The following is a 70,679-nucleotide window of genomic DNA, read 5'->3' as shown; positions in this document are numbered from 1 at the left end:
GTTTGCTTATGTGTCTTTGGATAGACTCTTCTTCTGACAAGGAAACCCTTTCCTGATCACTCAGAAACACTTTTCCCTCCAAAAACTATTTGAAGCGAAATAATATTCTCATTTGTTCTTTATTTCTTGCTCTTTTTTTTTCAGACAGGATTTGGGGGTTTTTAAATCCATTTGTAATTTAAAAATATCTAAGCATATGTTCTGTGTAGAAATATTCAGTTTGTGCATTGCTTGGGAACTCTTCACTGTGAACTTTAATTTGAGCACTCAGCATTTTTAATTTGAGCTATGCAATTGCACATCGGATACAAATGGAGCTATTTCCGTTCCCTGGCTCCAAGACTTGATTTATGCCTTATGGTTCTGTTTTCATCCAAAATCAATTTCAGTAGAATCTTTACCTATGCAGATAAAATTGCAGGAGGAAGTGCTTTATGTTTAAGCTACAAATTTGAAATCTACCTTTTGAAAGAATATTCAATAATTCTGAGCTGATTAGAAAGCTTTTGTTCCGGAAGTGGGAGAGTCAAGTTTTCTTCATCTCCCTAAAGGGATTTAAACTCCAGCCCAGATTATGGCTATTAGGAGTAGAGGGGAGTGTTTATCTCCTTTGGCTGAAGTTATTTTGCTTTGTTTACAAGCATTAAAGATTCACCACAAGAGGAAGGGAGAAAAAGCAGCATCTGATGGATTTAATGAGAGTGTGACATTCGGGTGGGTGGTCTGTGTTGTAATCCTGCTCCAGGAACAAGGCAAATGTGCACAAAAGCAATCAGGTGTAGACACATAAAAATACATGTGTGAAGGGACTAGAAATCTGTTGTCCCTCTTGCCCACCTAAATTCCCAGCCACCGGGAGAGTTACTTCTTCCCAGTCTTTCCCTTTAGAAGGAAAATTCAGAAATTTAGTAAGGAATATCTCTTAGTTTCAAAATGCATTGTTTCAAATGGTAATATACTTTCAGTGGCACAGCTTCACACATTTGTCTGTATCCTGAGTTCCATGCCACTCATTTCCTCATGTTCATGTATGTTTCTAACACCCAGCGAGCTTTTTCAAGGGCTTTCTATCCCAGTGCCTACAAAGTTTCTCTTCTGCCTGACTCTTTATTTCCTTTTAAGTTTGTTACACGTCCTCAAAGAGTCTTGTTATTCATCCCATCTCCTGGTTTATGCTGAAAGCTTTTAAATACGCTTTAATGATGCATAACAGCAATATAATGAGCCTAATAGCATGCTATTGATTTTCATTTGAAACTGACATTTGAACATTTCAATAGCCTTTTAACAGTGAGTATATTTAATGTGATTCAAAGACAAGGCAAATGCAACACAATATGTCTCTACTAAAAAAAGTCACATTCTCTATTTCCTGACCCTCTTTCCCCCTCTCCTGCAGTCTTTTTGGCAGTCATCCACACTGGAAGTATATAATTTTCAGTGTTTTTAAAAAAGTAATAATAATACTAATAAATTTATTTTCTCATACCATAGTATTTGGTACAAGAAAATAAAAGGGAAAATCACAAAATTGCAGTATCCAGGCAAAGCTTGGCCTATCTGCTGTGATCACAATGAAGATATTAATGATCCACATCCAGTGGGTGCTGCCAGAGAATGCAATGCTTTAGCTCTGGAGTGACCTGCCCAAGGATGCCCTCTAGACAGTTCTCACACTCACTTGGTGAACTAAGAAACATAAAAAGAAAAATGCCATCAGTAAACATACACATAAGATAGCAGCTCCCTTTTGATGAATAACTCAGTAGTTAAATCATATGAAGAGTTTTGTTTCCAGGAGAGGTTTCTGAGAAGTCAACAAGCGAGATGTGAAGCAGCCATACAGCTGTCCTGACCAGCCTGTGTGTGTGGCTACTTTGACATAAAACTAACAGCAGCATTGCCAGACTCTACTGTCTATATGTTTTACTAGTGTTATATGTAAATACCTTCATTTTCCAATACTGTGGCATGTGTTTTTTCAGAGAGTGTTTATCAAAAATGAACACAGTTCAAGTTAACGTCATTGCACTTTACCCTTCTTTACCCTGTCTTTTCACAGCATCATTCATGGTTTTTGCCCATCAATTGACTGCGCAGCACCATGAATGTACATGACACTGTCAAGATTTTAGGAAATACAGCTTCTGCTCTGTGGGTTGATTGAACATAAAGTGAAACATAAAGAAAGAGAGAAAAGCAAAGGACCAGGGAAACAAGGAGGGCCTATGCTTTTGTGAGGTCTTCAGCTTGCTTGCTTTCCCAATGTAGAGCTTTTGGTTTGTAGCCACATCAAATGAGACAATCACCTGACAAGTCATGACTCATTGCAATTGCATATAATTAGACAGGGGGGTTGATATCAAACTTTAAAAAAATCAGCTGCTTTCATTAACATTTCGTTCAGATGTTTTTTTTCAATCCTGTGGTTTTCTTTCAAGAAGATGATGCAAGTAAGATCAAGAGAAAATTTCTGAGAATATGTAAGTGATTTTGAAGTTTGAGATGCTTTTTGAATTATTAGTAATTCCCAGAATGCATCTTAGACTGTAATCATGGTACACAATTTTCAGAGGTTACCTAAACATTCAAAACTGTTTATCAAATAAGGTACCTAAGACAGGTATATGCATGTTTTGTTGTTAAAATCTAAGTTAAGCTCTATTTCTGCCCATACCAGAGACTCTTCTAACTAGTTTCTTCTAACTAGAAAAACAAATTAGCAAGAAAACCATCTTAGTGTACCTTGAATAGATGGTGTTACTAGTAAGTATCTCTGCTAAAAGCAGTAGAGTGGGATATTAAACAAGTCAGAGAAGAAATCTCTTATGCATATAATTGAAAGCAGAAGAAATTACTGTTACCTTTTATTTAAGATAGGTCACGTGAACAGTCTCCAGAGGAAACTAATTGTCTTGGCTGATGGTGGAGGGATTGTAGAATGATGACCCCAGACATCTCATTTTTGACCTCTAAGTTAGGAGATCTACCCCATCCCCCAGAGAAGCAAGATCAAGTTTGACGCTAAGCTGAGGTTTAACTCCTGGTCAGAGCCCCAGTCAAACCCGCAGGCAAGATACTTGCTCCTTTTCTAATCTTCCACAGGTGTGTTGCATCCCTTTTCCCCGGATTGTGCTGGTCTTTCATACCTTAAACTTAAATTCTCTAGGCTGAGGACTGCCTCTAGTGACAGTCCTCAGCACAGCGATTTCTGGGAGTGTGCGTTATCCCTGTCATGGAAACTCTGGCATCTCTCAGGAAGAAGGGGCTTCTGTTCACAGGCAGCTGAAGCAAAAACTAACAGGCAGTGCAAAACCAAAAGGGTTGTACAACACAACTGCTTCTTTCTTCCCACCTGCCCTGAGGGAAGTCCCCTGTGGCTCCTGCTTGTTGGCACTTGTGTCTTGCAACAATCAGAAGTTTCTAGAGGATGTGGAACTACTTTGTTCCTTGTCTGCTAAACATGACTACAAAAGCCCCAGTCCCTGGTGCGGCCGGTTCAGTGAAACTGAAAGGTAGTAAATTCACATCTCATAAACAAAAAGCATTTCATATACAGCATGTGTAGAAAGAATTTACTACTACAGACTGTCACAGAGGGCATGGTTGTAAGGAGGCTTATGACATTTTCAGAGATAACAAAATATCTAGAGTAAATTCAGGAAAGGAGAAATTTAGAAGGCGCATAAGTGCTTCTTCATCTTACACAATTTCTTAATGATGGATGAGACCTTTTTGGGGATTATTTTCTATGTTGTAAGTGTCTTGGTCATCATGAGACAGGAATTTCTAGACCATAAATCTGAACAAATATAGCAATTTCCGTGTTTCTCACTTACACCACAGAGAGTCTGCTGACCATAAAGTGCACCAAGGGTTTGATCTAAAGCATGTCATCCATCAGTGATACAGTGAAAATGCATTCATTCTGTGGGGCTCTGAAAAATTGCCCAATGGGCAGCTGGTTTGCAGGGCAGAGATGTGTGCTCTTGGGTAATGTGGCATCGGTGTACTGCCACATTACCCAAGGCCCTGCACTCATTGCTCCGCTCTCATCTGCCTAAAAGAGTCCCAGACTGTGCAAGTCACGCACCTCCTGCTCTTCCTTTTAATTCTTTGCTCAAAATCCAGTGCAAACTTCCTCTCTCATCCTGACTATTTATAAGTATACATAGAAAAATGTTTTGTAAAGATGTAAGAGACATTCTTCTTTATTCCCAGGGGCAAATAAACCCTTTTATTTTTAGCCCAGTTTCCTAAGGAAATGAGACTGATGCAATCACATTGTCTATTTGTCTGTCTATCGAATTGGCCCCCTTCCCCCCTTTCCTCCCCCCATCAACTTCTCACCATTAATTTCTTCCAGCCAGATCTAAAAGGAAGGCAAAATTCTTTCAAAACTGTTAAATGCACATGAGTTTTATGAAAATCAGTGGGTGTGCCAGAGGAGAGATCTGCTCAGTTTCCTCATGGGAGAAGTCAGCTCTGGCTGAATTCAGTGGGTGGGCAGCAAAGGGCTGTCACCTCAGGCATAGCTGTAACACCACATGATGCCCATTGCCCCCTGAAGGTGGAAGACACTGGGGTGGAAGTTGAGAGGTGCTTCTGGAGAGGCTCTCCTGGGTACTTGGCAATATTTCAGGGGTTGGGAGAAAGATACAGAGAGATGTGATGGCAAAGGGGAAGGGAAGGAATGGGGCTGTGGGACTTGTGGGATGCAGAGGGCACACTTTAGGGTTTTCTTTATACCCCAAAGGGACTGAATGTTAAGGTCATATTCTGGGGAGCTTCTCAGTGGTGGCTCAAGGAGCATGGTGAAAAAGAAATGCAAGGCCAGCGCTAGAGATGGGGACAGGAAAAGCAGTCTTGATTTTCAGACAGCTTCTCCAACTTAGTCTGACACCTACTAATGCCTTCCTGACATGTTTACTGTGATGTTTGAGGTGTTTTTTTTGTTTTTGTTTTTGTTTTTTTTTTTTTAATGGAGAAATTGGTAAGATCATTTAAGAGACTAAGCTTCCATAAATTCCTCCCTATTCACTAATATGCTGGTCAGCAGATAACATTTAAACAAAGAGCTGACATTCTTAATTGATGCCCTCACAGAAGGTGTGAAGGTGAAAAGCGCTGTTTACACAAATGGCCTAGAGCACACAGACATCCAAACAAGTTTGAAGGCTGAGCAATTTTGCCTTCAGCAACTGAAACCATTTTGCAAATATTTAATATATAATTAAACCTTCTTTTCCTATCAGGTGATCTGTCCTCAGCATATAACTTTATGTGCCAGGACAGAAGAAGATGGTGAGGTGGGTCAAATAAAGTAATAACGGGTAGAAACTTTCTATTTGTAGATATACTGTCAGAAATAACCCGAGTCCCTTCTCCAAAGAGGAAACCCTAGAGTTGTTCAAGATCCTTGTTTCATGCTCTATGCATCCCCTGCTTGTGTCCATAAATGCTTCCCTGTGATCAGCCACCATCTGCAGATCTATGTCCCTGGATGCCAGTTGTTTCTGCATTTCTTGCAGAGATCACACCAAGGACACACACATGCAGTCAGTGTAGTTGGAAAAATGCACTCTCCCTCAGCCAGCTACTATTTCAGATGTATGAGCTACCGGAGCCTGTGGTTTGGCGTCAGCACAAACTTCTTCCTATCGCAGCGTTGGAAGTTGTCTGATCCACGCAAAAATGGTTACCTAAGCCTGGCACAGCCACCTCCTGGTTGGCAGTGGTGATCCATTTGTGCACTGCGCCTCATCCCTGGTTTATTACAGCAGTTTTGGGTCAAAACGAGGTCTTCTGAGGGCTCCAAGTGGGCAGAGCTTCCTATGCAATAACTCTGTAGCCACTGCTTATCACCCCTACTCTAGATCTTGATGCAGTTTCACAACCCTGCAGCACAAGACACGGGCAAGGGCTGAGGTAAACAACAGCTGTCAGCATTCAGCAATGTAAGCGGTATCATTTCTTTGCCAGGACCCATCACTGTCAAGTAAGGGTTAAAAAAGACCACTGCTGAAATGCCCTTCATGGTCAAAGCCTTCTGTGTGCATCCTTCTGAAATAACATCACAGTCCAAAACAGGAACAGCTCTTTCAATGAGGCAGGATCCATGCCTGGGCAGCAGCTGGAGAGGACAGGAGAGAAAAAGCTGAATCAGAAGTATTTTATTTTTAGTAGTTTCATAATGGACTAGAAATGTCTGTGAGCCGGAGTTGAGGAAAAACAAATGTGTCTTTCCACAGCACATGGTGAAACATTTCCTTAGGTGCTTTGTGCTGGTGATACTTTTGAAGTCCTAGCCACCCTCCCAGAACTCCTCGTGTGGACTTGCATCTAGAACTGTAAATTAAATGTGTGCTTTTGGACACACTTTGTCCAAAAGTTTGGTTTGTCTGGATATTCACACCCACATATGTAAGCCAGGGTGAATCTTACAGCAAGAAATGGGCAGAAGTATAACTTGGCAGCATTGCAAATGCGTGGCAGAACTGAAAGCAAAGAATCAAGTTTCCCAAGTCCCAGGGCTGCTTTGCAGTGAGAAAAGGGCAAAGCAACAGCACTACTACCTTGAATTCAGTTTCTCCATTAGCTCACTGGTTTCACCTTGTAGGTATACAAAGTACCTGTATGGATGTACACATGCCTGTATTTTTGTAGGTATGGTTTTCATCTTTAGAAGATGACATGCCCTAGCAGGCTCCTCAGTTTACAATATCTTTCATCTGGCCAGAAGCAGCTGCTGCAGCTTCCACAGGCCATGCCAGGTCTGAATAAACTCTATGTCCCTTTGGCACAAGGCAGATGGACTGAGAGCTACTTTAAGACAGTCTGATAGCAGGGCAATACTTTAGAAAATGCTGTTTTGTTGAGGCCCTGAGTCTTGTTGCTGGACAACATCAATGCTTCTGAGACAAGCCACTGTGTCCTTCAGAGGACTTAATCTACACCATGAATGGAGCAACTCTCATACACCTACCAAGGTGAGTATAACCTTGCAAAAAAGAGCACGGAGAAATGTCAACAGTGTGCTTACATAAATGGTTTCAACTGGAAAAATTGAGTTTGCTCAGTGTGGTTTATTTATGACCTGAACATCGAGAGCATTTCAAACGTCTACTTGATCAATAAAAGAAGAAAGCACTCTGTATTTACACAGCCTTGTATTAACCTCCCCTTTCCCAGTAACTCTCAAACCTGTGGCTATTTTCAGCCAAAGGGGAGGGAGGGTTAGAGGTCTGGAAGGGACGGAGCTGTACCATCTCCATCAGCTGGAGACGTGGCGAAGGGGAAGGGCTCTGCCATGGAGTCTGCCCTCATTTTTACTGCCTGCTCTCTCAACTCTAACCAATTTTCCCGCTCTCATTTCTTGGCCATTTTGCAGCTGTGTCAGCCCAGCTGGCCCCACCAGGGAGACTTTGGGAGAGTCTGAACCACGCTGGGAGGAAGGAGAACAGAAAGCATTGCAGGAAGAGGGTCTGAAGATGTAAAGGCAACATGGAGACATGGAGAGAGGATACAAGGAGACAATTACAGTAAGGGAGGGGCAGGAGAACAGAGACTGTTACAGGTTTTGTTGGTTTTGGTGGCTGCTAAATCCTCTTCTTTGACATGTGAGAGGAACGTGAAGGTGCAAGACAACAGGAATTAATAAATAAACAGTAGTAATCAGTGTTTTTCAATTCCAAGGGGTTTATAAACATTAATGAACCTTCATGAGCTGTAGGACAGGTATTTAAGCCGTATTCCATTTTCACAGATAAGGAGATGAAAGCTCTGGCTCAAGTCCAAAGTTTTCAAAAGCAGAAACTACTTTTAAGAGCCCTCCTTGACGCTCAGCACCAAACCTTTGAAGGGATTGATTTCACAGTTGCCATCATCTCAATTATATGCTATTTACTTCTGCAAAGCTACGTCTAAAGATGCACACTCAAAAGCAGCAATATCTTCTGAAAATTCAGTCTCTGTAGGCCTGTTGGGTTCCCCCAAGGTATGTAAGGAGAAATCAGTTTATGAGAGAAATAGATATGCAAAAAACATATTTTTTTTTTTCCATTGCACTATGACAAGAATGGAAACAAAGACTTTGCTGGCCTAAGACATTTCGAGAAAGGGCAAAGTAAAACAAAGATTTTTTTAAAAAAATGAGTTCAATAAGAACCATTCCTCTGTGCAAATGGGAAAGGAAGCAGAGCATGTTTTCAAATCTTTCTACATCTCCCATAAAGACTAGGCAGATGGTTTGGGTGCATTACTGTAAGTGTGTGATGAATATTTTATCCCTGAAAGGAGTAGAAAGCATGAATCTGTATGTAGTCACCAGCTTCACTGAGTGAAGAAACAACAGGACTTCATCAGAAACCATGTGATTTGGTAGTCTAGAAAAGAAAAAAAATGGCAGTATAATAAAAAAGGGGAAGAGAGTTGCAGTTATTTTCTTTGGAATAATGCATTCCCAGTTTTAATTGTTCTGTGGCTATGCAAAGACGAACATCTTGTTAGCATACCTGCAAAAACATAGGTGATGAAAAAGCCTCAAATTCTGTTAGAATGACAGGTGTCACATTTATATTAGCCAGCAGCCAAAACAAAAGGAGATCACAGAGCTTTCACACAGAATATAGCAGTAAGGTAGAAGCAGAAATGCAGTGCTGATCAAAGCTAGTAAGTTCAAACCCAGTCCTAGACATGTGCAGCATGATTCCTACCCAGCAATATCAGTGATGTACCAAGCTCAGCTCAGCATAGCCTTGAGTGTCATAGCAGATCAGTGGGAAGATGTAAGAATCACAACAGAAACGCTCCTTTGGGCATCCCCAGTACATAAAAAAGAGGAAAAGGTTGCCAGAAAAAATAAAGGGTGCCTCAAAGGCACTCACATACACATTATAAAACTTGTCTTAAAGTGCTGACACTTCTGTGACAACCAGACTTGTGCTGAGCCACAGTTTTGCCACTCCTGCAGCTGAAGCTCCCCATAGGTATTTTGAAATCCTCAGAAGGTGAGCAGAAGTGGTGGTTCCTCCCTACACCTTCTGCTGCACCACCACGCCCAGCACAGGCAGCACCGGCAGTCCCAGCACGCTCACCCTGACGCCACTTGGGTGATAACGTGGTGCTGAGCCCCTTGGTGGAAGGTGCCAGCTGTCTGCTGCTGCCAGTCAGGAGGGCAGGATTCACAAAAAATGGAAAACAGTAGAGCTTTATGTACCTTCAAACTGGTTGTAGGGTCTCTGTGTGCACAGGGTTACGACAAATCCCATGGAACCCGAGTGTGGTATCAGACCTTGTGGCATACAGGCAGGATAGAGACCATCATGACCTCAAGGGACATAATATGCTTCCAGGTGTTTCTGTTACGCAGCTCTTGTGAGGCATCTCTGACTGAGAAAAAGGAACAGTTAATTCATGATTTTAAAAGGCCTTGCTGTCCACACAAGTTGATATTCCAGGGGATCAAAGGAAGAATTGGAGAAGCACCTAAAGGAAATTTTCAAAACAACAAGAACCTCTGGTTCCAAGTACAGCAGAGAAAACTGGAAATTCTTCCAGTTTCCTAGGCCATACTTTTAGCTAAGGCAAATTGTACCCAGATCCAGCAAAAGACAACTATGATAGAAAAAACACTGCCCATCTCCTTGCATGAGCAAGATGGGGCACTATAAACAGTGCTGGCACACTTTTCAAGGTGGCTTAGGTTTGGCATTTTTTATTCCCCAAATCACTGAAGTATTGCTGAACCCCCGAAGACTTTTGATCTTGGAAGATGAATTAGTATGGGAATTTTGGATCAGGAAACAGCGCCAGAGGAAGCTGCTGCTAACAGAAGCTAACACTGGCCATTCCACTTCAGGCTTCCTTTGAGACTGCCTGGCGCAAGTGAATGCCAGCAGCTACAATTTTGGTAGTGTGTTAGGGCAGCAATATCTTTTTCCTATAAAGGTCTTTTGCTATTGCTGCTGAAACACCACTGCTCTTCAGAAAACTGCAATTAGAAAAGGGGCACGTTGCAACCTCCGTTCAGGAAGTTTTGTCCTCTCTGCTCTGGGCTTTTCACCTTGTCACTATTTATGGAGCCTTTGCACCTTTACTTTTGATTCTGCCCCCTTCATTCCTGACTCTGCTAATTTGCACTATTGTTCAAGTTGTTGTATCTACCAAAAGGTAGAAAAATCACTGGCTGTTTGATTCATTCTCCCCAAAGACCAAAAATGCGTTTTATGAGGTCAACTCTTCCATTCGCACTACACTGCAGCAACTTATGCCAAGCCAGAAAAAACCTGTATTCTTGGACTGGAGTTTCTTATATAGGGCTGGGCATTCCTCTTCTTTTGTACCAGAATCATCTTAGTGTTTTATATCTCAATGTCAAACTGGGTAGTATATAAAAATCCTGAAAGGGTGGGGTCTACCCATAGCTATGTCTTGAGAATGAAAATGAGGATGGGCAGGGAGGGTATCCTGGGTTGTAACTTGAGAAATGCCTTCTTCTTTCCATCATAACTGTATCATCTCCTCCCAGCTTCTTGGGGTCATTACCACTGTGCTGAACAGAGGTCTTCTGCACCTGCTGAAGGTGGGGAGGAAAGCTGATGTGACTCAGCTCTAGCAGAGTGCAGACACATAATTGAGCTCGGGTGGAGAGGGTGTCAAGTAGTGGGCAGGGCAAGACAAGGTCTCATTCCCTTGCTGTCCTCTGGAGAAACAGTGGCCATGAAGCCCCTGCCTTGGTTTAATCTCTATCACCTGTGTGCTGTGCAAGGATCTGCTATATATGAGTAAAGGGATTGGGTTTTTTTCATCCAGTGTTTTGGAGAACTGGAATTTTAGTGAGACTGTGGTGAGTTGTTTACTGCTTTAAACCACATGTATGTATTATTTTAATCACGTCCTGAGAGAGGCCGTTTTCTTAGGAAATGTTTGCTAAACACCTTGAAATGTGATGACCTTTCCAGTGTCACAGTAACTGTGTGGTTCCCAGAAGAGCTTTGGCAGTGCTAAGTTGCAGAAGTGGGTTTTGCAACTGGAAGTGAGGAAGTGATGCTGGAAATAAAATAAGAAGTGGAATCAGCCACATAATAATTTTGCATATTTCTGTTCTATTGTTGGTACTTGAAATATAAAAATGCACATTATGATGTTATTGTCAGGGAAAAAGCCAGGAAATATTATTGCATAAAACTGAGTCAAGATTTCTAATGTGTTCTTACAGTGTTGCCTATAACTTAATTACACATGCTCCTGACAGTGAAGTATATTTTCTTATATCTTCTTTATTGCACAGGCATGAATTTAATCAGAGAGAATTAATGAAACCTCTGGAATTAATTACAGGCTGTAACAGTTTTGTTACTTTGCTAGAACAGGCAGGAAGACAAAAACATATGGACCCATAAACATTAACTGATTTTTGCAATCCAGCCATTACAGGGGAAAGACAATGAAGATTAAATTACTTGGAGATGTAGCTGAGAAGGCTCAGGCAGTTTTCAGTGTTTCTGAAACTCAGCAGTTCTCAGTGCGGAAGACCTTGACCACTACATTTCTGTGACCCTTTCAAAACAAAATGCACCTTGTGTTTGAATCTGTTCAAAAGATCTAAGCCTAAGAACTGCTGTTACAGATTCCCAGGATCTGATCTGTCTGGCAGGAGGGGTCTTTGCACTCCTGTTTCAATGGAGGCATGCTGCCAGGATTTGGGATCTGCGTGTGAGCTACCGTGATTTCCCTTTGGGCCCTCTTGTTTCTGCCAAAATTGAAGTGGACTTTCTGGGAGTGAGAAGCAAACCTGGCTCCATTCCAACAGCACAATATCTGGGAGGGTGTCTGACAGGAAAAACCCTTGCAGAAGAGCCTTTCAAAGCATCTTTTTTAAAAAAGTCCCCTCTTCTAGGGGATTTCTTGTGGAGAAAAAAGTCATTACCTGTGCTTAGAAGGCAGAGAGTAGTTTGCTTGGTTGCCTAATCTTTCTGATCACAAAGTTAACATTACAGAGTAACTCCATCATATATGAAATTATTTATCTTATACTATTTCTATAATGCCTCTAGTCTGGTCTTTGGTGTGCTATTCACATTAAAAAAACTTTTGGATCAATCTGATTTGCTTAGTAAGCTTAGTACTGAAGCTAATCTTCCCTTTTTTAAAAAAAGCAAACAAACCTCTCATGCTGCATTTAGTGAATCACCTTTTTAATGCAATAAATACATCATCTTCTCTGTATTTAAAACACAGGTTCTTGTAGGCAGCTATTTTGTGTTTCACTTCAGTTGTCACTTTCAGCCAAGCTACACATATATCACACCACTGCAACGTGAGCTCACAAGTCAGCTTTAAACCCTTAATAATTCCCATTGTTCTTTTCTTAATATGCCCCCACAAGATCTACATTTTTCAAATACTGAAGTCATCTGAAATTAATATGATATATCAAGAACTGTCACATCAGACTTTTGTAGAGGAGGACTGTTTTCTACCTGGTCTGTGACGGGGATTTGGCTACACCACGCAGGAAATATAATCCTACGCTGTATGGAAAGCCTGGCAGTCTGAGCAGTGGGGCATTTTGGATCTTGAGAGTTCTTTCAAGAGTGAGCCAGTGCCTGGAGCAGCATGCTGAGGGCTTAAGGCTGGCACTGGGCACCGACCCAATGCGTCACTACATCTCTCCTTAGTTCGGTGTAGGTGGGAGATAAAGCCTTTTCAAAATCCAGCCACATATCAATATGGTGAATCTGAAGACTTGTGGCTTTGTTTCCTCAGCAAAATCCCTTCCCTGTTCTCAAAGTGCTCAGTGGTTTTCAGCCTGGGGTCTGTGGATCTCTGCAGTGGCAGATGGCTTCAAGGGGACATGCCACAAAGAAAAGTAAATGTACTGATGCCTACTGTCAACTGGTCTACAGGAGGCTGAAGCTGCAGTGGAAAACTTTAGGGGCTGCAGGAAATAAAGGGTTGAAAACAGCAGCTGTTGATTAATCTCTATGAGGTGCTTTATTTTTTTTTTGTCCCCTGAAATAAGTATGTTTTAGTTGTTTTCTCCTGTATGTATTAGCCAACAGTTTGGATTTCCAATGCTATATTCACTAATGCATATTATTTCCCTAGCACCCTAAACATTATTTCTCTGCACTCACTGCTGTCTCTGGTAAGTCCAAATTTAGGATCATCTGACAGTTTCAGCAACTCTGTCTTGGGAATTGAATCAGCTCACTGATCAGGGTTTTTCAGACACGAATAAAGGTACAAGTTAAAGAATCAAAACTGGAAACATGGAAATGATTGAACTGTGAGCCTGCAGAATGATAGCTAAATTCCAGCCCTTTTTTCTTTTTTTTTTTTTTTAAGTGTAAATAAATTAAACTCTATCTCTAGCCTTCCATTTCGTGATAAATGCAACTGAATCTCCCTACAGTCTCCTTGCCTGAAAGATCAGCCTGTTTCTTTCCCTCAGTCCAGGACATGCACTTTGACCCTAGTTTTCCTGCAGTCACAACATGACTAAGGAACTAACCTAGCCAAAAACCACTTTAATAAATAAAAGTTTTCAAGTAGTTTAACTAGTTAAAGCCATTGACTACAGAAAGTCTGACAGGGGTCAGTAAGGGATGGAGCATGACAGCCTGTTTTTGTGGCAGCCCATATGTGCATCAGCTGCAATCATGCACCTGCAAGCCCTGGAGCCTATCCTAGAGCACTGCACACTCACAGTGTCCCAAGTTTGTTCAAGTGTTGCCAGTCCCCTCTGAGGGTTTGGTACCCTCTGCAGAGGCCAGCCAGGCAGGAGTCCTGGAGCACCACAGCTGCCTCTTTCCTGCCATCGTTCATTTTATGCACAGGAGGAATTCACCTTCCTTGAGCACCTCAGTGGCATCCAGAATAAAAATTATATATCTGTTTGCTGGATGAAAAATATGAAGCTGTGTGAAGTTAAAGTGCATGACCAGTGCTGGGAAGGCAGTCAGAGACAAAGGCAAGAAGGAAAAGCAAAGTCTTCCCTGTGACTCTTCCCTATGGCATCTATTCTCTATTTCATGGATGCTCAGAATCTCTGCAGTTTATTCTGGGTAGGACTGATGCTCCAACATAATCTGAATGGCAGACTCCCTCCCTCGTGTGACTGAAATTTAAGAAAGATACACAGCATCATAAATAACACAAACACAGTCATTTCAGAGTGTGTGCTAAGGGTGGTATAAGGCCAGAAACCTCATTTTCTTTCTGTTCTTTCCTCTCAAATACATCTTTATTTTTTAAAGCTATTTTCTTCAGTCTAGTAACTTTAAGTACCTTCAAGCAATTGAGAAAGATAGTCCTATCTTTTCTAGACTTTATCAGAGAATAAATAAAAAGGTATATAACCTCTCACAGCACTCTGTTTTTTGTCTCATAATCTACTAGATTCCCATCCTCCCTGGTTTTATGTACCTCTCTAGACACCAGCATTTTAAAATTATTGCTTCACAGGAGATCCTCAGATCATCCAAATCCAGTTGAAATACTGGTTGTGAAAACAGTCAGTACATTACTGTAGGTCTTTCTTCATGAAATAAACTTATTCTTAGCTGTTGCCAAAGACTGTCTAGTTTTCAGGTAGAAGCTGTGCCTCAGGATGGCAGGGACTGTCACGTGCAATGCCATATTGGGAAAGAAGGAAGCTTCTGCTTTCAGTAGATGCATTTATTACAATACATATTACAAAGTGCTTTGTTTTATTCTGTCATCCTGAATAAGTTTTCTCTCATCTCATCCATCCCCCTTTTGCTTCTCTGAAGCCATTTCTCAGAGATTCTTTGTTAATTATCTTTCACCGGTTCTATGTGTTGGAAAAGCTGCTTAAAGAGCATGAGCGATCCCATTTTGATTGAACAGCTGTTGGGCCAACTTGGTTCAGAGCCCATGGCTCTGAAGGAGTTCTGTTGGTGGGGTCCAAGAGAAGCCTGTCTCAGGATGCAATTAACAGAGGCAGGTATGCATGACACTGGATCTTCAACTGCTTTATTCTTCTGCTAACTTGCAAGCTCAAAAGCACCTCAAAGGTCAGCAGTTTGCTTGGTTCTCTTCTAAATTATGTATTGAATCAGCCTGCCCAAAACCCAAGACTGAATGTAAAAAAAGCCCCCAAAACAATAATTGAAATTATTATTATTCAAGTATCTGCAAAGGAAAGAAATATTCACCATCTCACTTCACCAAGCATTTAAACTTTCAATACTTACATGTCTTCAGGATAGTTTTGAGGGCAGGGGAAATCTCTGAGCTATTCTTATTCTGCAAGAGCATTTAAAGTAATTTCTCCTTACTTCTCATTAATTTTTAATACATTATTATATGGATGTCCATCTTCTCCTTTTGACAGCTTTTATTTTTATGTCAGACAAGTAATACACTCAAAGTACTTGCTTGCTATTCTACGTATGGAAATGAAATCATTGCTTCACATAGAACACAGATCACTCAGCATTTACCAGATTGTAGCTGAGTACAGAATTTTGACTATTAAATGATCCCACTGGCAACTTGAAAGCAGTCCACATGAGCACCTTGCAATTCCCAGATAATAATTGCTGCTGGCTGTGCTAAGTAGTGCACTGCAGCATTGGTGCCTTCCAAAGAGTTGGTACACAACTCATATAACAAGAGGCAGAAGTTGTGAAAGTGAAGCTCAGGTCTTTAATCAAAATTCTTACCGGGATATTTGCTGAACTTTAGGTGTGATTTAACCCACCGTGACTGAGGTCTTTAATCTAGAAGAGTGAGGTTTATCAGCCTGCTAATTCAGTTGTTGTAAGGTAATTATTCAATATTTGCAGTGAACTGGAAAAGGAACGTGATAGAAAGAAAGTACACTTATGTTTTAATCATAGATTAATAGAAAGGGTTGTGTTACAGGGGATCTTAAAGATCTAGTTCCAACCCCGCTCCCATGGGCAGGAACACGCCTATTAGACCACACTCAAGAGCTCCATCCAACCTGGCCTTGAACACTTGCAGGGATGAGGCATCCGCTGCTTCCCTGGGCAACCTCTTGGAGTGTCTCACCACCCTCATTAATGACGATCTGTGTTAATAAAAATGTAAAATATAGTGTCAGAGGATTACCAGCATAACGTGCTGCAGCAGTAACTATTTGTGCAGGTTCAGAAACGGCCCTGCCAACAGCTAAACCGCAAGCAGTGACAGATTATTTCTTAAAATGAGGGAAAAAAACCCACACACACACACCAAAAAACTAACTGTAAAATTAAGATTCTGACTTTTCCCTTGCGATACGAGGTTTCAAGCACTGGCCTTTAAATATCAAAGCAGCTGCGGGCTCACGCTTTAGGCTTAGATCTAGAAGGAAACAGGAAAGCGGAGACACCGCCACCCCCCAACCTCTCTCCAAGCCCAGGACACCCTTTCCTTGCCGCACTCCTGGCATGGGCTCCGCGGCGGGGCCCTGCGGGGCACATGCCGGGGGTGCGGGCGGCGACCCAGCCGCGGTAGAATCCACAGCGGGAGCCGCCCGGCTGCGCTCCCGGCGGCAGGGCATCCTCCGGCACCCCGGGGTACCGCGGGAGCCCCAGCGAGCTCTGTGCGGGGCTCGGGGCGCCACGGGCCCCCCGAAAGGGAGAACCTGGGCCTCCCCCCTGCTCCCCCTCGCTCCGGCCGGAGCGCCCCGCCGTGCCCTCCGACGGTGCGGAGCGGCGCGGCCCCGCCGCACAAAGCCCCCGGCGCCGCGGGCAGGGCGGCCCGTGCCCGGGCTCCTCCCCCGGCCCCTCCCCGGCGGCCGGGCCCGCGCCGAGGGAGCCGGAGCCGGCGCCGCGCAGCCCGCGGGGGGCGATGTGACCGGGGCTGCGGTGCCGTGCGGGGCAGGCGGGCTCGGAGCGGGGAGAGAGCGGGACTTCGAGCCGCGGGAAGATGTGGCTGAAGCCCGAGGAGGTGCTGCTGAAGAACGCCCTCAAGCTGTGGGTCACGCAGAAGAGCAGCGGCTACTTTATCCTGCAGCGGCGTCGGGGCCACGGAGACGGCGGCGGCCGCTTCACGGGTACCTGGTGGCGCGGGGGTTCGGCGGAGCGCCGGGCCGGGCCGGGCCGGGCCGGGCCGGGCAGGGTGGGGTGGCATATCTCCGCTGCGTCTGCCCCACGGGAACTTGGCCGCGCCGGGGCACCCGTGGCGGGTCGGGCTGCGGGAAGCAGGAGCGGCCTCTTTGTTCGGGCCGCGCACGGGTGGCCCGGCTCGGCGATAGCGCGGGGCGCCGCGGGTCCCCGCCGCGGGCGGTGCAGGGACGGCCGCCGGCCGGGCGGTGGGGGCCGCCCCGGCTCCCCACGAGTTTCCGGGGGAGCAGCTTCGCGTTTCTGTAGCCTTGAGCACCGCTGAAACCACTTTTATTGTTACTTCCCCGCGCTCTCCTTCCGATGGGTTTCTCAGCGTGACTAAGGGCGGGCGCGGAGCCCGTCAGGAGGCGCGGGGCCGGTGCCCGCGGCCGGAGAATACAGCTGGGGGAGCCGCCGGGGGCTGCAGCCCGCGGCGCTCGGCGGAGGTCCCTGGGGCCGGCGGTGACAGGTGGGGGAATGCCGGGGGGCGCACGGTGCGATGTGCTACCCGAGTCCCCCCTGGGACCGTCCGCGACCTGCGGTTGGCCTCCCCTTTCTATAACGAGTGCTATAGAAGTACATAGAGGACTCCTGGCTTTTGGACGATACATGACATTACGGGGCGGGGGTTGTCAATTCAGTGTTGCGGCCCCGTGTTCTGTCTTATTTTTTGCATTAATTATACTACGGGCTATGGTGGGTGTAGATCCAGCACGTTATAGCCGTGTGGCACTCCAGATACGTGTAGTGAAGGATACGCACGGAGAAGGATCGCGCTTTACCCTCGCAACAGTGTGGATCCGTGAATAGCTCCAGCGAGAATGATGTGTTAGGCTGCGCTGACGTTGTAGCGTAGGGAATTTGGGCCAAACTTTTGGTTCAAAGACAGCAGCAACTGAATTCAAATAAACAATGCGCTGGAGAATTAATATAGTTTAACGGTTTAATTCTTACTTAAAAGCAAATGAGGCTGTTTTGACTATTATGAAGTGAGGATTTTTAATGGTAGCTTATATATTTGAAAGAATCATCAGGTATTTTCAAAATCAGTATTTTCTATGGAGTTTAAAAAGCTGCATTACCGCCTTTGGTATTTATTTTATTAAAACATTTTTTTCCTGAACTATTGACCCTTGCCATTTTTTGATACTGCTTTCTGCATTGTTGCCTTTTTTTTTTTTTTGTAAAATCAGGACTTGTCTTACCTGTCCATAAAGTGCACAAAACTGAACTGTGGCTTGGTCGATTGCATGCTATCAATGTATCACTAATGAAATGGAAGTTTTGCCAGCGAGTTAAAACACTTAACCTCCTATTTTCTTCTGCCCCCCCGTGTGGAAGTCAGGCCTCTCTTTTGTGACAGTAAAGACGATGTGGATTAATTTTCAGAGTTAAAAATAACCGTTTACAGCTGCTTGATTTAGGTCCAGGACAATCATGAGGTTCAGTTTCACAAGTGTTAATGCCTTGTGCCTGAGCTTTTCACTACAGAAATTTGCAAGCTTAAACCAAACAAACTGCTTTTCTCTCTGGTGAAGTTTCAGGTGAATCATTTTGCTGAATCTACAGTGCACAGGCTTGCTCAAATCTCTTTTGGCTGGCAAAGGAAAGCCACTCCTGTCTTGCACATTTTCTAAGGGAATTGTAGATTCTGACAGTCTCTTAAACCATTTGGAAGCATTTGTATTTAAAAGGGCTTAGAAATTTGAATCCTAAAATCAAAATGCAAGACTTACAGAGCATTAGATATAGCTAGGGTTAAATAGTGTAATTTTTTTTCTCGCAGTTTTTACTTGCAGTGAAGGAAATGGAGATGGGTACGGAGAAACAGCAAGTCTTTGCTGGTGTTTGCTTTCAGTGCAAAACTTACCTCCTGATTCTTGCTTTACGTGACTGTAATGACAGTCTTTTCCAAACTGGCAGAAGGGCAGTAAAGCTCTGCCATATTTCAGAGTATGGTCTACCAAGTGGTAAAGCCAAAAGTTAGAAGTTTTTGTTTGTTTTACTGGGGAAACAAAGCTTAAGTGAGAACAATATCCAAATCTGTTTTCCCTTTAATGCCTTGATCCCTGGCCAATTGCAGTCACATTTTATGAAAAGGAAGGAGTTTCAAAGATGTGAAGATTCTGTACATGAGAGCAGGTGCCATTGTAGAAGAGGATCTCACAGCTCCTGCAGGGAGAAGGAGGCTGCATATCCTGAGGCTGTGTTAGACCCATGTTGGATCAGCAGAGCAAAACTCTCAGAATATTAGATTCCAGACGAGTGTGGATGGGGCAGCTGACCACCCGTGACGTAATTTTCTTTCAGCAGGGTGGAATGGTGTGATGCCTGAGTTGCCCTTGTTCACGTTGCCACAACGTGCTATTTGCACTGAACCCGTGTCAGGACATCTGTTTTATGGCCTGGTTCTCATATTTGCCTGTCTTTCTTCTAGAACACTTCTTTGTTCTTACCAGGGCATTTTAGCTATTAGGTAAGAGTAAGTTAGCACAGCTGGAGGGTGTATTTTATGTGGATTTAATTCCTGAAGAATGGATTAAAGATGGTCTCTTGCACAAAAGTGCTTTTTTTTCCCATATCTATGTTCCTTTGTGTACTGTGTGTTTGTCAGACGTTGAGCAGATGTTTGTGAGACACTCTATTTCCTACTGTTATTTAATTTGTGTCCTAGGGCAGTTCCCAAATGCACACTGGGCTTGCAAGCAGAGGGTACAAACAATGATGGGGGTTGTATTTAACTCTTTGTTACTTGACCAGTCTCATTCTGGTTTCTGTCTTCCTTAGGATGTACTTTTTCAAGTAAATGCTTAACTTGCCACTTTACCCAGAGCTCTACTTGACAGCTCTGCTGGCTCAGAGACTTAATAAGGGAGTTGAAAATGTTTAGAAATACTGTAAAAATCTGAATGATAATTTTTAAACTAATAACTAATTTTAAGTTATAGATTAAAAAAAAAAAATATTAGCTTATCAGTGTCTTCTTCGGGGTTTTGTTTGCCTGATTGGAGAGCACTGTAGTGATCCCTACAGAAAAGGCTGGTGATGTAGCCGTGATTAACAGATCAAAGTTAGCTGGGTTTATTACTTGCTGATGTCTTTGGTTCTGAGGTTACATATTAATAAGTTTGATATGACAGTAGTAAAAAAATAACTGTCAAATGTCTTCTGGTAAATACTGCAAGATGGTTTAGCCTTTAAGTGACTCACTAATTTTTAGGACGGGATGTTGAAACCTTGATGCACCTTCCTCTTTGATTAGTTTTCTGCGTTTTGACAGCAAAACTGCTTCTTCTGGGATGTGTTGGGAAGGATTTCATCATGAGTGCTGGACTGAGAGTGGTCTTTCACTCTTCCCAAGCAGCTAGTGTTGCAGTTTTTGTTTATACAGTACTTCACATTGCACCCTCTTAGCATATAAAAACCCACTTAGCAGCACTTGTGAATCTTTACTTTTATAAATAAGGTTAAGTAAGACCTTTAAATGAACTCTTGTTTCAAGCAGCTTTTTGTATGATTGAGATATGGTGCTTCTTTAACTTCTTGATTGAAATAGGTCAATAAAAGATTATGTTTTGTTTCTGTTTTACTCATGTTTTCAATTTAGCTATGATATTTTTCCCTACTCTTCTTCCAGCGTCCATTTTCAACTCAGAGCACTTTCCAAGCTGGATGTAGTTTTGTGTTATTTGCAAGTTGCAGAGGACAAACATTTTAAAAGGAAATTAATTTATTTTTCTGCTCTTATAAAGCTTTATTGTTCACAACTTTAAATATAATAGACTGGCAGAAAAAAGCATCTTCTGTATATGAATCTAAACCTTATTATTGCTTTAATAAAAATAAATGTGGTAGGCATGGTAAATACATTTCCAAGTTCCGTCTTGGGATTTAATTTTTTTTTTTTTTTTTTTTTGAATAAAATTCTTGCAGGGCAATAGCTTTTGAACTCATCTGCCAAGTACCTCCTGGTTGTGAGTGGAGAACTGACTAGTTTGTGTGATAACACCTTTCTTCCTTTTTTGCCCTTTGCTTGGGTGTTAGTTGTTTTAAGGCATACCAAGAAATGGTTATTGATAAGCTCTGGAAATTTTTTGTGGAAATTAAAAATTAAAAGATCGTTTACTGCTCTTTCATACTCTACCATCCAAGCAGTCCTGTAATCATTGTCAATACCTCGGCTTTTAGTGGCCCTGCTCATCTCCTAAGGTCTGAAGTAAATAATTTCATAATGGAGTCTATTTCTGGGAAAGGCAGCAAGAGGACCCAAGTGGATGAAGATTCAGATGGGGAATTCATCTAGATTGCCCCTGATCATTACATTGTAGCAGAAGAGCATCCAAAATACATGAAGATTTGGATTTTTACTAGGGAGTGCAAATGAAACGCTCCGTAGTATTTTTTACTTTCTGGAGGGACAAAAGGCAAAATGAGTAGCATATTCATAGAATCATATTGAAAGGTTTATCCCAATACAGTTTTCAAAAATGCGTTCCTTTTTGTTGTTAGATATGTTCAGGATACCAAAATTAGTTAGGTTCAGTCTGAGTGCTCATGAAAAAAACCCCAAATCCAACAGAATACTTTCATTTTAAATTAAGCAGTTTGAGGAGAGGAAGAAGCCATAATACTGATGTTAATAAAGGATATTGGTAATGGTTACTCTCAGTGTTCATGATTTTGTTCCCTTAAGGAACAGCTCTATGAAGCCTTGCACAGGAGAAGGAGAAATATGCATACTTAGTTGAAAGCTTGGACTCTTGTCAAAACATTATCTAGCCTTGCCCACTACTGGAATTCAGATCGGCAGGTTTTTTCCCCCCTTTTTTTCTCTCTTTATTTTACTGTAACGTTTTTTTCAGGAGAATGCGTACTTACAAGCTCTTTCCCAAGAGGATGGCTTCTTCATTACAGAGAAGCCAAGAGGCTTGAGCTGGAAGGAAGGAAGGATAGGAGCAGGGTGCCAGGCTGCTACCTGCAAAGCCAAGCCCCCCAGTTCCTGACCTCTGAGCCCCCTGAGCTGTGTGTGCCATTCTGGTCACCTCTGCTTGCCTTTGTGGGGTGAGTTTCCTGCTCCTGAGCACTAGAGTGGTGCTGAGGTGGCTGAGGTGAAATTCAGGTGCTTGTGTTGAAATGTTAGCAGTGTGCTAAGTGCTAATGCTAAAGGTGAGGTAGTACCTGTGCTTGGACAGGAGAGGCTGGGTTGTGTCTGCATAGGGACTGACTTTGCACCTTGTGCAAGACTCATCCAGTAAACACATACAGTGGCTTTTTATTTTCATGCTGTGGATGCCAAATGGCACAGAAAGGGCAGGAAAATCTTAGAATGATTTGGGCTGGAAGGATCTTAATGACCATCAACTTCCAACCCCCCAGCCATGGACAGGGACTGCTCCCACTAGACGAGGTTGCTCAGAGCCCCATCCAGCCTGGCCTTCAACATTTCCAGCATAGGGCATTGACAGTTTCTCCGTGCAACCTGTTTCAGTGTTTCACCATCCTCATAGGAAGAAATGTTTTCCCTGTAAAATAATTGAGCATGTCAGTGGAGACAGAGTTAATGTAGCACTAGTTTGGTCTATTCAGCATTATTTACAGCACCCACCGAAAAAGGGAGAGACTTACTTATATTCCCCTGAGTAATGGTGCATGTCTGAATAATGTACAGGGCTGCACAACAACTTGTGTATCTCACCTTCTTGTCCATTTTCAGGTGGAAAACAGTTTCAGGTATTTTTACTTGTAACATGAGAACCAAAGCATTTGGCTCAGCAGCCTTCAGGGCTATAAAAATAGGCTTGGCTTGAACTGGACCGATGGCAGAGGGCTGAGATAAGCAGCTGTGAGCGCTTTGCCATGGCAGCATGCCCACCTGGGGAAACAGCCCGTGGGGAAGCGGTGCTGGGGAAAAATAGTCAGTGCTCCAGGGTGGGGATGCCATTTCCAGCATTCCAGTAGAGACAGTGCATAATTCATCTCACTTCTTCCTGCTGTGTGGTCTCTCCCTCTGCATGTGGTGGTCTGACACAAGCACTCAGCATCACAACCAGGGATATGGGAGTCACGGGGACCATGGGACACCAATTCCCACAGTGAAGTGCTCTGCATTTCTCATGTCCACCTTCCCCCCAGAGCACTGGGACCTAGACGTAATGAGCGAGTGATTTGTTACAATTTGTTTCTAGGTACCAGATTGAAAAAGTCGCAACTCAACAGAAACCAATTTGGCCAGTGGCTGTGTTTGATCTGGCAAGATCTGTGCTAGCAGTAATGTAAGGGCTTGGATGCTGGATATTTTCCTGGGTGAATAAATACTTGAGCATTAGGTCTTTATGTTGAAATCTAATGTTGTCTGTGCTTATCTTTCAGTGTGGTGAGCCCTTATCATTTCAAAGGAAACAGAGCCTTCCTACAGTCGTTGGAGGAGTACTCCTTCATCCTTTTTCTTACGTACTTAATCAAATAAGTTTTGCAACTCTTTTTTTCTGGTGGTAGAAGTGTAATAAATACTTTCAGATGGGTACCGTATTGTATCAAAACCTGTTTATATAATTTTGCAAAATTCAACAAAGACAGTGTGGTTGCATTAAGCTGTTGTTTTTAGCAGCTTTGCATAACTGATAGTGTTACTGTCCATCAAAAACATGGATTTTAGGGTGGCCTGAGTGAAATCAACAACCTGCTGAACATCTGAGTTTTGAACTTTTAGAGAAATCAAATCAAGAAAATATGAAAGATCTAGAGTTGACCCCAAGCATTTATGCTGGGGACCACCACTGGCCCTTCATGGCCACATGGGTTGTATCCTACATTGGTGCAGCTCAAAAGCTTCCACTTTAGCCTGTAATGCCCAGGGCCTGGCACTCCCTAGGTGGGCTGTAAGAGGTGAGGATAGAGGCTTCGGTGGTTAGTCCTCATTGCATCTCTGCCCTGGGTCTTGCCTTGGGCTACCCATGGGGTTGTGGTCGCAAGCTGGGGCTCCTGCGTGGTGGGGTGGTTGAGGCCTGATGAGAATCAGCTTCTCAGTCCCCTTGTCCCTCTCTCAGCAAGGACATTGGCCCTAAGGAGAGCTTCTGAGGTGCCTTGCAGAGCCAAGCAAGCAATCTGTGTGACTTGGTGCTGTCTCAGGAGCGCCCTTTAGTCGGGCCGAGCTTATCCCAGTTGGTGTGAAAAGCAGCTCTCTGTTCCAGCTGGAGCACAGGGACGGCAGGGGGTAGGGAGCGGGTACATCCACGTGTCCTTGCCTGTGTTCTGCCTGCTGGTGGGCTGTTCCTTCGGCCAGTTTGCTTACCTCCTCTAGCATGGCTAATTGCTGCCCATCGTGGCTCTTCTGAGACTCTAATTGTTTGCAAATCATTGCGGGATGGAGGAAGCTATGTGGAGAAGTGTAATTAGGATTATTAGGATTCAGGGTATGAAGTGCTTCTCTGCCTCGAAGAGCCAAGATTAATTCTGCTTTATTGAAGCTGTTAGTTCTATTTCACTGTCCTTAAAAGAAACCCTTTATTTTTATGATCATACAAATAGTTTGATTTGTTCTTTTCTCCCAATTCACATGCCTAGACAGCTTAGAGTGATTCTTGCAACTATTAACTCTCCTTGTAAAACTGCAGCCACTGGGAAGCAACCTGCACTATTAGCTCCTTCCATTTCCTAGAAGAACTTTCTCCTTTCCAGTAAAAGTACAGGTTTTTTTCAGACAACGGGGCTTATTTTTCTTTCTGCCCCCAGCTTTCTCTGGTGGAGCAGATGTAGCAAGCAGCAGTAAGCTCCCAAGGATGAATTCGAAGGCATGCTTTTCACTTCATGGTTTTGCACTGGAGCAATGCTGGTCTGTGGCTGTAATTGTAAATACCCCAATTTGGTGGTTTTGTCTTACAAAAATAACCTAGTCTGAAAAAAGAGGGTATGAGTACTTAAAACATGGCTTTGGCATGATATGAGTGAGTGTAACCACCAAATGCTCTTTTCCCTGTCCCTGCAGATCAGTCACTGCTGTCCCTAGAGACCATGTGGTGCCATAATTTTCTTGACTTTTAAAGTGCTAGGTGCTTGCAGCTGAGAGAAACCTCATCTTTGGAGTCACTGAGCATCCTGGCAATCTGGTTTGGGTCCTTGTATGGTGGTGGTTCTGTGCCTGTTTTCTTGGAAGGGCTAGATTTGGCAGATACTCTGACGTCAGGCATTGTTGCACATCTGTCCAGCTGAACTGGTCTCAGGTGCAAAGGAAATCTCAAGTTTTTTGGTTGTTTTTTTTTTTTTTTTTCCCCAAAGTAGACTTAGGAGAAGTGAAAGGACAGTTTTGTCTCTGCTTCAAACTTCTGCAGCCATCAGTTTGTTTATACAGTGACTGAAGGAGTTCCCTAGGATGCTGGAGACACAGGGTGGACTCTGTCTTCTGTGTCACGCTTTTGATTTTGGGTAGAGAGGGTGTAAATGCTTGATTTGGGAAGTTCAGGGCTGTGTAGGAGCAAGTGCCTCTGTGTATCTGACCTGCTGTTCCCCAGATTTTAAAAGTGCCGTCAGAATTTCTTACTGACCAATTGCAGGTACCTTGCTTCTTTGAACTGCACTGGCTTTCATTCCCAACTTTGTAATGGATGGATGAGTTCATGTTAGTCAAAAGATCCTGGCTGTGGTGACTAAATGTGTTACTTAAAAACCAAGTTGAACTGAAAGGGTAACAGTGCTGAGTGTTGTGACGCTGCAGGCTTCCTTGTCACTTAGATTTAAATCTCCTTTTTTTCTTCTCCCTCTCCTTCTTCCCCCTGCACCCCCACCTCAAAAAAAAAAAAAAAAAAAAAAAAAAAAGCAGTGGCAGCTTTCGCCTTTTTTTTTTTTACTTTTTGGGAGACAAGAAGTTGAAGTGGCTCATTAAAGGGGAAGAGTTACTCTGAATTTTAAGTTCCTCCCAAAAGTCTTGTCTCATATACGGTAAAAGTAAGAAGAAAAAAAATAGGGAGCGTTGGGAAGAAAACCAGGGTAGCAGTTTTCTTTCTGCCTTCTGTTTCTGTTTCCTTTTCATTTTTTGCTGTCCTGAAGTATAAACGGTTTCACTGTTGTCTGTGATGTGGAAGTGGTCTGCATCACCCTGATTGAAGGCAAGCTGATGAATCAATATGTGAGCCAGAGGCTCTTAATGTAATTTATCTTGCTAGCCAGATACCCTTCTGCTTTTTAAACAGATTCTGTTTTATAAGAGACCCTTCCATGGAACCAGCTGTTTGGACATGTTATAAGAAAGGTGTTTGCTCACAAGCCGGGTATTTTTAAAGCAGGTTTCAGAGTCAGTATATTGGTGTTTGTCTCTTCACTCAGAGATCCTTATGTTGGTTGTTTTTCAAAGTTACGATGCAGACGTTACCCTGAATGAATTATGAGGCAACTTACACTGGAAAAATTTTCCCTCTAGTTTTTGTAATTTTCTTGCTACCACAGTTTCAACTAAATTATCATGTTGGCCAGGGTGTATATAAGTGTTGAATCCTTTTCATGCTTCTGCTAATGCTGTTAGTAATCTCTATTACCTGTTCTCTGCCTCTCTCAGTCTCTCATCCAAAAATAAAGGAGCCCCAAACATGGGGATGGGACCCACTCCTTGTGCTTGCTCAACTTTAGCGGTACTTGCTCTTATTTTCCTTTGCTGCCCTTATGTCCCCTGTGCAGCAGCCCCTCCTGGCAGAGGTGGGACAGGACAGGACCCCCTCTCAGCCACAGAGATGGCTTAGAGTGATGTGTGTGGGGGGCTGCTGTTCCCTTGCAAAGCCCTCGTCGAGGGGCCAGGCCACCTGGGCTTTATTTTGGCAGGCATCCTGATGGCCACACTCTTTTTCTTCTCTTTGCATCTTAGTTTTGGCTCCTCTTTGTCATCCTGAGTTAATATTTTAACTATGGGTAGTTTAGAAAAGGGAGGTGATTATTTCTTTTTACAGTTGAAGGAGGAATGGGTTTCTTTTTAATAGTTTGTAAGCAAAATGGAAATGGTAAGCAGAAGTAAACAGTGAGAAGAGGAATTGGGTTTTCTGGTCTGTTATTCAGGAAGAGAAAAAGGAATTAATTTTGCACAGACTAAGAATTAGTAAAGCAAAACTCTGCAACTGCTTCTGTGCTTTCACATGTTTTTCATGGTTTCTGAAAGAAAAAAAAAAAGGTATTTCACAAATGAGATGTTCATTAAGCATTCTCTAGGGATTTTGGTAACACTTGCTGTTGGTTGACTTTTTTCTATGGCTTTACTGAAATGAAAAGGAAATCTTTCTCCTAGGCCTATCATCAGGGGAAAACATGCACAGCACAGAAATATCTTCTTTTTCTTTCCTGTGGTATCTCAATTCTTCCAAAATTTGAAAGTCAAACACAATCTTTGTTCTCTGCATCATTTAATGCTCTCTTACTGGCTTTAATCCCACTGTTTTGAAGACTGCACACTAAAATTTTCTAGACACTGTTTTCTGTAAGCACAACTAATTTTCTACCTTTTCTATTAAGACAAGTATAAAAATCTTAGTATAAAAAGTTTTATGCTTTTTTTTCTTGTAGTTACAGGAGACCATGTAGCAATTTCAGATATTATACGTGTCATCAGTCTGCAAATTCAGATCTCCATTTTAAATAGATGCAGATGTCCCATGCAATGTATGTGACACTGGTCACGTGTTTAAGTGAGAAGCAAACTGCTGTTGAAGAATGGACAGTTTTGTGATGCCTTGTGTCCAACTTCTGCTTGGCTTTGAAAGCATCCTCGATGTTGTGTGTGTATGCAAGGAGGAAATATTTAATGTAATTTTCTTTGCTCTCAGGTTATTGATGCTGTTCCATGTGAGCTTCTTACAGCTTCCAGGCCAGAAAGTGATTGAAATTATGTTTGGTTGTGTTATTCTCACATTAATTAGCTGTCATTGGTTTTCCGAGTGAGAAGGCAATTAGGACTTTGTAGGTCCCTATTATTTCCATTAATCACTTGGGTGATTGACTGGAGAATGCCATATTTAAAACAGCATGTGGTGCCAAGGGCTGGCAGACCTTTTGGAGATGGAGATTAGTTCCTTTTGTGTTGGGTTAATGGTGAAGAAACAAAAATACAACAGGTTGAAAAAGTTACATGTGCAAAGCAAAAAAGAGATATTGCAGAAAACTTCCTAGATACTCTAGGGATAAAACAAACATGGTAAAGCTCTTCTTCATCTTCTGCCATCCCTCTCCTTAGGAGATTGTGTCTCTGCAGGATGCAGAGTATTGAGTATAAACTGAGTATAAATCTGCCCCGAATTGCTATTTGTAAGCACCATAAACCAATTCTGAGTTACTTTAATATGCCAGCTTGTGTATGCAAATCATGGCGTTGAGATAATTTTTTCATGGATAGCTTGGTTTTGTGTGCTCAGGGGACTGGGTAGCAAGAAATTCCAGGTGTTCTTCAGACTGGAAAGTCTTTTTTGGGGTCATTCATTGCTGCAGCTCTTCAAAGTGAGTTTGTCTGTATTGAAATCAAGTGCTGATTTACAGTGAGATACTGCTGCAACCTTTCCTGGATACAGTGGTGCGTATCCAAGATACAGGAGGTGATCTTCCATTCTGCTGGAGGCTGAGACTTCAGTAGCAGTGAGCATCCGGTCCAATTGAGAGTGTCATGCTTAAAGATAAGCTGGAGAGATTCCACTGTATGTTCAAGAACAGTGAGCTGTTTGAAAAACACGACCCATAAGGAAGAGATGAGGTGATTGGGGTTTTCTTAGAAAAGGAGAAATCACTGAAGGCTCGGAAACCATGATGTTATTTTTCATTATGTGGAATATTAATATCAGAAGTGCACGTGGCCAATTACTCTGCATGTTCTAGGGAGCAAGATTAATTTCCAGCAAGAAAGTTTAAGATTGTGGTAATTTACTTGTTTGTTTGTGTGGGGTAAGGTTGTTTGTTTGGGTTTTTGTTTTGTGTTTTGTTTGTTATTTTGTTTAGCTTTTTGCTTGTTTGGTTTTTGTTGTTTTTGTTTGTTCATTTGGTTTGGTTTTTTGCTTTTTTTTGTAAGAATATTTAATGAAAATAGTGGAAGAGGCTACCTGGGGAAGTTGTTGCATCTTGATTGTGGCAGGTTTTGAAGAACAGGTTAGGCAAACACCACTTACAGCATAGATGTATTTATCCAACTTCAGAGCAGGGCTGGAACAGTAACTTCTTAAGATGCCCTCAGGTCTTTCCACTTCAGTTCTGTGGTTATATACATATGTATGAGGCAAAACCAGAAGCTCAGAGAATTCTATATGCTTTTGATCTTCTAATGTGGTTTGAATTTTGCATTCTGAGCACCTGTAAATCACAGCATGAAACTAGGGAAGAATCGTTATCATTACATTCTGTATTTTAACTTTATGGCTTTAAATGTGAAACAACTTTCAGGCTACAGAAGTGAAAACTGGCATTAATCCTCTTTTCCCCCTTTTTTCTTTGCAGGTCGCTTGGTTGGTGCCCTGGATGCCGTGTTAGACTCTAATGCACGTGTTGCTCCATTTAGAATTTTACTCCAAGTTCCAGGCTCACAGGTTTACTCTGCCATTGCATGTGGTGAGTTATTGAATGGATCAGAAGTTTACTGGGCCATAGCTATTGGTGAGTCACAGACAGAAAACCCCAAACCAATTCTGAGCATGGTCAGTGTCTGCATGTCCAGGAAGCTCAAGGTAACCCCAGCTAGTTGTGTGTGTGTGGAAAGCTTGTTTAACAACCAAATTAACCTCTGGTTAAAATCACTGAAAAAGTGTTACCTAGGAACATTAAGTTTCAGTGGAAAACTTATTTAGCTGGGGGAGGTTTTCTGCATTAGTTTTCGCTGTTGCAAAGTAGTGTGGTTCTGTTCCTGTGCATATCTTTTCCTACAATAGTAGTAGTCCCTTACAGCAAAAAGCTACTTAGTCTAGGCTTTCACTATCCTAGTCTTCCACTTGCTAACTGAAATGCCTTCACACACTTAGCTATAATGAAATATGACTGGAACATTTAGAAGATTTAGAAGGTAAAGTTGTTGGAGAGGGATGGAATGCCAAATTCCTGATCTGTTGCACTAATCCCTTTTGCCATGTTTCTGCAATATCTGAAAGTCAAGCTCATCTTCAGGAATGTGATACTGACATGAGTTGCACCAACCTTGTAAAAGCCATCTGAAGTTCCATTCATCCCACTCTTGCTTGGCCAGTGTGCAGGGCTTGTTCTTATCCCTCCTGCTCCCATCTAAAAAATCCTAGCATTGAAATTTACAGCAGGTGTTTCTTTAGGAATGTTTCAAAGCTGTGACTGGGGAGCATTAGCACTCTTTAATGACAGGGTAGGAAAATCCTGGAACAGGATTCCTTCTGAGAGGTGGTTGATGTCCCACCAAACCTGCCAGTGTTTAAGAGGCATTTGAACAATGTCCTTAATACCTTCAGCTTTTGGTCAGTCCTGAAGTGGTCAAGCAGTTGGACTAGATGATTCCCAGGATTTCAGAGAAGACAAGGAGAGTTTCTTGAAATGCATCAATAACAAAAGGAAAACAAAGAATAATGTGGACCTGTTACTAAATGAACAGATTGCTCATAGAGGGTGTGGAGCCTCCCTTACTGGGGACTTTCAAGAACCATCTGGACACAATCCTGTGCAGTGTGTTCCGGGGTAACCTTGCTTGACTAGGGAGGTTGAACCTGAGGACCCATTGTGGTCCCTTCCAACCTTTCCCATTCTGTGATTGTTGTAGATTCCTTTCAACTGAAAATATGCTATTCTTTCTTATACAGATCAAGCCATGAAATAGTTAGGTAACGTAAATGTTGACATGTCATTGATAGTGTTTGACATAGTAATCCTGTAAATAGAAGGGTCCGTTTATATATTCACCCTAACCCTTTCCTCTGTACATGCTCATCCAGTAATTTTTCCTTGGTTCAGCAGAGATCCCTCTGCATGTTCTCCATTAATAATAGGAATTTTTCCCTGGGCCAGATGCATGTGTGAAGAAGCTTGTGTAAAGTCTATTTGAGCTATTTTTATTTTGGTTAGGTTTTCTTTGCTTTGCAATTGCTCTGTGCTTTCTATCTCTCCTCCCTTCCTTTTTATATTTATGTAATGCCATCTCATGGAGAAATTTAAGAGCTTCATGCTGTTACAGTCCTGTGATGAAACCAGGTAGCTTTTGGTGGAAAAGCGTTGCTTTCATGGCTTCTTGATTATTTGAACATATGCAATACTACTTTCTGGGGCTGATCCTTGATCCTTGTCCCACCCGCACTCTTACTGCACACAGAATTTGGTTCGGTGTTTTTATTTTTTTTATTTTTTTGAAGGAAATACAAATGACAAACTTGCAGGGTTGGAATGGCTAAGGATTTTGCTGAGACAAACTTACATGATTAATGTTTTCTAAAATTCTCTTTGGCTCTTCTGAATGGATGCTCATCCCTGAGAAAATGAGATTTATGCTAATAGAGCGGAAAGCAGAGGGGTCTGTTTCATGTGCTGCACTGGTAGAACATACACAGTTGCCAGAGCTGCGCAGAGCTAACGAACCATTGCAGCAGAAGCTGTTTGTGAATAGTATTGCGGCTGTGAAACCCTGACATGAGTGTTCAGGGAAGAGCTGGCAATAGGAGTCGGAGGAGCATCACCCTGACCCCTTCTTGGGAAGCTGGAGAGGGACATTCCCCACACAGAAGTGGCCATCACTGCTCACCCAGCTCTGCCCTGTCTGAGCGAGGCATTTCAGGATGCAGACATGGTGTTAGGGGTCTCTTACTGGCTTTGGAAGGAGCAGGGAGTGAAATTAAAGTTCCTGCTGCTGTATAGCGAAGGCAAGGAGCAGCTCCAGGGACTCCTTCCAGTCTCCCAGTGTAACTTCATTGCGGATAGCCATCATGTCATTAGGCAGTTAATTAAAATGACATTTTTGCATTGTATGTCGGCAGTCCTCTGTTCCGGGAGCTGTAGGCTTAAACGATAATGTATGCATAAGGGTCGGCTCTGTTACAGACATTTGCAAATCTCAGAGGGGTGCTAGGAAATCTGATCCCTGCACGGCTGTTCTGGCAGAGATGTTTTAATCCAGGTGGTTAATCATGTTATACCAGTATAGGGGGGAAAAAAAAGTCTAACCTCACCCCTTGTGTAGAGCCACTTGAAATTTTCCTTGCAGAAGGCTCGCGGTCAGAACAGAAACTCAAGTCCCAGTTGGGCAAAATAGGTTTTAGGAGAGGGAGAGCAAAGGATTTGGTGAGAAGTGGGTTTAAAGAAAAGATTCTGAGGAAAGAGGCAGTGTTTAGACAACACACTTTGCATGGGCAGATGAAGAAGGTGGATAAAAGGTGGAATAAAATTCTGTGCAGAACATCAGCACAGGCAGAGGAATAAGGAATGGAAATAAGAGATTGGCAGTGCTTGGGCCAAATGACAGGACAACTTTAAACTGTGAAATAGAAATTAGAAATAAAGAAGGGACTCAAAAAGTTGAGTTGGCCTGACCAAATAAAATGATCTTTTGGTATTTGAACAGAAACCCTGGAGGCAGGCAGGAGAAGATTGCCTGTGGGATATAGCTGCTACCTAGGCTCAGAGAAGTCCCAGCAGTGTGGATGCTACTATGAAAGGGATCTTGCTCCCAGCTTACTTCACAGAAGGCAGCCCGACAGCTTGCCCGTACACTTGGTATCTTTTAGATTGCTCAGAAATAAAAATTCAACTCAGTATTTGCTTTGTGCAGCCATTTCAGTATAAAATTGCTGTATTTCTGGTGTTCTTTTACATTTATATAGTTTATTATCTTTACGTAAAGGGCTTTTAAGTATCTCTAATTTTATGATTTTTTAAAATTTAAATTTAACCTTAATTAATGATATTTAAGAAGTTCCATTACAAGACCTTCCTGTCAGGGTAGTTAAAGCTTGGAAGGTTTCCTGCCAATTGGCATTCCGCATGGAAAATAGAGCAGAGGGAAGTGGAAAATCCTTACCTAAATTTATCATTTTTTGTTGTTGTGGAGGCAACATGATGCATCGCTAATACACACACAAAACAAATCTTGGGATAATGGGTTTTCTATTTGAGATTAATTTTATTGTTATATTCATGAGCGATTTGTATGCCTCTTTCATACAGCTGTTCCTCTTCTTTCTTTCGCAAGCAAGGCACTAGGAGAAGCAACTGTTACTGCCTTTACTTTTTTACCTCTAATGTCTAATTACTGACCAGTGAGATCTGGAGGGGGCAGATTTTCCCCTGATGGCCCTGTATAGTGCCCATCTTGCTGTGGCTTTTCTGTCATTGTGTCATGCAGAGACAATTCAGTTTCAAGCAGAAAGAGCCAAAGCAAATTGGTAAGGAGTGAAATATTATTTCTGGAGTTAAACACATAACATTTAAAGAACCAGCAACCCCCTCAACTCTTTAGAGAAAGAAGCTTTAAAGATTCAAAAAGCTGCATTAGTCAAAGATATTTTGTTTGCTTTATTTCTTCCCCAAACTGTAGAAATGTGCTCTTGTAGAACCTTTAGGTGTTGCTGAACCAAAATTATAGAAGGCTTTGTATTCCTCTCAAAGGGTGTGCATGAGTTTTTGTGTGGGGTGTGTGTGTATGTGTGTATTGAGGGAGGGAGAGAGGAAGATCAGGGACTTTTGGGAACAGGGCATAAATCAAAGGTTTCCAGTCATGTACAAAACGTCGTGTCAGAATAAGCTGCAGCCTAGCAGCTCAGGATGAAGTTTTGCTGTTTTTTCTGCTTTGACTTTTAATGCAGCATTTGCTGGCTGAGAGCATTTGAGAAGATAAAACTAAAAGCACTAAAACTAATTCTCTAAAACAATGAGGATTTTGTTTTTCTCTAACTATGCTGCTATGAACGAGACCTTTTTGACCTGTTTGCTACTAAGAATTCTGAGGTTGAAAGTTCAATTTCTCATAATGAATTTACAAAATAGTGCATTTTATTACTTCTCTTTCCCCTTCCTTTCAATTTTATTTTGTAGGATTAGTTTCAATATACTATTTTTTGCTTTTCTAGGTGCCACTGCAGAGGAAATAAACCAGCATTGGGAATGGCTGGAACAGAACTTGCTCCATACTTTGTCTGTGTTTGACAATAAAGAAGATATTGTTAGTTTTGTCAAAGGGAAAGTGAAGGTAAGGAATCTATCTCACTTTCACCCTCCCCTGCCAGATTACATATTGTTTATTAGAAGAATGTCATGAAGTTGTTGTCACTCAACCTTGGTTTCGATCATATAAACATTTCTTGTTTTCTGTGTGGTTCTTGCATCAGATGTGGCCAGCACCTGAAGGAGCTGGCTCGCCACAGGTTTGGAGAAATGAGCATCTTTTTAGAAGATTAAAGAATTTTAAAAGTAAAGGAATTTTGTGGCCATAAATCAAATTTAAAATAACAATGACGTGGGGATTAATGTAGAAAGCTTGGTGTCCTGAGCTCTGCTTTTAGTGAAATATATACTCTAAGAGGATCTTGGTGATGGCCAGTGGGGGTTTGGATTCACTGGTGGCTGCTGTACCTCAGGTCCTGCTACAAGCTTTTCCTTGCTAAGAGTTTTAGTGGGATGCTCTTCCCCCCATAGACTCTTTTCCAGTTTGGAAATTTTGTAGGAACATATGCTTTTGGTGAATTCCAGCCTTGCTGCTGTGAGCTCTGTGGGCTCTGAATCTGGGGAAGAAGAGGACAACCCCAAAACATCACTGTAAAAATCCTAGTTTTTATCCTGCTTTCTTTTAAAAAAGGCGTATTGTCTTAAGTGCACTGAAATAGCAAATACAATTAATCTGTCTTGATAACACAGTGACAGCCTGTTAGCTTGCACAGTACATATTTAAAATTCTTCATGTTTCATTAGTTAATGTTAAATCCAGGTTTTGGACCCTCACACCTGCTGTAGACTTTTAGCATGCTAGGGCTGCTTGGTAATTGCAAACTGTACCAGGTGCTGTAACATATGGCGTATTTGTCTGCACGGTGCAATGCCTACTTAACTCCTTTGTCGTAATACCACTATTAAAAAGCTGAAGTCTTAATTAGATATATGTAGGTGTTCTTGAAATCATGTTTGTAATGGTTCCAACCGTGTCTCGAGTTACTGACACATCTGACTGCTTTTCTAGGTAAATAGTACTGGCCAGTATCCACATCTGTTACTCTGCTTTTACTCTGTATATACAAAATAAGAGCAGTCCTAAGCCATAGTGAAAGTGAAGAGATATGGTTCTGCCAGACTCATTGAAAAAACTATATATAAGGAAAAGAAGCCCCCAAAAGTCTTGCTTTGGGAGCGTTCAGAATATATGACAGATGTAAGCACCAGAGAAATTTCTTCATTTGTGAAAACTGCAAATTGACTGGAATTCCTTTGTAAAGAAGTGTTGCATTATTAAAATTTGAATGTGTAGCTTGTAGCAACTGGCCTGAGTGTGAATGCCGTAGCTTTATCCTGATATATGGTCTTGTTCTTGGACTCAGGCACTGATTGCAGAGGAAACGAGCAGCAAGCTCGCTGAGCAGGAGGAAGACCCTGAGAAATTCCGAGAAGCCCTGGTGAAATTTGAATCCAGATTTAATTTTCCTGAAGCAGAGAAGTTGATCACCTATTATTCCTGTTGCTGCTGGAAAGGAAAAGTTCCTCGGCAAGGCTGGCTTTATTTGAGCATCAATCATCTCTGTTTTTATTCCTTCTTCCTGGGCAAAGAATGTAAGTATAAGTGCATAAGAAATCTTATGCTGGGGAGAGATAAAAATGTTACTGCATTTAAAAGCAGGAATACCCAGAGTTTTTATGAAAAGCCTAGTTCACCTCTGACATTTAGTTTCTGAGTTTTCAGTTGTTCAGGTGAAAAATCCTGTTCAATTTGGTTTTCACTTCAGCCTTTGTGTTTTAATATGAGTCCAGTAATAAAGAGGACACTGCAGGAGCACACAGACATAGTTGCTATCTGGTTTTTCTTTTTGGCATGGTGAAGCAACCTTAAGATGTAGCAGACCTCCTAGAAGTTCTAAAATGAGGAGTTTTAGTGCTGAAAACGGTGAGTAAGGGTGGGTCCCTCCCAGAGGCAGGGGGTCCCAGAGTCACCACATGGCTGCAGGGTGCTGGGGCCAGGGATGCCTGAGTCAAGCTGCCTGCCTGAAGACAGCCCAGGAAGCATAAAAGGAATGTGCCCCGGAGAACCAGGTGAGAATTCAGAGCTTTTAAGGAAAAGCAACAGCGATTTAGGGATTTGTTTGTGTTTCTGAATAGCAGTGCGGTAAGGTCACAGGAAGTGTGTCCTGGGGCTTTTTAGACTTTAGGATGGTTCAGCAAGTTCTAAGGATTTGGTTGTGGTGTTCCTCTACAGAGAAAGAATTGTGTGAATGAAGGGTCCATCAGAATACATGCTAGGTGCTAAAAATGAAAGTAACATGTAAGATGGTAAAAATGAATGTAGCCATTTAAACGCTAGCATTTCTCTGTTTAGTAAAATTGTGCATGAGTCTCTAGCCTTTTAAGGCCTGTTTATCCTGCTGGAACTTAAACAAAGTTAGGAATAAAAACTTAGACTGTTGTAAATATAGCAATGTTTGTCAGTTACATCAACTAGGAAAACTTGGCCATATTCCATCTGGATTTAATATTGAGATATAGCTGTAGGTTTAAAGATAAAGTTCATCTTAAGATAGAAACTTGTAATTTCCAAGACTGAAAACATACAAAGACATGCTTAGAGCTGGAGGTCCTTTCTTGCCTTGTATTATTTCAAGCCAGTTATTTTGTTATATCAGCGAAAGGTGGAAGAGTTAAATTTGAAATGAGGCTATGTTTGTTATTCACTATAAAAACAAAAGCTGAGTTTTGCTGAGAAGAGTAAAATGGAATTTCTTGATATATACTAGATTTGTGAGTTCTTGTTTAATCTCCTTTTTCTCTGGTTAGTATTAAATAATATCCTTTGTCAATCATTTCTTATTATTATCATTGCAGGTTTTCTCTCATTAAATCTGAGATAGCCAGTCTGTCAAAGCACACAAAGCAAAAATTATATTTATTAATGATAGATAACAGTGGGAGGAGGAGGGAGAACAAAAACCCTTTTATATGGTTCCAAAAATTTTGTTTATGCAATACCACAGATTATTAAATGATAATGAAAATGCAATTTCATGCTGTATTGTTTTAAGAGGATATTTCTTCTCATATCTTTAATAATATTCATTATGAAAATCAACCAAAAACACCACCAAACCAAACAAACAATTACATGTTTGTAACTTTTTATTTTGACCATGGAAAATACACTGTTCATTCATCAATGAACAGTAGTCAGTGGCGTTGTCTTTGTGTTCCCATGCATTTTCATGGAAACGTGAGAAAACCCTCTGAATTTTCTTTGGTTAAACAAACTTCCCTAGCTCAGTGGGAAGCAGCATATATGCTGAAATTATTCCCACTTCCTTGATTGTGATAAAGCAGATTACTTCTGTTTCTAGGCTAGTGTTTTGTCATGTTTATGAACTATTTCTGTTACAGGGAATAATCCAGATTTAATACAGTTCTGGTTGTTACTGTTTGAGAAGCTGATGCTGATTACATGCAGAACAAGTGATTCATTGCCTTTTTTTCAGGTAGCAATCACAAATTAAATCTGGTTAAGTCTGGTCTTGAAAATATTGCTAAAAAAAATCACACTTCTTGCATTCTTCAATACTACACAGAGAAAAGACCCAGTATATGGATTGCAATATAATTAGTTCTCAGCTGTTTTACCTCTGTAGAAATCCCTCTAAATCATAGACTGAAATCTGTTTATAGGCAAAGTGTTAAGTCTTCTGCTTTTGGCAAGTCTTTTCCCTTCCTCTTGTTTCATTTTGTGTTGAAGTGACTGGAATGCAATATTAGAACCTGCTTTCAACTTCTCATAAATTTAATTTATGGCTTATGTGAATATAAACTCATGGAAATTTTTTTTCAAGGACAAGTCCCCTTCTATCTAAGCCTCCAAGTAGTTGGATTTCAGAGGCTTAGATTGTCAGATAGCTTGAAAGTGTGTGCCAAAGTTTCTTCACATTTTTAGTTAAATTTGTGTTTTTCTGAAACTTCGAAGACTTTGTACCTTTTATCAGTAGCTTGGGTCTCATACAGGCTGTTGTGCTTTTTCTGTAACCAACACTGTAGAGTCTGTGTGGCTCTGACCTGCCTGAACAGCAGTGCTGTTGCTAAGGCATTATTTAATCTTTCTTCCCTTGGCTGGGCTGGTGCAAATGATTTTATGACCATTTGCAACAGTCTGTGCATGTTGATGCAGCTGTGCTTTATTTAAGTAAGAAAAAATGTAATCTGCAAATAATCTTGACAGCTGTGGTTCATGTAGTACAGAAAACTTGCTGAGGGTAGCTCCTTAGGTAATTAATGATCTTGGATAAGTGTCGGATATATATGACAATGTTTGTTATTACTGCTTTTTTATTGCTTTATTGGCATCAGGAGACCAGCTAGGGATGTTAGGGGGTGTAGTCTTGATGTTATTGGCACAGAGAAGTCTGGGAAGCTTCCAACAGTTGTTAAGAAGAAATAGAATCTATTTTAAAGTCCTTTCCAGCCTAATTTCTACCCAGAGATTCATGTGAGAGGCAAGTAACATCCTGCAGTTGTTATCTAAAGTAAGCTGATTCTGTTTGCCACTTGTATTTATATGGTTCAACAGCTTTAAGTATAGAGAACAGTGTTATACACTTGTTCTCTATAAACAAGTCTGACTATAGTTAATGTTTAGGGCAAGAGGTGCCTGTGCATCTTTACAGCAAAAAGTAACCAAAAAGGGAAGATCACAATGCCTAGGCAGCTTTTTTAATGTCTTGTTTATAGTAGTAAATACACTTTATAGCAGTCCCCAAAAAAGCTTTCTTTTGGATGGGAATTAGCTTTATTTTAAAAGCTAAAGTAACTGTGCATGCAATTGGTTTTCCACCTTCTTACAGTTTTGTTTCTAGATTACAAAGCCTTTCCCTCTTATCTTTGTATTCTAGAGATGAACTGTTTCTTCTGGTGGTAAGGAAGCAGGCTGCAAAAATGATTTGTAAAGGAGTTAGGAGCACAGCGTGTGGCAGATGTTCTGCAAAGGCACCACACCCCAGTCTAGCACTTCTTGTGATGACAGTTAAAATTTTGAGGGAGATATTCTGAAAAAGACATGTTTTTTGGAGTGGGTAAGATTGAATGCAGAGTCATGACGGACATTTCAGCGTGTGCTTGGTCTTGCCCTTAAAAATTTCTCTCTCTCCTCTTTGGTTTTCATTTCATTCTGAATTTGATTGCTTCACAAATCTGAAAGATGTAAGCAAAGTTTCCGACTCACTTTTGCTCTCCTCTTGGATTGCAGTGAAACTTATCATTCCTTGGGTTGAAGTCCAGAAACTGGAAAGAACCTCCAATGTCTTCATGACAGACACAGTCCGTGTCACTACAGCAAATAAAGAGCGCGACTTCTCCACGTTCCTCAATATCTCTGAGGCTTTCAGAATCATGGAGCAACTGGCAGATGTGACGCTCCGAAGGCTACTGGATAATGAAATCTTTGAACTGGATCCAAGCCTGCAGGATCCTACTCAGATTACCAAGAGGTAAAAAGCTTAACTGTTGCGTGAGCAGAGGTTCAATAGTGGGCTTCATAGTTTGATGTGTTAGCTGGGTAACATTTCAAAGTTTTGTTTGATTGGTTGCAAAAGAGACTTCATAATGTGTTATGGTGTATCCAAAAGGTGCATTTAAACTTGTATGCAAGATACATTTTTTTACTTTATATTCTCTCTTTAAACAATGTAGTACTGTTCCTATAGAAGGGAAGATTGCAGCAAGGAATATTTTCCATTTGCCCTGAAGAGCAGCTTTATTTTGCTTAAAATTTTGGTAAAGTGTAGGCTTTCCTAGTGCCTTCAGTTCTCTGGAATTTCTGCTTTTAATCATATCTGAAACATGGAATTCCCACTAGTGTGATTGCCATAGCCGATTTAGCAAGCAGTTACAGGACTTTAAAAATACACAGTTATGTTATTTCTATTGTCAGCTCTACCCCTTGCATCCCTGAAATGCATCTCTGCATTCCTCTCCCACTACAGAAGTGCATTTGGCTCTCAGGGGAAGATTGATGGCTATTTCTCTGCTGGTAGCACAACACACAACTCTGTGTTTTATTTGCTGCTTTGAGAAAGGGGGAGGGAAGCTGCCCTGAGGAATTTTAGGTGGGCAGGATGGAATAGCCCAAACTGGAATTTGCCTGGGGCATCAAGGTTGAGGTGCTGATTTAAAATACTTCTTTTCTGCATGGGACGTGAGTAGAGCGGTTATCTCCTCTTGAATCCCGCCCTTTGCTGCTCTTCCTTCCTCTCCCTCTGCCAGGAGTATGAAGGGAATCATCCAGGTGTTGCTTCCTGACTAAAACATGAGGAATGCATGGTATCATTTCCCAAAAAAGAGAGACCAGTAGCCATTTTATTGTTTCTGAGAGACATTTTTAAAGTGGTGGTGGGCCTATATCTCAGCTAAACACTTCTGCAAAGTTTCATATTGGAGTTTAAAACAATAAAATGGACTTCTTCTGCAATTTCATATGTACACACAGTAAGGAAAATAACTGACACCAGGATTTTGTCTGTGATGTTATTGAAGAATTCACTTGAGGTGACAGTGGTGAGCAACCATAAAAATCTTTGCAGACTTTTTTTTAATAGCCAGGGTTTCTTGAAATACAAGAGCTACCATTGTTTTTACACTATGTATGTAACTTGGTTTTTTAACATTGTAGGCTTTCGGCTCTAGAGATGTAGGGTTCTGTACTTTAGCTAATGTAGAATATGGCTGTGATAGGTTGTATCTCAGTTCCTTTCCAAGCTTTACCATTTTACCATCTTCCTGCTTTTGGGCTGAAAAGTTAGATGCAAGAAGAGAAATCCAGAGGAGATGTAACAAAAACCTAGGGGGAGGTATTTTTCAGCATCTACGAATTTTTGTCATTGTCACTTCTCAAAATAGTCTTTGAATCAGGGGTACTAACTGAATGGAAAGAAAGTAAAATTACAGTTGTAAAGAAAAGTATAAGCTTAATAATATGCTATAAAAAGGGGTTCTCAGGGAATCAACTTGTAAGTACCTTGTGGTATTTTTGAAAAGTAGTGTCTGTTAGCAGTCAAGCAAGAGAAATCTTATTTTCACACTTATTCAAATAGGTTCTCTCTCTCCTTTCCTCCAACTAAAGAAGAAAAAAGAAAGTTAAAGGACCAGAGGGAGAAGGAAGGACAAAAATATATTTACTGGAGATTTCCTGGTCAAGATGTTCTCTAATCTGTGCTGTGACTTGGGATGGCAGAAAGGGAAACATGGAAGATAGCAAAATCCCATTTCCTCTGCATGACTTAGGTAGTGGTTGGATAAGTTGCTGTTTCTGGTGCCCTTTCTCCCACTTAGCAACCACTTTGATAGAAGGTGATTAAGCAAGACTGTAGTTTGAATAGTGGATAAACTGGTTTTTAGTGTTAAGATGTTTTGAGGGGGGTGTTGTATTTTTTTTTGGTGTATGAAGTTTTGGTTGCTGCTTTTTTTCTTGAAGCCATTGTAGTACTATGAGAACAATTACATTTCTCTCAACACGCTCCTTCTAATAATTGTCATTGTTAATTCTTCTACATGATTTGGAAGCAAATAATAATCTATGAAAATGAAAGCAGACACACACACATCACTGGAACTATTCTAGCTCTGACAAATTAACGAAATTGCTGTAGATGTCTTTCATTTGTTAGGTTTTCTTTTGTGAGAGGCTTGTTTCAAGATCTTTATATTTTAAAAAAATACATTTTCAGTGATACCATGATCTGTATATTCTGCAGTCTGAAAATCATGAACATTTGCCATTGGAGTCATCTTGCTGAACAGTGGAGGGATGGGACTCAGAGAGGCCATGGGATTAGGCCCACAGCCAGTGACACAAATTATATCATGGCCAGAGTCAAACAAGTCGGTGTGCAGTTTTTTGTGCTGTTTAATGAAATGATAAGGTGCAGAACAATGGATTATGAAGGGATTAATGGCAATTGAGGTAATTGCCATAAAAAGCAAATTAAAGCTGATGTGTTTGGTACCCACAAATGCTATTTTGTGCAGACATATGTATGTGCCATACAGTTTTACTGGAACACATATGGTAACTTTTTTCTTTTTTTGGGGGGAAACAAAAAAAAAGGCTGCAACAGTCTCTGATGTAGGTTTCTTGTTCTTCTAATTTCCATCTCTTTCATGATGCAAAGATACCCGTTGCATTTCTCAAATGTAGTGAGAAATTCTCTAGAGCAGAACACACAATTTAAAAGCTTTAGTGCTGGTGTCAGTAAGGTTTCAACAGTGTGATACGGTTTTCCCAGGTTCTAACCACATCAGTTTCTTTTCTTCATGTGAATAACCAATGAGAACGACTTTGCTTCATGTGAAGGCAAATAAGGTTGTTAACACTGATCTAAGCTCAATGGAAACTGTTTGAAGTATCCTGAGTAGTTTCACATTTTTTGTTACTTCAATCAGCATTTATTCCTTCAGAGATGGAATCTGAGAATGCTTTAAACCTTGAGCAACAAGGAGAATGTGACTTGAAAGAACGTCCTTTTATTGCATCTCTGTAGCAAAAGGTAGGGTTTGGACTATCTCTTTGTGACTGTCTAATGTGTTTTTAAGGATTTGCAATAATGGGCATATGAGGATCCATACCAGTACTTCACTGTTCTGTCACTTAGAAGTCTGAAGTCTAAGTTGATTCTTCCACACTTTTTAAGTCTGTCACTTCTTGTTCTACCCAGTACTATTGAAGAGATCAGAAGGGCTCACTTTCTTTAGAGCAATCATTTGTGTATTTGGAGGTTGATGTGCATTTTCTTTCTCTTTTTTTCTTGAATCTGCTCTGCCCTACTTCCACCAGGGTTTTCTTACCAGTGTGGATTTTAGCCATTCTGGTTACTCTTGTCTGGACGTTCATGAATGATGCCATGTGGGGGAAGGCACATGGTGGTGGGATGCAGGATTGCTCCAGAAACCTTGCCAGTTCTGGGTCTGCCATGCTGCATCTTGGCAGCCATGCACTTCTGCATCCCAGCCAGTGTTCCTCTTCCTCCTGTGAGCATGAGGCTGTTGGCTCTTGTTCAGCTTGTGATCCTGTGTAACGCCGAGGGATGGCTGCTGGTGGAGTTCATCTCCATGCTGCATTTGTGAAGCTTATGATGTACAGCTGAAAATATTTGTAATGCTTTTTTTCCTCAACATCCCTCAATATATCAATATAAATCTGAACCTGATCTTGTTGTTATGTTCATTAGCCTCTACCAGCTACCGTCGAGTGCAAGTTTAGTAACAAGCTCTTGGTCCATCATACAGGCTGCTGATGGAGACATTGAATAGGAGCTAACCTATGACAGATTCTCAAGGGGATCCTCTTGATACAACCTTCTAGTTTATTAGGGAGCCCCAAAGGGTTATATTTTGAGATATTCTTTTGCAAGTGTCTTGGTTCAACAGTTTGTCACTCTAGTTTTATCCTTCCATGAGAGGATATATCAAGACTTTCATAAATTTTGGCTAAAACATTAATTGCAACTCCTTCGTCTACAAGTCTAGTGTTCCTGCTGCGTATGGGAATGATGTTCAGTTTACATGTGTCCTGACAAGTCCATGTTGGCTCTTCTCAGATAACGTCTCCTGGCTTGCTTACAAGAAGCCTTTCTTCCCACATCAATTTAGCAGTTCTTCTAATGAACAAGACATATATTGTTGAATGTGTTATTTCCAAAGTATCTGACTTTCTGGAGTTTCAATAGCGAGAAGAATCTAAAGTTTCTTAAAGCAGGAGGTCAACAAGTCTATTTAGATTTTAGATAGGCAACAAGTGACTCAGCAGAGCTAAAATCTTGCCAAGTTGGCTTCTGCTGGATTTAAACCACAGAAAAACATTTGACAGCGAGGACAGGATTTAAAGCGTCCTGATGCTTTTAGGCATTTTATTAGTCTTGTGTGTGTTATTTCCTTTCATTTAAAACTCTTGGAAGGTAACGTGAGGGTCATGCACAAGGAGTTATTGCAGTTCAGGCTTGCCGTTCACTTTGAAGTGCTGGAGTTGGAGGCAGTCCATGATCCTGTAACATGCAAGTTGGGAGATGCACACGGAGAGAATTGCTGAGTTTTTTGAAAAGTAGGGAACAAGGCAGTTGCATCTTGTTGCCTTTTGTTCTTCTGATGCTTGTGTACTCAATAAACATAATTTTTATGTAATGCTAGCTTTCCTTTTTTTAGTTAAGTACCACTCAGTATGGGGCATTTGCTTGAAAATCATACCAGCTTGGAAATTGTTAAGCAAGAGTAGAAATTTTCAAGCAGGCAGGGGTGCAAGTAGAAAGATAGCATTTCTGTTTGGTGTTGGAGGTCTTGTGAAACTCTAAATGGAAGCTGTGGGACTTGGTGACGTGGGCCATCTTTGTTGTATCATATTTAAACAATTGCGTGTCTTGTTTTAAGAGCTAAATTTGTTTGTGGGTTTTTTAGAGGGTTTCATTTTGCCAGCTCTAATTTTGTTTGGCTGTGTTTATGAAGGGAAGCCTTTAAACCCTAGAATCTGCTTTCTTAACAGGAAATATATTTGTGGTGTTCAACTTTGGAATAAAACCTCTTGTTTGAGCCCACAGTGGTAGGTGCTGACAGCATCTCATCCCTCTGCTACCATTTTTCATTCTGGGATCCCTCCTCCCGGCAGGCTGGCTCATTTCAGCACTTGTTTCTGGGGCAGTCCTGGCTGTCGTGTGGTGTCCCTGTGTGAGTCGTGGGGAGACAGGCAGTTCCAGGGATGTTGGGGTTGGCATCCTTCCACAGGTATAGGGTGAGTGGGAGTGGATACAGTGCTGGTGAATTTACTTACTTTCAGATGTGATTAATGCCATTCTTCTTCAGCTTAAAATCCTGTGGTTTGTTGTTTGAAAGGCCCTGCACGTGGAGCCCACAGCCCCAAGAAATGCAGCAAAATCCTGAAAACTCAGAAGCTTCAGATTTTGGAGCATAGGAAACAGTCAGCTCTTAAATAACAGGCATGTGTGCCTCAATAGAAGTCCCACTCTTCCGTATAATGCCTCTTTTCACATAAAGGCCAAGAAATCTTCACAGCTGAGTAGATGCAGGGAGGCTCTCACCTTTCAGCACAATAGCAGGAGAGCACAGCTCTACCAGACCTGACTGCAGATGCTATCAGCAGCATTCATCTGTGCTGTGCAGAAATGGAAAATATTTTAGTGGTGAGTTAACTAGGAGGCATATCCTGATCCAGCTTTGTCACAATAGCAGATCGCTGCAGGCACTTATCAGAGTCGCTCTCTCGCTGTGGCATTTTAGTTCAGGAGCAACCTTTTTGTCTTTCTTCACAAAGAGGGTTTCTCTTTGTTCTCTGTGAAAAAACAGGAGACTATTTGTCTGCTTTCTTTGGATAATATTATTAAGGAAGGTAATGCTTGAGAAGAAAACAGAAGCTGAAGGCTGGTTGAACACATTCTGTCTTTTCTGTTGCTTGCAGATACAGATCGTCTCTTCTCAGTTCTCAGTTTGTTCTGGATTGTCTTCCTCCTTGTTTCACACGGCTGTGTCTTTTTCTATGGATTAAACTAAACCAAAACAAACCCCAAAACCCAAACAAACAATTGATTTACTTATTGAGGCAGTGGCTTAATTTATCTCAATTTATTTTAATAGCAGAGCCGGGGTAAAGGGAAGGTGTCTGCGTAAGAGCAGGGTGAAGGAAGGAGTGGAGAGGGGATTTACAGCACCAAGGTACCACTCCCTGTTATGTTTCAGCCCACGCTTTAAATCCTTTCAGTGGCAGAAAATCAAGCTGCTTTTTTTTTTTTTTTTTTCCCCTAAGCTGAATCATGGTAGGAAAAATTTACTTGTAGTAAAGAAAATTACAGAATTTAAGCTCTAATGTTTCTGGAGCTGCTGGTGGTGATCTAATAGCCATGGCCTGTTTATAATGTAATTGCATAGCTCTCTAAATTACTGCAGACTTCTTCATTAAGAAAGGAGAAGAAAACTAAGTCCCCAAAGCCAAGTCTGTATAACCATGGCTCCGTAATGAAAGTTTCGTTTATTTAAACTTTTCTCTCCACATAAATGTGGATGGGTGGCTGGAAGGAGGCCAAGTTCAAACTGAGTGTTGCTGGTGCTGTTATTCCCAGCTGAATCTGTAAGTGACCTGAAACTGTTTTGCATTTTGAAACTGTTCTCAGGGCTCTCTGAGGCTGACACGAGGGAGTTAAGGGTTCCATCATGTAAATACCGCCATCATTAACACTTCTATTGCTGACCACTTTGGAAGTCCTCATTGAGCAAATGCATTACTTTTGGGCGCAGTCCCTGGGGTGATGTTCGTAATGCTACTGTGAAGGGAAACAAGGAACATCAAGCTAATCTCCCTTGCTCAATATATGTTCATCAGATGAAAGATTTCGTTATCTCCTGGGCACTGAAATTTGTAACTCTTGGAGTCTGTAAAGTCATACAGCAGTCATAGAAAATGCATGGTTAAAAAATAATAAAAAAAACCCCAAAACACCAAAACAGCTGATTCAAATTATTGTCCTTTCCCTTCCTAGTAACTACACTAGTTGCTTTTGACCTTATTGTTAAACAAGCAGTTATTGATAATGTTTTTCTTTTAACATATTTTGAAGTTGCTTATACAGTGCTCTGTTCACATAGGTACTGAAGATTGCTGTGCACAGTGTTTTTCTTCTGTATTCTTTGCTCTTGGGGAGGCCAACAAGAAAAGTTAACCTCACACTCCATGTCCTGGCTTTCAGGATCTTGTGATTTGTTCTTGCTGCTTTTTCTTAAGGGATCTTGAAGCCAGAGCACAGAACGAATTCTTTCGGGCCTTCTTCAGATTGCCCAGGAAGGAGAAGCTGCACGAAGTTGTGGACTGTTCTCTCTGGACGCCGTTCAGTCGCTGTCACACAGCGGGGAGGATGTATACTTCAGACAGTTATATCTGTTTTGCCAGCAAAGAAAATGGCTGCTGCACTGTTATCATCCCACTTAGAGAGGTAGAGGTTTTTGTTTGTTTCATTTTGGATCTTTATCTGCCTTTTTCTGCCCTAAACCTCCGCTGCCACTGACTTACCTGCAAAGTATTGTTTGATGAAATAAAGTAGGATGTTTGTGTGTATCAGGATTGTTTCACAGCTTGTTCTGGGACTCATTAGGGCCTGAGCTCCTAAAAGTATGGGTGATTCAAAACTATCCTCAAAGTGAAGTATGGACAGCAGCAGGACAGAACACTGCAGTAACAGAGTCTGCTTGGCCCAAGACTTGGACAGCGCCCCCCTCCCAGCTCCACAAACACATGCATCCAGCTTGATGTTGATGGAGAGTGGCTTCCACCCATTCCAGCAATGCAAAAGCATCCTTGCCCTCTGTGGAGGGAGAGCTCAACATTTGTGTTGATCCTTCCCTCCACTTTTAAAACAACCTTTAAAAACCTGTGGGTACTTTGCCAAGCTGTAGGGAAGAGAGAGAGAGGGGATGTTATGGATGCTGTGTTGGGCTGACAAATTTCCATGAAATCAAGAGATGAGTTTAAATAGAAGGAGAGCACAAGGGAATATGGTGGGAGTAGAACAGGAGAGGGAAGCTGTCAGCTAACACCTGTCTGATCTGCTGTGAATACAAGGCTGTTATGATCTCTTAATTAAAGCTTTCCTTTCATCCTCGACTAATAACAGGATAACATCCAAATCATATGATAACTGTAGTAACTTACCTTCGACTGTTGCAGAAACAAAAAACAATGTGAGAACAGTGTTGTGTACTTAATCAAAATTACCAAAACAACTGTTTTTCCCCATCTTCAAAGGTGGGAAAGTAAATTTCCTCCTCCACCCCCAGAATTTGATCAGGTTGATCCTTTTATAAATATTTTTTTAATCATATACCCCTTTCTTATCTTTTCACTCAGCCTGCTGTTTAGAAGTGGGATGCAAAATAGTTTAGGGAAAAAAAAGGCATCTGGGATACGTTTTGGCATCTGCTTTGAGCTTTTAGAGAGACCATGAACTTCAGGCAGTAGGATGTGTTTGGTCAAGGAAGGCCAATATGAATAACCACATTTAAAGCGCGCATATGAAATGCTGTGTTTCGGTCCACGTAGAAGATTTTAATGTGTTTTTGTGGATGTGTGCCTAATGTGTTTTCTGTAATGTCTCTGGAAAAGGTAATCAGTATAGAGAAGATGGAGGACACAAGCCTTCTCCCTAATCCTATCATTGTTAGCGTAAGGAGTAAGACAGCCTTTCAGTTCATTGAGCTAAAGGACCGTGATACTTTGGTGGAGAACCTGCTCCAGAGGTTAAAAGAGGTGAACTCTGGCAACCCCTTGCACTGCAACAACTTGCAAAATAACAATCGGGTAATTAACTTTTATTTTATTATTAATTCAATATATTTATCCATTTTTCCACTGTCCTGCCTTCTTTGGGAGGCCCCCAAACTGATCTTGAGCCAATGCTTATCTGATGCCAGCTTTAAAGACCTGGCTGGTGGGATAGAGGACACTCACAGCGTAGTTGTTATTGACATGCTGGGGAGAGCAGGGACTATGATGGGCAGCTGGGCTGCCCTTCACAGAGACCTCAACAGTCTGGAGGAATGGGCTGATAGAGACCTCACAAAGTTCAACAAAAGCAAATGTGAAACCTGGCAAAATGAGCCCACGTGACAGGAGAGGCTGGTTGGAGAACAGCTGTGTGGAAAAGGTGGAGGAGTCATGAACAAGTCGAGCCTGTAAGTCAGCAGTGTGCTCTTACAGTGCAGAGGAACAGCCCCACATCAGGTTGTACCTGCAGGATTGTAACCAGCAGGTCATGGAATGTTACTTTTCCCTTTTATTCAGCACTTAAGAGGCTGATCAGGAGTACTGTGTCCAGCTTGACTGCTCGATTACACATGAAAAGCATTGATAATTTGGAGTAAGTCCAAATTGGAGGGCTATAAGATGGTCAGGGGCTGGAGCACATGCTTTATAGGGAGAAGTGGAGAGAGTTAGACTTCCTCAGCCAGTCTTCTGCCAAATAGTGGGGAGTTGGAAGATAAAGGCAAACTCTTGTTCAATATCCCAGTTGAAAGACAAGCAGCCACAGCTTGAAGATTTAGCAAGGAGAAATCTGAAGAGATAAAAGGAGAGATTTACCCTCATGGTTAGGCAGAACTGGACCACGCTGCCCAGAGCAGCAGTGCACTCTGCTTTCTTGGAGCTACTCAACTTCACTGGGCACAGACCCCAGCAATCAGGGCTGAGGGCTCCTGCTTTGAGCAGGGGATTGAAAACGATAGTCCTCTCTGACCTGAATTGTTCTGTGATTTTGTCTTTCAAATCATAACAGTAGAAGACTGTTTGGTAGCTTGTCATCAAGGACACTTAGAATTGGCTAACAGCTTTTGTTCTAAAGTAATAACCCTTTTCCTGATGTGCAAATGAATGGCAATTCATATAAAGTCTTGAGTAAGACCTTTCCTCCTGAAAGGTGTTACTGGTTTTGGTGCAAAAGGCAAAGGGTAACCCAGCTCTGTGTCTTGAGGACAGTTGAGGATGTAGTTCTTAGTCTTTTCAGTCATTACTACTTTGATTCTGCCTTGCAGAACAGCCTTGCCTTCGGATCCACGTGCACGCTGGGGGATGATGAGCCTGCACGTCTGGGAACAGAGGCTTCACCAGGGAAAGAGGGAAGTGAGTGTGAAAAGGAGAACAATTACTTGCTCAATGCAGAAGCACTAAGGTCAGACTTTCATCAGTCAGGAATGTCAGGCCTTGATTTTGGAAAGGTATGTAACATTTGGGGGAAGCTGTAGGAGTTTTAAGTTTTGTCTTGTTTTTTAAAAAGCTGGGGTTACATTCAGACAGATAGGCATTTTTTGGTAAAATGGACTCTGTATTGGTTGGGAGAAGCTAGATATGGGATAACAGTTTTTCTATTTGCTTGGATTTTTCTCTTCTCCCTCTGCCCATTTCATTCTGGTGAATATTTATAATTTTTATCCCTGTGTGGTGAATTAGATATGCAAAATGGGGAAAGTCAAAGTCCCTAGAGCAGGCTTCCCATTTCCATTGGTAATGGAATACCTTGTAGAATTTCTAATATGTGAAATGCTTTTGTTTACCAGTTCTCACGTGCACATGATGATTTTTTAATTAAATATACCCTCTTGTTCCCAGTCTAGGGAGCAAATCAAAGAGAGCCTGTGGGATGACCATTTTGTAGAGTACGGCAGAACCGTGTGCATGTTTCGCACAGAGAAAATCAGAAAACTTGTTGCTATGGGAATCCCCGAATCCTTAAGAGGCAAACTCTGGCTCCTTTTCTCAGGTGGGCATGCTTAGAAATGTTGGCTGTAGGCATCATCTGATTCTGGACAAGGCAAAAGATTTAGGCAAGAAATCTCTCAAGGGCAACTCAATGTCCTTTACATGGAACCTGTGATACTAGTTAAGGAAAAGACATGCTCTGAACCGAACTAATATATGCAAGGAGGTACCCAGGTAGATCTGTAAAAGTTTTATCTGAGGATGATATCATATGATGTACAGAAAAATCAAAATAGCATCTTTGTAATCTATGTAATTTAGAATTAGCATCATGTTTTCATAAAACAAAGTTCATCTTCAAGCAGCAGTTAGATTATAACGTAAATACTGAGTTAGCCCTAGACAAATCAGATTATTGCAAAATAATGACAATCTCAAAGCTGGCAGACCCGCTCCTGCTTCTCACTGACTGTTGGCAGGGCTTACAGAAACTCGAAATGGAAAAAACAACTAATTTCATTGACAGATAAGGCAGAGCCAGAATGTGCCTACAATATGATCTCAAGTGTAGTCCTTAATCCAATATATGGCATATTCAGACATTTGTAAATGTGGAGCTTTTCCTCCTTGAAGGATGCGAACAGTGCTGAGTACATTTCTCCCTGTAATATGTGTGGGTGGTGAGACACTTGGAAGGGGTTGCCCAGAGAAGCTGTGGATGCCCCATCCCTGGAAGCGTTCAAGGCCAGGCTAAATGAGGCTTTGAGCAACCTGGTCTTGTGAAAGGTGTCCCTGCCCACAGCAGGAGGGTTGGAATGAGATGTTATTTAACCAGTACTTTCAGCCCAAACCATCACTTTCTGCTGGAGACATCTTTTGCTCATTCAAGGTGTTTGGAATGATGTAATGTAATGTCATGTAAGCTTTGCTAATACTTAGTTTTCAAGACATGTATTCTGCTAGGACTTTGTCTTTTAGGTCTGGATATTCACAGACCTTGGGGGAAAGCCATCTTGCTCCTACCCTTTTGAGCAGTAATTCCCACAACACTTAGGTTTGGCATCGTCCTTATCCGCTCCCATCTTCCTCTTTCTCCCTTCCTGCTGCCTTCAGACGCCGAGACGGATCTCGCCTCACATCCTGGGTATTACGTACACTTGGTGGAGGCATCCATGGGCAAGTGCTGCATGGCAACAGAGGAGATCGAGCGTGACCTGCACCGCTCGCTGCCCGAGCACCCGGCCTTCCAGAGCGAGACGGGGATAGCCGCCCTGAGGAGGGTGCTCACGGCGTACGCGCACAGGAACCCCAGAATAGGATACTGCCAGGTGAGAAATTCCCAGCAGGATAACGCTCCTTGCTTTTTCTTCCCCTTCTTCCCACTCTCTTGTTGTTCTCTTGAGAGGGCTTTTAATGGTGCTTGTGATAAATAATGCCCTTTTAGTTAGGAAGGTACATAATTTTAGACATTAAATGTCATTTTTCCTTGGAAAACAAGTACATAGGCTCACCAAAAGGCTCTGTCCTACCAATGATATTCCTTCGGCATTTTGCAAACTGCATTTATAGTTACAGGAGCAGGAAAACTTGTTTCTGATGCTTCTGTTTGTTGCTTCTGAAAGTGCATTTCTTGGACAACACTTGGAAGCAGTGCAGGGTGAATTGGCCTGCACAGATGAGATTTATGTAGTGCGCTGGGGCAGAGGCTTAATGAACCTTTCTGCCGCTTTCTTCCAAAACTGATGATAAGTGATGAAAGTAATTTGTCTAGCTGGCCAGCTCCCTGAATTCTGATTAACACCAGAGCGGTCCTGATACTGGAGTTTGGGGCAGTGAAAGCAGCCCCAAAACATCTTGCAGTATCAGTTACCTGCTTTGTATCTTGGCAACTTCAGTAGTGTGCTTTTCTCCATTATTTCCTATTCCTCTTATGAAAAGCAGTGTACATAAGTTTGGAAAACTTGCTATACCTATGAGTTGCAATTATGTATTTGCTGTCTACTCTCTCTTTTTCTTGCTTTTTTTTTCTTTAGTTCTTTACATCCTGTTAGGCTACTTTTCTTTCTATAAAAATAGCCACAGTTGAGCTTTTGTCAGTAGGATTTGCTGTCACTAACAAATTCCATTTCTTCTTCACCCCTGTAAGTCTATGAATATTTTGACCTCGGTGTTGTTGCTGTATGCCAAAGAGGAAGAAGCCTTTTGGCTGCTGGTTGCTGTGTGTGAGCGGATGCTGCCGGATTACTTCAACCACCGAGTGATAGGTGAGCTCGTGTTCCTTGTCTGGCAGGCTGGGAAGGGGCAGCCATATGGCACAGGAGTGGGGAAAATGCTCAGGGTCAGCTGGGGTCCAGACCCCACGGATGAGGTGCTCCAGCTACTTGTGCGGTGTGCAGGGACAGCAGCAGTGGCTGCTCAGATTCCAGCCAGGGTTGGTTTTGGTCTGAAGGGTTTGAACTGCAAGATCTGTAAATACATGCTCAACTTTACAGTTTGTTTTTTTCTTTCCCGTTGGTCAGAAGGTGGTGACACTTTTGCCTGTTACATAAATAGAAGAGCTTGTGGGTCTTGGCTAGGAGTGTGCAGTGTCAGAGACTCGAGCTGTTTAAGATGAACCTAGGAAAGATCTGCTTTGTGATCTGAACTGTCTGACTTGCCTAGCTGCTGGAGCAATGCTGGCTTGCATCTACACTAGCCATTTGGAATGAGGGCTGATACAAGTCCCTCTGCCACACACTGTGTGCTGTCTCCTGTATAGTGCCATTATTTTTAAGATTGTTGCGCAGACTGCCTAATGCACAGAAAGAAAGGGGCTGAGCAGTATTTGTTCTTTGCAGTCACTTCCTTCCCTTACAGAAATATTTGATAGCTTTTCCCTTTTCACTGCTAACATTAGTCTGTAGCTGCAGCATCTGCTGTTACACCCTTGCTATGGCAAAGGGAGGGACCAGGGTCATGTGTGAGGATGTGAGGATAGGAGCGAATCCCTGGCAGTAGTGGTTCTTGGGAGCTGGAAATGGTCTGGGCACTCTTGTACTGCCTGTGGAGTGAAAGGAGACATTTGAGAAGATTTCCTGTCTTTTCCTTGAAGGATGGGGTTGTCGTACCTCCCTCCAGACACTGTGTCACTGCTCAGCTTCTGTCTTGTCACTCAGCTGGCAAGAAGTTAAAACTGAGTTATTCCAAAGTTTAGCTGGATGCTTATTTTGTGGTGCTTTGAATACCACTTGCATTTTCTGCTAGTGGACAGGGTATTGTAACTGTACCACTTGGCAGAATTTTTCTTCTTGTCTTCAAACATGACTTTAAACTGCCCTTTTGATAACTGACTTCCATGTTTGTCTGTCTCCTTCCTTGATTAAAGGAGAAACACAGCTTTATCGGTACTCAAGCATTTCTAGATGTCAACAGCGTGCTTTGGATTACTCATAACTTTGCTGCTTGCTGTGTTATTGCCCTTAAGTGGCTTTCTCTACCCAGTCTAATGAGTTGTCTCATCTGGCCAGCTGTATCCCTGCCTCGACTTGTTCTTAATTTGTGCTTTGTATCTTGCCTGTCACTTGCTATGGCTACAGCCTACATTGTTCAAATGCTGAAAGTTTGGGTTGTCCTATCTCTCTGTTTTATGGCCCTCTTTACCCCAAGGAAAGAGTACTGTGTCACTCTACTGCCGTGGCTCACCACAGTGTGAAGAGCCAGGAGTTCAGCTTGGAAGTTGCCCTGCTTTCCCTGGCTGAGCTGCACTGGTGCAGTTTTGCAGCATGGTTGCTTCACTGAGCACTTATTTCTGCAGCTGTGCTTTACCCTAGCACTTGACGTGCCCAAATTGCTGCTACTGATCTTCTCCACCCTGCCTCTCTTCTGGTTCCTGTTGCTTGAGTTAGTGTTCTTGGCTCTGCATTTTACTCGACCTTCTTTTTTGATTTGCGACCAGCTCTTGTCTAAACTTTGTATTGTTTCTTCCTGCATAACACTTCCAAGACCCAACTTTTCCTCTTTGTGTGCCCTGCCAATGCTGTTATCCAAATTTTGATCTCTCAATAACTTTGGTGATCTCTGACCTTGCTACCCGTCACTGTGCTTTTCCTCTTCAATGTCAGCCAGTAATCTCCACAGTCCAAACAGCTACCAAATTAATGACCTTGGTTATAACAGGCCTTCTTAGCTTCCTTTTGTCTCAGACCTGTTCTTTATGACTTTCAAAATCTTCTATTTATTTATATGTGTGTTTATTTATTTAGTTAGAATTTTTGCTTTCAAAGCTTAGGCAATTCAGTCCTACTCAACCTTTTTATTTTCATCTCCCTCCTTCAGCCTTGCCAGCTCTGACCCCTTTCAGAAGATTTTTTATTATTTCACTGCTTGCAAATGGGAAAAGCCTGCAGGCAAGGCCCCTCCTTAAGCAACTCCCTCTGTCCTTCTCTCTGCAATGCATAAAGGAAATTATAGGCAGATAGGTGCAAGATAGAAACAAGTTGTATATGGGTCAAGAGTGGTGGGAAGAGTCAGGCATGTCCTGTTCTCATTGACCATGACTTTTCTATCCCCTGCATAAACCAGCATCTTACCCCATTCTACCTGTTAGACTGTCATCAACTTGACACTGTAATTCTTGAAACACTGAAAACCTTATTTCATTTCTCTGATTTGCCTTTTCAGTCCTGAAGATGTCATTTATTTTGCATCTAAGGTCATCATTTTTCAAATGGATGCCCTGGTTTTTCGTGCTTCATTATGGTCTCATGCTGTAATGCAGATTCATTTGCTCAGATTTCATGTTTTCTGGGAGCCAAAAGAAAAAATGGACAGAAAGATTCATTTTAACCCATGTGCTTGACTTTCATCCACAGTGGCAACACTTACTATAAGAAGATCTGTGAAAGATCTGGGCAGTGTTGCATGTTCCTTTTAAAGCTCTGGTTTTGCCAGTGCTGTCTCTGAGTCTGGAATGATCCATTTATATGTCATGCCTATCTGTCTCTGGCTTCCTTCAAATACCTCTAAATCCAGCTCTGTTTTTTGGGTCTGTGTTAACTGTGGCTATTAAATTGTTTGCATTAAGCTTATTAAAAAAAACCCCAAACAAAAATTGCCCTCTGTTGAGTAACTCATCTGTTTTTCTCCTTTTTTTCAGTCTTATGGAAGGCTTTTTCTTCAAAGCATCATGCTTGATGGGTTTCTCAAAAGCTTTTTGGATGTCCATGGGCTTTTATTTTTGATTTGTGGTGCTGTAATGTTTGTTCAGTCACCAGCAGAAGCTCTTTGTGGCCTGATGTCAAAGGTTCTAAGATAGAGAAATGCCATAGCTATTTTTTTCCCCTGTGATTTGGATGCAAAGCCAAAAGATGCTGGCTCTCTGCCACAAATTGGCCAGGTTATATTCTGCTTTTGAACAACAGAAATTTTAAGTGCTAGGGATATATATATATATATGTCAGCAATGAGAATTGTGTCCTAATATTAGCAGAATACGGACTATAAGAAAGAAATTAAATAACTTGAAAAGAAAGACAAAAAAACCCCATGAAAAGCTAAGTGCATTTTGTATTCAGGAATATTTTTAACTTGCTGTGTCTTTGGTCAAAGCCCTGAGGTGGCAGATTTGGTATGCAGACCCTGTCTACTTCATTGAGAAGAAACTATTGATTCTATAACAGCTGCTGACAAAGCAGAACTGAGCTACTAGCTAAACCAGAGCCCAGATCTGCTCCTTTTGGAAGGACTGGTTGGGACAGTTAGGAAGTGTTTTATCCGGGCATTGCAGAAATCTTTTGTTCTTTATGTGTAGATATGTATGCTTGTAAGTATACATTTGTATCTGTGCAAGTACTTTCATGTAAATGTTATTCTTCCTGCTTGGTGTGTGTAGCCATATCTAGACTTCCATCCTATATTTTCTCAAAACCTTTGCTGCCCACTTGCTTGAGTGCATACATCCGAGAGGAGTGTGTATGGTCTTACTTTTACTGCACACATCCCAAGTGGAGCAATAAACTGGTTTAAGATTGCTTTTGCTAGCACTTAATTATTATGTGCTCTTGTAGCCAAGACCAACAGCTGCTGCTATTGCTGTTTCATTGCACTCTAAAGGATCTTAGGAGAATTAACACACTTCTTGCAGAAAGTTGTATAGTAAGGATTACAGACACAAGGGTTGGGCTGAGATCACGGCAGGAGAACGATGGCATTTTCCATTGTAGATGTGTGTGTATCTTGCTGGTTTAAATTTTAAGAAAGTCTTGCAGTTAATAGTTGACAGCAGTGATTAGCTTTTCTTTTTTTTTTTTTTTTTTCCATGTGTCAATCCTGGCTAATACTGTTCCTTTCTGACTTGTAGGTGCTCAGGTAGACCAGTCGGTGTTTGAAGAGCTTATAAAAGAGCAACTCCCAGAACTGGCTGAGCATATGAAGGATCTGACTGCCCTAGCTTCTATCTCTCTTTCCTGGTTCCTTACCCTTTTCCTCAGCATCATGCCCCTGGAAAGTGCTGTGAATGTTGTGGACTGCTTCTTCTATGATGGCATCAAAGCCATTTTCCAGCTGGGCTTGGCCATCCTGGAAGCCAACGCTGTGGATCTGTGTAACAGCAAGGATGATGGGCAGGCCCTGATGATCCTGAGCAGGTATGGCCACACAGGAGTGCTCCTTCCACCCCAGGCTCTTCTGCCCTAAAACAGAGGCATTGCTCAGTAGGCACCAGGGCCCCTCTGTGTCACCCTGCTGCTGCTGATGTCGCAGTGTCTGCCTTAAACAATGGCTTTGTACATTGGACAAGATGTCCTGTGAAATTTCCTGGCACTGCCGAGACATGCATTGCCTGCGTCAGTGTGCAATATTTACTGCTGCTCTTCGTGCCTTCCCATGACTGACGGGCTTCCTGCTCCAGACTTCAAGGAGACAGAAGTTTTATTCCTAGAGCAGCATTTAGTAATTTGGCTGGCTTGCTGTTCCTCAGATGAGTAACCACAAAGGCAGTTTTGAAAAGTCTAGCTTGCCCAAAACTCAGTTTATTTCCAAGTCTGAGCCATAAGATTTATTTGTTTATTTGAATTGGGAAGAGCACAGTGCAATGTGATCTGAGTTCTTACATATTTCCTCCCTTCAGGTTTTTAGAGAATGTTAAAAATGAGGAAAGCCCTCTGCCACCTATTGGTAATCACCATGCATTCTTCAGTGACGACCAGGAGTCCTCCTCTCCAGTGACTGAAATAGCAAATCTGATTCATGACTCCTATGAGGTAAAATAATTCTTTGTAATTGCTAGTCAGTTAAGTTAGAATTTTAAAGAAGAAGGTTAAATTCAGTTTGGATGCTTTGAAAGTTAATACACGTTTACAGTTCCTTGACTAAAGTGCTCTCATGCACAAGACTAGTTGTAGTGTGAGTACCTAGATTAATTAGAGACTGGGTATGCTTTTTCTTCAGGGTCTCACGGCACTTTAAAAGCCGTATTTCCAATTAATATGAGTATCATAAGATACAACACAAATAATAAATTCTATTCCTCTCTTACAGAAATTTGGAGACCACTCTGTGGAACAGATAGAGCACATGCGCTACAAACACCGGATCCGTGTCCTGCAGAGCCACGAAGACACAACCAAGCAGAATGTGGTGAGCAGGGTATTATTTTGACTGAGGTAGCTCAGCGTTGCCTCTGGAGACACACGGGTTTAGTTTTTAAAAAGGTGCCACCAGGTCTCGAAAAATCATTGCTGACACTGCAAAGAGCTCTTTCCTGGGATGCTGATGCTTTCTCTTTGGCAGCCATGTGCATTATTATAGTTCGGGGTGGCTTTAAAATTCTGAACAACTGCAGGATTGTCCAGCCTAGCACCTTATCTGTGACTCTGGTCAGTGCTCGGCAGATGCCTGGGGAAGAGCGTGAGGAGAGAGCACCATGCGATGTATCCTTGGCCTCTGTGACCTGTAGCTTAGGGACTTCCTGTCTTTGTTTCTAATAGCCCTTGAGGGATTTCTCTCTTCATGGATCAGTCCAAAAAAAGGGGGAAACAGCACAAAGATTTTTTAGTGGTTTTCAGCTGTTGCACCTAAGTACACCTCATGAGTCTGCCTGTGTCAGTGATGTCACTAACATGATTTTCTTTCTTTTTAAGCTCCGAGTTGTCATCCCAGATGTTTCAATTCTTCCTGAAGATTTAGAGGAATTGTATGACTTGTTCAAGGTCTGTTCAAGGTCTGCTGAAAAGCAGGGGGTGCACCTCATTAAGGCTTCTTTGGGCGTAACTTCCAGCTGTTGCTTGGCAGTGCAGCACTGACCTCCCATCCTCTGCCTGGGCTGTGCTCCCTGGTTGGGATCTTGCCATTTTGTCCTTTCTGTGGTTGCACAGTCATTAAAGAGCAATAGTAATGTACTGATTCTTCAGAAAACTCCTCCAGAGTTTCTAACTTTCTGCTTGGAAGTGGTCCCTGACAAGTTAGGTTCTGTTAACTTTCACATGCAGAATAATTTAAATATTATGTAGCTCTGCTCACTGGGAGCTTGGCAGTGCTTTTAACTAATGTGCCCTAAATGCTCTTAAAAGGCAGACTCTCTTCTTCATGGGGAAAAAAACCCCAAACCCTCACAACCTTGTGTCCGTGCCTTTTGTTCAAAATTTTCAAATAGTTTCTTGTTGTTGTTGTTGGTTTTTTTTGTTTGATTGTTTTTGTTTTTTAACAGCAGTTTCAGTTCCTTTCTGTCAAACTGCTGTCTGATAAAACTTACAATTAAGTTGGAGACAGGGGCATCTAAGCTTATATAACTATGCTTGATTTAGAGGTCCAAGCTGTAATTATTTCCCTTAATGGACCATTTCTTCTGTGTATTGTTCATAGCCATAAATACTCAGAATGACTGTGGTATGTTGTGTTACACAGCTTTGTCCCCCAGAGCAGCTGTATCCTGCATTAGTGGTTGTAAGATGATGCTGCTGGGGCTTGTTCTTCAGTGCTTCCCTCCTGTTCTTCACTCCTGGCTTTTGATCTTTGACCAGCTCACGCTCCCCTACTTCCATTTTCTGGTAGTGGTTCCTTTTTTGTTATTTCCCTTGCTCTCCCAGGGACAGCTTGCTTTGTTGGGACTCTTTGTTTCGCCTGTCCCTAACAGAAGACCAAGGGTACAGTATCCAAATGGAGAGGTCTGAGAGAGAATAAATGAGCAGGTCAAGCGTACGTTTACTCCGTATTTTTTGTGACCCTCTTTGGCTGCTAAGGGACGTCCTGGGTCAGATGTGGTCAAACAGTTTCAGTAGCCCACAGTGAATTTTTTTCAAGAATCTGCCCAGTCTCCCTTCATATTTATTAACTATCCATTGGAAACCGTGAGAATGGCTGGCCACTCTGATGAAAGATTTGCTTTTTCACACAGGAATGGTCTTGGTATCACTGTGACACATTGCACAGAGCAAATTTCGAGCACGTTACAGCCTAGTTTGATGTGAATGCTTTTTTCTGCTGCTCGTGCTCTCTGCTGCTGCGCCCCGCCAACAGCCGCTCTCGTGTCTCCGCTTTCTCCTAGAGGGAACATTTAATCAGGTGCTACTGGGAAAGCGGCAGCGCGGCGTCGGAGCGCCACGACGCCAGCAGGCCCTACGCCGAGCAGTACCGCATCGACGCGCAGCAGTTCGCCAGCCTCTACCGCCTGCTCTCGCCCTGGACCTGCGGGGAGCACACCGACCTGCTCGCACACAGGACCTTCCGCCTCCTGGATGACAACAGGGACCGGCTCATCGAGTTCAAGGGGCTCGCCAGCTGCCTGGGTATGGGCTCCCTACGGGCAGAGCAGGGGCTGGCACGTGGGGAGGGCAGGAGCGTTAAAATGCCACGGAACTGGCAGAGGATGGTTTCTAGGGCTTGTAATGATCCAGATCAGTGACCTTCACTCATTTTTTTGTTTCAATCACCTGAAGTCAGTTTTGATTTAAAAGACAGCCTAAGGACATGCTTGAATGTTGTATTATATTTGATTTCTCAGACAATAGTAATTTTGTTGAAAATCTTATATGAGTTGAGAATTACACTTGGGTCTGCACTGAGTGCTAGGAAATCCTCTCTACCCAGTTGTTGCTCTGAATATAGTTCTGAAATCTCAGTGTACCTCTTTGAAACTGCTTCTTGAAGACTTAACCATACACAGCTGACTGCGTTGCATGTTGACAGTAGAACAAAAACAATCTGGCCATCAGTGACTGAGGGCTGTGTGCTAGGGTTGGTCTTGAAGCCACCAGCTGTCCTGGTAGGTGAGACTGCCTGTCCAAAATCTGGCTGAAGAGAAAACGGCAGATCTCAACTGTTGTCTGACCTCAAGTGGGAAAAGATGAAAATCAAAGCTTCAGTAAAAACCTGTGATTTTGTATTCTTTCCACTTAGAATTTTTAGAATTTTTTGTGTGAACACTAAGGCACCCTGTATTTTCTTAATTTAAAGTTCTCCACAGTATTTGAGCGCATTTGAAAGTTTAGAATCTAATTTTTGCTGGTCACTGAAAATGTGAATTACATTACACGTGAAATAGTTACCTCCTTTGGGCTTACTCTGTAGAACAGCAGTAAGGGCTGAATGGCAGAAATACTAAGAATATGTCGTCCCCAACAGTATATGTCTCTCCCCTCTCACATTTCTGTAAATGTGGCAGCAAGCAGCCTTTAGTAGATTCCCTGCCATCCTTCTTGATATTTTTAAATGATGCTGAAGCTCCATAGGGTCAGGTGCTCCCAGTCTATTTCACAAGAACAAAGACCAAAACAGATGGCTGTCACCTGCTGTTCCTCATTGACAGGCACAACCTAAAGTTACACACTGGCCATATGTTTATTGTCCATGTAAACAATTATCCTTTGTGATGCTTTGTGCACAGAGAGATGCCTGATTTATTTTAAACTGTGGAAGTAAATGCTCTGGTTCACTTCCTTCTTGCTCTTTATCTTCCTTGCAGATATTATGTATAACGGAGAAATGAACGAAAAGATAAAGTTACTATATAAGCTGCATATCCCACCAGGTAAGAAATCTGAAAGGAAATTAATGCCTGTTTCCCCAGAAAATCTCTTGCTTTTGGGAAAAGCTTAATGGGTAACCCCATCTTGCTTTCCTTCCAACTGGGAGCATACAGCATACAAGATGTGCATTTGTATACTTACTGCATTTTACAAATTACTCCATTAATTACAAATGAAACCTTTTTGGATGAAATGTATAGATTACAATGTCAAAGCTCACGTATCTGTTGCATTCAGAGATCTTTTGCAGCCAATTATTTGGTTACTTCCAGACAAAATACAAACTGAGTAATGTTTTCGAATGGCTTGTACTCCATGTACAGTAGAGATCTCCTTTGTATATCTTGATCCAATTTTGATTAGGTGACAAAATTCTGTGGTAGTTCCTCAGTGCAAAGTTTTTAATGAAATGTGTGGTTGTTGGCAAGCTTCCAACTGCAGCACCAGTCTTACAGGAATGTAATTTTACAGTAGGATTTAATGAAGTACCTAATAATAGCATTTACAAAACATCTTTGCACAATTACTTTGCTTTCTTCAAGTATGTAAATTTTAGAAAAAGAAATAATCATTATGCTGAATTCAAAGGATTAAATTTGTCACATTTCTTGGATAGCTCTCACAGAAAATGAACGAGACAGCCAGTCACCATTAAAGAATCCTTTGCTGTCAACATCAAGACCACTGGTCATTGGAAAATCAAATGGTATGTCCAGAATGATTCTCTAATGTGAGTGCATGAGATAACCAGCTTTCCACTTGTGATCCCTACCATGTTATCTCTGCTCTCTGGGGTTTACTTTGAAACGTAAATTTACTCCAGTGACTTGAAAATTAATTCTCCTTTTTATGTCTGCTCCAAAAAAGGTGATGCAGTAGATTACCAAAAGCAATTGAAGCAGATGCTGAAGGATCTAGCCAAAGAAAAGGATACTAAAACTGAAAAGGAATTGCCAAAAATGAGCCAGGTATGTACCTTACCTATTCTGTTTTTAAAGAAGTGTACTCAAAATGAAATTACTGAATTCAACCGTTTGGCTCTCTCTCATGAAGTATAACTTTAGCCTGAACTTGGGTTCAGTCCTTCACTGAGGACAGGTCTCCTCTGATCCAGGGAGCAGGTGCTTGAAACTATTAAAAAATAACCATCCCAGCAGATGAGCATCATACCTGGTCAGACTGGCTGGTGAATACAATTTCAGATTCACCCTTACATGCAAGCAAACAAGCTTATGCACACTGCAAAAAGGCTTTCTCCTCTTAAACTTAAGAATTCCCAAGAAGGCACATTTTTGTTCTTCCGTATCTCCTCTGCACCAAACCAGAAACTTCTAAGTCCACCACACCTGGAACTTGCCCTGTCTTAGCCAAACACTGACTAGAACTGCAGGAAAACAGCTGAAGGCTGTCGCAGTCTTACCATCTGTTTCCTAATGCCAGTAGCTTTCTGTGTTGTTGGCATAAGGAAAGCTACTTGAGGGAAAAGGGCCCCATCTTAATAAAACAAATGTACAGATATGCAAAGAAAGATGGGACTGCCCCCAGAATCCCTTCTGTGCTTGTGTTGGTAGATGAAGTTTTAAATGGGTGGCATGTACCTAACTTGTCAGCTCTGCAGGGGGTCATGACCTCATAAAGGCATAATTTCATGATGGCTCCTTTCCTAACAGGATTTTACGGAGACACCCTCTCTAGCCTGATAACCACCTGTGATGGGTGAGCAAGGGAGACAGGAGCTGGGCAGGGAAGCTCTCTAATTGTTTTAGAAGTGCTGGGAAAGAGGGGAGAGAAACAGCAGAAGGGAAGTTTGCCTGCAGACCTGTGGGTGGCTACTTTGGCTGTAACCCACTGTACAGCAGCCACCAATAAGGGATTATCCCTTTCCTTGTATCTCACTTGCCCTTAGATCACCTGGCAGGTCCCGATTTCCTTCATTAGGGCATCAAAATACTTAACTGCCCTCTTCTGGTTTTGAAGCACCCTAGCACAGGGTTTCCTAGCACCACTGGGGGCTGAAATCCCTTCACTAACTTTTTTTCAAAGCAGGCAGAAGTTATAAAAGAACATGTAAATGTACACAGCACTCCACCTGCCTTTGCACTACCATGCCTTGCCTGACTCCTGCAGTAATCCTTAATGTGGCTGTTCAGGACTTTGACGCTGGTTTTCATCCTTTACAGAAGGAGTTCATTCAGTTCTGCAAAACATTGTATAGCATGTTTCATGAAGATCCAGAGGAGAACGATTTGTATCAAGCCATTGCCACTGTGACCACACTGTTACTTCAGATTGGAGAAGTAGGACAAAGGAGCATCAGCTTGGGGAGTGGATCAGATGAGCTCACCGAGGACTTGCAGCCCGAGGCCTCTGCTTCAGACCAGGATGCTGTTTTTACTGACACTGTGAAGACCCCTCACAAAGACTCTCAACCTTCACCTGTGACTGAAGGGGACTGGACTGTCTCTTTTGAACATATTTTAGCCTCCCTCTTGACTGAACAATCACTAGTTAACTTCTTTGAAAAACCCTCAGAACTGAAACCAAAGCTTGAGAACGCAAAACTACATCAATACGGTCTCAGAACAAATGGAATGAGCTGCTTGGCACGGAGTGAACATGCAAAACCAAGCATGCAGTAGTAGCCAAAATGTCAAAAAATGAAATGCACTGAATTATGCCAAAGTACATACTGTAAAAGGCTTTCAGTTAGCAGTGTACTTCTGGTATCCAATTCGTTGGTCTGTGGTTTTCATTTTAAGAGCTTTAAAAGCTAAAAAGGGGTGTAGGTTTGTTTTGTGCCATTGACTTACTATGTTCTTGTTTTGAATGTAAAAGGAAACATCTGTCTACAGTGTGAAGACACTGAAGCCTTCCTCTGCACTGGGAGAGCAGAGGCTGGCTCCAGTTGTCTTTTTTTTTTTTTTTTTTTACCTAAAGCAGGGGAAAACACTTCTCATCTGCTGTCCACAGTTTGTTTTGGTTGCCTTTTTTTGCACTAATACTGAAAACTGTTTCAATGCTGGTAATTGAAACTATTTTAATATATTTGATTGTATTCCAATTTTTATGTCTTGCTGAAATGTTAAGTGTACATGGACATGCTTCTGATGTTGGTCTGTGAAAACATGCACTTTTCAATAAACCCTTTTTGTACAAGACTGGCATTGACAGTATTTACTGGCTTAGGGAAGCTAAGTGCCTTTAGCCTCTACTGCTTTCAACAAATACCCTGAGGTAGCAAGATCACAATTATTTCACTAATCAAAACCCTGTTTCTGTGTTGCACACTGAGCTGCTTTGGGAGAAGCCTGAGTCTGCCTAAGGGATCAGTGGGACACATCATCCACATGAGACTACGTACATGAAATATCGATCTATCAGTTTTGGGTAAGTTTTTCTTGTTTTGTTTTTAAACATGCTTGACCTTAAAATACTTGTGTAAAGGCTCTTAAATACCCAGAACAAAACAAACCCACCATGACTCTGCCACCCACAAAGAACATTTGAATCTCCTCCTTATTCCATTCACATGTAACATAAATCTCCAGTTGTATCTTTAATTAAGAAAATTACACCATTATGTTAAAATTCAAAGAAAGCAAGATACTTTAAACGGCTGGTACCTGTTCAACTCAATGCTTCACAGTTGAGAGCTTGAAGAGACTGGACAATAAAAACAACCTAAGATCATATTTTATCTTTTTATTGTAATGAAAATCTGTTTAATTTTCATCCACATTGACTGTCTGTAGACCTGCAAAACAAGACGTTTTATCAGCACCTGTTATATATATGGAAGTCTTCCCAAAAAAGTACACCTACAGTTTTTCAAGGCTAGTCTGCTGATCTACTTCTGGAAGAGCAAACTATATAGACAAGTATTTCTCCAAATGTTAAAACAAAAACTTAGTTGCATTGACAGAATTGATTTTTCTCAGATGACCAGTACAGAGCGCTTAACCTGCCTGAGCTTCTGACATGAGAGGATGGGCTTTACATGGGAAAACAAAACTACCCTAGCAACTATGGCCTGGGTTTTTCAATCTTTCAGGATTACATGATCATTTTACTTCCCTTTAATGTGGCTCAGGAGCCCGGTTCTCTACAGCAGAGCTAGGTTAGGCCAGTGGTTTGACTCTTGCAGCGTGAATTTTGCACCGCAGGAGCCTTCCTGCCTTCCTTCTTGTTCAGAGAAACATGGCATGGGAGATGCATGAACCTTCCTTACCTTTGAATGTTGTGACTGGTACATAGGTAACCAGAGTGTACAGCTTGTTGGGAGAGTCCTCATCCTCATTGCGCTTTCTGGACAAACGCACTCGGATACGGTAAGGAACATTCCTAAAATGAAGATGGTAAATTAATTTGCAGTGAAGTATGTATTGAAAACCCATGAATTCATTGGAAAGTTCTTTCTCAGCATCATAGCAAGAGCAAAATCTTGTACTTTAAGAGATTGTGTTGTTTGCCTTAGAGGAGCTTTTTTAAAATTTGTTTTGCTTGGTTTTTTTAAAGTTAGCAGGTCAGATTTAACTGAGCCTTAAGATCAATTCATAATCCAGTAGGAGCATAAAGTCAGAAGTGCATTATCAGTCCGCTACTGCGGAGATACACCATGAAGATGATAATGAAATTAACGTGATCAGCAAGCAGCTGTTACTGACAAGCATTTCTTACTACAATATAAAGTAGTGAGGAAAACCACCAACAGTCTATCCTGAAAGCCCAAGGCCTCTGTCAAAAGTCAGAGTACTGCCTATCTTTATGCCAGAACTCGTGGAAATTCTAGCGAGCATCAAGCCTGAACCAAGGTCCTACTTATGGGCATAAAATTGATCATCATTGCTTCCTCACAAAGCCCATGGAATCATAACTAAATTGTTTAATGATTTTGTTTGCAATAGGCAAATCATAGCTTAGTGTCTCCATAATGCCCAAAATATGCTGTTGAGGGGAGACACAATTTTTTTTCTCCATTTTTCACATAACCTGCCACCTTGAACTCAAGATTTTAGTATACTCCTGCTGAAAGTACTTTGCTTCACAGAATATGTGAAGGAAGCTCCTCCTCCCTGCTGCAAGAACAGCCTTTTCAAGAACATACTTATACTTCGACACAGGAAGTTGCTTTGCTTTACTCCCTTCCTGTCAAAGTCAAAAGCATTTTTCACTATTTTATGTAGATCACTGAATATCATACCAGCAAACATGGTGATTTTTTTACCTGCTGATCCTGCCAGAGGAAGATAATTTGCATACAGTATGTATTCTAACTAGCAAAAGCTGCAGACTCACACTGCAAAGACAGATGTGTCTGGCGACTCCTTGCTCCACAGACTGCACTTGTACCAGTTAATACGAGGAAGTCTTGGTTTGCAGCCTCACTACAAAGCTCTGGAGTTGTGTATGCTGTCTCCTGGTTCCACTGCTCCTTCTTCACTCACTATGAACCGGACTTTTTAACAGGGAGGACAAAGAACTCCTGCCTGTAAGACCCAGTAACTCAGCCTCATCATCCCACTATGCTTTTGAAGGAAGGGTTGTCCACACAATGCCAGACAAAGCATTCTATATATGCTATAGACAAGACTTAGGGATCTAATTCCCAGAAAACATGTTTTAAACCCATGTGCATCTCTCAAAGCATCAATCCACATCAGTTAACCTTTTATTACAGTTTAAGAGGTCCCACTCCCCACGGGAGTTCTTTTGGACCATTTTTACACATGTCATATCAGCTGCCTTTGTAGCAGTGATTTTTAACAGAAGTGTAGTTTTTGGTCCCCAAACTACTTATTTATTTGTACTTTCAAGAAAAGATTAATGGCCCTGTTGAAAACACACTTCCCTTTGTGCAGCATTTGTTCAGCATGCTTCAAAACCCAATCCTGCTCAGACACACTACACAAATCCCACTTAGCCTGCGATTGTAGGTATCACTAAAAGGTCAGGTTTATAAAAACTGTGTGCTGCAACAGGGATCAAGGTACTACTGTACTACAATACCCCAATCCTTTCCCACCCGCCACCCCCAAACCTGCATTCCCCTCTTTGCTTTGCTTTGTTCTTATTAAAAGTAGAAGGAAATTCTTTCAATCCCAGCATTTACCAAAGCTTTATTACAAATATGCCAGGACAGCTGACCAGAACACAGAGACAACAGAAAGATTAGGTTGGTGTGTACGCCACAAGAAGGAAGCATTTGCAAAGAAAATGCAAATACTGCAAGAAGTATACATTTTTCCTAATTCTTCACATTCTTTCTCACCCAGTAAAGAAAACTGCAGAAAACCCACCTTATTCCTTTAGCCCAGACTGCTTTGTTCAATCTGGTATCAATGCGAACATCAGGAGTACCCATCTCCTTCATCGCAAATTTACGGATTTCCTTGAGAGCGCGCGGTGCTCGCTTCTTGAAGCCCCTGGGACAAACACAAGAGCCATTTCTTTAACTTCAGGACACTGTCAGCACTAGACACTTGTTGCCAACACACCTGTGTTCTCCAAACATACAAGCCCCCAAAGCATTGTGCTTCACAGCAAACAGCTGCACCAGCCTCACTAGACCTTTACCCTGTCAGGTAGATGCTAGCTTTAATAGAAACCACTTAGGGAGAATAATTTCAATAAAATTTTGTAGCCACAAGGTCTCCTGGATCTTAAGCCATTGTTTTAACGTCAACACGTCTGAATATCTCAGTAACACTAAAGAGATCACAGGTGCCACAGACACTCTGAATACAAGCAAAGCAGTGCAACAATAACATGAAGATGACAGAACTGTATCAGTATTGAAATGAACAGCAGAAGAACAAAACCGATGTTATTCCGAATATCAGCTTTTGCTGAACAGTGACTTAACGGTTGCTTTCTTTCATGCTATCAGGACTGCACCAATACCAGCATCAGAACTGTGCTTTTACCCCAGTATAGCCTCTCTCATGCCCATTATGGGCAGATCCTGCAGGACTGGGCATCCACAGCAGAAGTCAGCTACACCTTGAGTGTTTAGCCATATATATTGTACCCACCCTGTGACACGGAACTGTGCCCGTGGTGTCTGAGGTCCCACAGTGGGTTATATTTAGTTATATTATGGGCACACTGCTGTTGATACTTTGTGCTAGAAATGGCAAGTGGGTACTTGACCACACGTGAGACAAGAACTAAATAAAAAGCTTTTAACTCTAGCATATCATGCCCAAAAAGAACAGTGGACAGCAGGATCTTCAGCATCAAAACAGAATGAAGTGCCAATCAACAGGCAAGGCCAGAACATCTCATTGCCATTTAAAGAGTACCACTGCTTCCCACTCTCAGCCAGTTTTCCAATGCTCCACTGCCTCATTTCTCTCCTACTCCACGTTACCTTTAGCCACTGCACCAATTGTTTGGATTTGGATGGTGTCTTCCATGTGCTTGCAGGCACACACAGAACGCAAAGACACTTCAGTTTCCTCTGAAGCACTTCTCCATCACACAGTTTGATGAGACTCAGGTCAATTAAAAAGCTACTCTTCCCGACACACAGTAAATATCCTTTAACCCAAATCATATCCCAGTTTGCACCTCACACAATTCTGTGATAAACATGAAGCCAATAATTTGATTACAGCAGTATTTAATTTCTGAAACTTTTTCAGTGGGCTGAAGTTGGAGCATTTGCTTGAGGATGAATGACAAGCTGTGCACAGAAGTAATAATTTAAGTCCCAGAACATTCACAATCGCAGAAAGCAAGCATTTGCTTGAGGAAGAATGACAAGCTGTGCACAGAAGTAATAATTTAAGTCCCAGAACGCTCACAATCACAGAAAAAAGCTCATTCCTTAAAGCCACAAGCCAAGCCTGGGGCTGCACAGGCACAGAGCTGCTGCCTCGGGACACAACGGAGGCGCAAGGGGCCAGAAACACAAAGCTCTAAGGACAGTCCTCTGCTCTCTAAAACCTACCGAACCCACTTCCAAATGCCACTTCACAGAAGGCCAGTTTGGCTGACAGAAAGAACTTACACGCCATGGATCCGCTTGTGAATGTTGATGGTGTATTCCCGAGTTACTACTTCGTTGATGGCAGAGCGCCCCTTCTTCTTCTCGCCGCCTTTCTTTGCGGGAGCCATCTCAGCGACGCTAGAAGGCACCGTGCACACATCAAACGCAGATCTCGGACCTTCCCCGTCCCGTTCCCTCTCGCCGCCCCCAGCCCATTACAAACCGCACAAATGTTCAGAAACATAAACCCAAGCTTCATTAACCCCCGGGGTCGCACCCGTCGCAGACTTCAGGCAGTAACTTTCCAGCATCACATATGCTTTACTTCCATCTCCCTGAGAAGAGCAGGAAGCACATCCGAGACTCTTCGACCGCCTCGCATTAACATCGGCCTCCCGGCCAGCCCCAAGCCCGCTCCCTCGGCACGGCGACCCAGGAGCGCAGCTCAGCGCGTCCCGGAATGAACCATGATGGGGCCAGACCGGCTCCTCGCAGGGGCAACAGCACGGGCCGTATCCCCGTCCCGTGCGTCCCGCAGGCCTCCCCGGGCCAGGGGAGGCCAGGAGAGGGGCCCTATTCCCGCCGAACGCGGACGCGCCGGGAGATCCCAGCCGGCGCCCCCCTTGCCGGGCCGCCCCCCACGCCGGGCCGGGCCGCATTCCCGCCGCGCCGCGGGGTCAGCGGGGAGGATGGAGGCGGATTCCGCGGGACGAGCCCCGACGCACACTCACCCTGCCCGGGCACCGGCCGGAAAGGAGCGCGCGGGGCACGCTGGGAAACAGGAGCCCTTCCGGGATGAGGCTGGGAAGAGACTGCGCCTGCGCCGGCGGGGGGCGGTGTCTGCCCGGGCGGTGCCCGGACCGGGGATGTTCTGTGGGGCGGTGTCAGTGTGTGCCCGTGCCGGGGGTGTTCTGTGGGGCGGTGTCAGTGTGTGCCCGTGCCGGGGATGTTCTGTGGGGCGGTGTCAGTGTGTGCCCGTGCCGGGGGTGTTCTGTGGGGCGGTGTCAGTGTGTGCCCGGACCGGGGATGTTCTGTGGGGCGGTGTCAGTGTGTGCCCGGACTGGGGATGTTCTGTGGGGCGGTGTCAGTGTGTGCCCGTGCCGGGGATGTTCTGTGGGGCGGTGTCAGTGTGTGCCCGGACCGGGGATGTTCTTTGGGGCGGTGTCAGTGTGTGCCCGGACCGGGGATGGTCCCTGGGGCGGTGTCAGTGTGTGCCCGTGCCGGGGGTGTTAGGTGCCCGCCCGCTCGCTTCCTCT

General features: G+C 42.4%; 2 protein-coding genes across 4 annotated transcripts; one reads left to right on the top strand and one right to left on the bottom strand.

Moving 5' to 3' along the window:
- The first annotated feature begins 16,819 nt into the window (after window positions 1-16,819).
- On the top strand, window positions 16,820-64,585 carry TBC1D8 (TBC1 domain family member 8). Of its 2 annotated transcripts, none has more exons than XM_040054808.2 (20): window positions 16,820-17,032; window positions 29,532-29,642; window positions 34,100-34,218; window positions 35,558-35,786; window positions 39,445-39,685; window positions 46,972-47,179; window positions 48,346-48,540; window positions 49,770-49,952; window positions 50,344-50,494; window positions 51,547-51,761; window positions 52,580-52,697; window positions 56,771-57,056; window positions 57,539-57,671; window positions 57,949-58,047; window positions 58,551-58,619; window positions 59,954-60,194; window positions 61,370-61,435; window positions 62,050-62,139; window positions 62,301-62,401; window positions 63,614-64,585. In XM_040054808.2, exons 1-20 carry the CDS (start codon window positions 16,906-16,908, stop codon window positions 64,070-64,072), a joined length of 3,441 nt encoding a protein of 1,146 aa, XP_039910742.1. In that variant the 5' UTR covers window positions 16,820-16,905; the 3' UTR covers window positions 64,073-64,585. The 2 variants fall into 2 exon arrangements, with proteins under 2 accessions (XP_039910742.1, XP_039910741.1); XM_040054807.2 differs by having other exon boundaries at window positions 29,532-29,687.
- RPL31 (ribosomal protein L31) lies at window positions 42,082-70,247 on the bottom strand. Of its 2 annotated transcripts, none has more exons than XM_040054810.1 (5): window positions 70,155-70,247; window positions 69,445-69,561; window positions 67,730-67,855; window positions 65,662-65,774; window positions 42,082-45,742 (listed from the first exon to the last, which is right to left on the bottom strand). In XM_040054810.1, exons 2-5 carry the CDS (start codon window positions 69,549-69,551, stop codon window positions 45,738-45,740), a joined length of 351 nt encoding a protein of 116 aa, XP_039910744.1. In that variant the 5' UTR covers window positions 69,552-69,561; window positions 70,155-70,247; the 3' UTR covers window positions 42,082-45,737. The 2 variants fall into 2 exon arrangements, with proteins under 2 accessions (XP_039910744.1, XP_039910743.1); XM_040054809.2 differs by lacking the exon at window positions 42,082-45,742 and adding an exon at window positions 65,121-65,187.
- Between the last annotated feature and the right edge of the window lie 432 nt (window positions 70,248-70,679).

This window comes from Hirundo rustica, chromosome 2, assembly GCF_015227805.2.
Source record: "Hirundo rustica isolate bHirRus1 chromosome 2, bHirRus1.pri.v3, whole genome shotgun sequence".
Classification (NCBI taxonomy): domain Eukaryota; kingdom Metazoa; phylum Chordata; class Aves; order Passeriformes; family Hirundinidae; genus Hirundo; species Hirundo rustica.
The sequence above is the reverse complement of the archived record's forward strand: the minus strand, read 5'-3'. Positions and strand labels throughout refer to the sequence as shown.

Excerpts from the sequence above, each read along its gene's own strand:
- RPL31 (XM_040054809.2), bottom strand. The coding sequence starts at position 69,551 with ATGGCTCCCGCAAAGAAAGGCGGCGAGAAGAAGAAGGGGCGCTCTGCC. Across the intron at positions 65,775-67,729 it reads GTCTGGGCTAAAGGAATAAG|GAATGTTCCTTACCGTATCC; the intron begins GTGGGTTTTCTG and ends TCTTCATTTTAG. Across the intron at positions 65,188-65,661 it reads ACCAGTCACAACATTCAAAG|GTCTACAGACAGTCAATGTG; the intron begins GTAAGGAAGGTT and ends CTTGTTTTGCAG.
- TBC1D8 (XM_040054807.2), top strand. The coding sequence starts at position 16,906 with ATGTGGCTGAAGCCCGAGGAGGTGCTGCTGAAGAACGCCCTCAAGCTG. Across the intron at positions 47,180-48,345 it reads TTATCATCCCACTTAGAGAG|GTAATCAGTATAGAGAAGAT; the intron begins GTAGAGGTTTTT and ends TCTCTGGAAAAG. Across the intron at positions 51,762-52,579 it reads CCAGAATAGGATACTGCCAG|TCTATGAATATTTTGACCTC; the intron begins GTGAGAAATTCC and ends CACCCCTGTAAG.